We start from the raw sequence: 72,089 nt of genomic DNA on the forward strand, positions 1-72,089 counted from the left end.
ATATATATATATATATATATATATATATATATATATTTATATATATATATATATTTATTTATATACATATTTATATATGTGTATATATATACACACACGTGTATGTATATATAAACATGTGATTGGCCCTAAATTTATTCTGCAGCAGGACATTTACCCCAAACATACATCCAATTACACACACACACACACACACACACACACACACACACACACACACAGGTGCATTTCAATAAAATAGAATATCATTAAAAAGTTGATTTATTATCACACACAGACTTTTCATTTTGATGATTTTGGCTTACAGCTAATAAAAACCCAAAATTCAGTATCTCAGAAAATTAGAATATTGTAAAAAAGTTCAATATTGGACACTCTAATCAACTCAATACCTCAAAACACCTGCAAAGGTTTCCTGAGCCTTAAAATGGTGTCTCAGTCTGGTGCAGGCTACACAATAATGGGGAAGACTGCTGCCTTGACAGTTGTACAGAAGACAATCATTGACACCCTGCACATGGAGGGTAAGACACAAAAGGTCACCACTAAAGAAGCTGTTGTTCACAGAGTGCTGTATCCAAGCACATTAATGGAAAGTTGAATGTAAGGAAATAATGTGGTAAAAAAAAAGGATAAACGAAGCCCATTCAATAATTTGGTGGAGATTCACAAAGCCGACTGCAGCTGGAGTCAGTGCTTCAAGAGCCTCCACACACAGACGTATCCATGGGCTACAACTGACACATTCCTTGTGTCAAGCCATTCCTGAACCAGAGACAATGTAAGAGGCCAAATTTTGCATTTCATTTAGAAATCAAGGTCCCAGAGTCTGGAGGAAGAGAGGCAGAGAATCCAAGTTGCTTGAGGTCCAGTGTAAAGTTTGCAAAGTCAGTGGTGGTTTGGGAGTCATGACTCATGTCATCTGGTGGTGTTGGTCGACTGTGTTTTATCAGGTCCAAGGTCAGCACAGCTGTCTACCAGGACGTTTTAGAGCACTTCATGCTTCCCTCTGCTGACCAGCTTTATGGAGATGCAGATTTTAATTTCGAACAGGACTTGGCACCTGCCCACACTGACAAAAGTACTAATATTTGTGGTTAGCTCTTCTTAGATTTTGGAACAATCTACATGCTGAGTTCCTTCACAAATTACCGCTGTCTTTGCAAATGTTCAAATATTAATTTGATTTGGATTTCAAATCCTAAACTTACACATAACACACATCGCATATCATAACCTTGTGCTCCATTACATCTGATCAAATGCACATTATCAATTTGTGCTTGTTACTATTATGAACAACAGCTACGCTAATTCCTCTCCACTGCTTCTCTTTCTCTACCCATCCCGAGGCATCCTGAGGTTGCTCCAGCCCCAGTCACGTCCCACCTCATGAAAATTGTGGACCTTTTAAAAAGTAAAACCCTAACCCTAACCCTAACCCAAACATCCCGAACCATCTAGAGACATACCAGTGCCAACTGGATCCCACTACATGTGGAGTTTGGACACTGGACCTCCTTGAGTGTTTAAAGACTCTGGCATGGAGAAGCTGTTGTTGGATCTGTGATGATCGCAAATGTTGAGCTATTTTATGAGTTGCTCAGTAGCTCCTAGTTTTATAACCACAAATGACTGTAAAAGACTGTAGAAAGAACATTACTCATAATCTTACATTTCAGGGCTCATGTTAGTTCTCACTCTCCAGTGTTCTGTATTGTTTAAAGACTATAATCACACTCTTTATGTCACCCAAATGAGGATGGGTTCCCTTTTTAAATCTGGTTCCTCTCAAGGTTTCTTGCCAGAGTTTTTTCTTGCCACAATCACCCTGGCCGCTTATCAGAGATAAATACACACCGTTCACCTTAACTGTTAAATTCTGTTAAGCTGCTTCGAGACAATGTCTGTTGTGAAAAGCGCTATTGAAATAAACTTGACTTGACTTAAACTTGACTTGGACTTCTCTTCTGTTCATTCTCGTGATTAATCGCAACTAATACTCTAATTAACATTAAGATGAACAAATATAAATGCTTATGCAAATGTATGTTTATTATTAGTAAAAACCAAACTCAAAATAGAGCATGAACACAAAATATTCTTGTAAATGTTTCAAAGTAATTACGGTGTTTTAATGACACATCATCAGGACACCAAACAGAACTTTTGCTATGTTTCCATACAGACACTTTTAACTGCCGGATTAGTGATTAAAAATTATTCTTTTGATGGAGTTTTTTTTTTGTTATATCTGACTAAAGAAAGGAAGTCGTAATTAAATGTATGAATAAACCTTTATATTTATTGATTTATATTTGTAATAAAAATGGTCAAACAGAAATGTGCGCGCTGCATTAATTGCGCATTAATAAAATTAGTGCTGTTCAAATGAATTTGCATTGATGAGCTATTAACTGGTTATTATAATAATAGTAGTAATAATAATAATAATAATAATAATAATAATAATAATAATCATAGCTTATAAGGAACAGCCTCATCAAATTGGCCTGAAGGTGCTTTAGAAGTTTCTACATAAGGCCTCAGTTTAAGTTGTTTCATAAGTCAGGCTCCACTACTCTTGTATTGATTGGCATGTGGAGGCCATGATGTTTGCAACATGTTTTGATCCCTCTTGAATACTATGACCAATATTGGAATACCAAAGCCACAAAATCCCAGGTATATTTAGTATCTTATGCAAATATTTGGAAATTTGAGTCGGTGTGGTTTAATGGTCCATAAGGCAGTTTACAGAGGTGGGAAGTACCGGAGTACAAATACTTTGTTACTGTACTTAAGTAGATTTTTTTGGTATCAGTACTTTACTTCACTATTTATTTTTCAGACAAATTGTAACTTTTACTCATTACATTTTTACACAAATATCTGTACTTTCAACCTCTTACCCATTCAAAACAGGTTCGTTACATTAGTTTTTATCTATTTCTTTTTTTTATCTATTAATTTTAATCTGTTTATTAATTATTCAAACTGTTTCTTGGCATTGTGTAGCTTTTTCAATCCACTGGTGTATCATTTTCACACACCACAGACGTAAACTAGATTACTAAGATACAATGAGCAGTCAGAAGGCAACAAGAAGTCTGGGGTCAATGTGATTGAGACAGAGGGAGTCGGCAACGTAAACATGACTAAGAACAGAGACATTCCTGATCACTTGATCATCATCATCTTTTCTCTGATTGTGTATACATGCATTCTGGATACATTCATTAGGTAAAGTTTTGTATTAATATTTTAATTAGGGCTGTCAAAATTTAAATGCAAATTCATTTTAATGTCGCGAAATTTTATTAACGCGCTATCAATGCAGCATGCAGTTTTGTTTGACCATTTTTATAAAAAATATAAATACATAAATAAATTACTAAATATACATAAAGAGGCGAAATTAAAACCTTCAGCGCAACATACATTTATTCATTTAGTCCTTTTTTTACTCGGATATAAAATAAATAAATAGACTCCAACGAAAAATATTTGTAATCAGTAAACATTTGTTTTACTGATGCGGCGAATCTCAAATCAGCACTAAAATCCGCCATGGGTTACGCGTGAGGGCATTTCGTGTTTTTGACCCTCATAACGCCGTAACTTAATGTCATAACTTACTGTCTTTTTTGATCGTACAGATAAGAGTAACACATCATTCGAATATGTAAAGGGTCTACTTTTATTTGTGCACACATAATAACAACAAAACGTTGTGCTTTTGTAAAATAAAAAAAAAACAGACAGGGGGCGCTCTCTGCCGTCTCTGTCTCCTCTCTTCACAGGCACATACATAAAACAACCTAATCTCAGTAAATACTTGCCTCACAAACATAATAAATATATGTATAGAAAGCTCGAAAATTTATTTTACATAAACCAGTTCATATGAAAACGAACATTCTCTGATTATGTAATTGGTATGAAAGTTACAAGCGGTACAGTTTCTCCGGTATCACCTCATTAACTGTCCGTGTGGAAACAATTAGTTTAAAACATTTACAAGAATTTTTTGTCTTCATGCTCTATGTTCAGTTTGGTTTCACTAATAGTAAACATATATTTGCTTGAAGCATCCATATTACTCCATGCCCATATTGTTTAGATAGTATATGGTACATTTAGAACAGATGAAATGATTAAGTTTATTTTAATCGATTGACAACCCTAATATTAATATGATGTGAGGTCCAGTTATCAGCGTGACACTACAACAGGTAGTAGTAAATACATACTTAAATACATGTTAGAGCCCAAACTTCGTAACTTTAACTTGAGTAAAAAATTATAGTCAGGACTTAGGAGTATTTTAAAACATGAATATCTGTACTTCTATTTAAGTAAAGGATGTGTACTTTTGCCACCTCTCAATGTTTACGAGAAAAATACATTTCAAAACAATCAATTTGATAGTTCTGTATGGAGAAACCATGAACAGTGCCCCCCAGTGGTTAATCTAAATTAGTTGCATTATTTGTTAAAAGCTGATTGGCTGAAATTGCTTATCTTTGAAATTAACTATGTTGAATAAAAATATGCTTTGAAAAAGTAATCCAATAAGTTATTTTATGCTTGAAACTGTCAAAATTATATTTAAACCATAACTGTTTCAGAATCTACAGTGCTCAGATTCAAAATAGCTTTCACAATGGAGATAAAACTTTTATTAAAGGTCTCCAGTGTACAGTAAAAATACACAGAAAGCCTGTATATATCAAATATACATTACAGGCACTGAAATTCTATTCCTTACATATTACTGTTCGTCAGAGCACAGGGTAATACAGACCTGTACTTACGTGATACAGAAGAAAAGGTCAAGAGCTTTGCTCAGCTTCAGTAATGCTAGATCCTGAACCCCTGCTCAACAACCCCAAACCTTAATCATTAAAATACTAAGTGCAAATTAGACCATTTTCTGTAGTGACTGTTTTGTTAGTGACAATTTTAGCTACTTGAGTATACCCCCCAAAAAAATAGCCAGTACATTGCAACCAAACAGCACTGTACATACATAAAAAAAGAGTTTGTTTATTTGCAGATATTATGTAAATGATAGTTAAACACTGATGTCTAACAAGTCACCATATGACACGAAACAATGGTGCAGTCTTATTTCCTTGTAAGACAATGGAAAATTGTTTGTGTTTTAGTATTATTTGATATCGTTACATAATTTTATTAAATGCCAAAAGTTAAAATTTTTAATTTACATTTTTGTGACTACAGCTTTAACTAATTCTCACATACACAATCTTTCCCCATTCTTTATGTAGTCCCCCTTTGCTGTTATAACCTTCTTTACTGTCATAAGCATAAGCATACCATGTATATACACTTTTTTTCTCATATACATTTTTATATATATTTTATATAGTTTATACTTTATTTATCTGCCTTCTTTTTCTTGGTTTATTTTTCTCCCCATCCATGTCGTACCCTGTATGTATGTGTATGTGACAAATAAAATTTGATTTAATTTAATTTTGATTTCTTCCCTTTTAAGATGTTCCACTAGATTCTTGACTGTGGACATTTATTCAGCCTCAAGTGTATTAATTAAGTCTGGGACTGATGGAGGGTGAAAAGGAATCATGTGCGGTCAGAGTTCAGGTCAGAGCTCCAAGCAGAAAACCTTGACCCATGTGAACCATATATTCACTTGCTTTGTGCACAGAAGCATGGTCATGCTAGAACAGGTTTGAGTCTACAAGTTCAAATGAAGGGAAAATGTAATTCTTTCATATCCAGAGACATCCTATACAATTGTGTGCCTCCAACATTGTTTAACAGTTTTTAGGAAGAACCAAATATAGCTGGCAAGGTTAGGTGTCCATACAGTAATTCCCCGTATTTAATAAAAAGGAAAATGTATTAACAAGGCCAACTCACCTACATTTGCAATCATTTTCTGAACTCAGGGTCATTTAAGTCTTGAGTTCACTATTATGAATAAATTGAAGACATTTTTTTAAGCCCAAAAGTGATCTCAAAGTTAAGGTTGATTTAAAATCTGAGCAATACTTAATGTTTCCATTAAAATTAATAAATTAAATTAATAAAAATGTTACTATTGCTGTATTGTGTCTGGTAGCCTTTAGTAGCATTTTACTACTCCCTTTAAAGAGCAGCTCATCTATACAGTAATATTGTTTTCCCTCAAAAGCAACCAAGAGGCCAACGCTCTACATCACACTACCACCATCACATTTCACTGTGGGTGATGTTATATTTCCACAAAAATGTTTTGTGCCAAAGGTTGAGATTTTACACATTGGTCCACTTTGTGGTGTGCCAGCTCCTTTCAAAACACACTCCTGTGCTAAGAGGTGCTTCTGTGACTCGTGCTGTACAGACCTGCTCAATAAGTTTAGGTGGATATCCTTAGACATAACCCAAAATAATAATTCCATTTTTAAGTAAGTGATATAATGGCAGAACTCAAAAACATACTATGTATACGCCCTTTGAAGAACAAACATGGCAGGTGAACATCAGACTTTTGAAATATATTTTTTATTTTAATTAAATGTTCTAGCAAATATCTTAACCTTCTGCTATCATTCTTTTCGGTTGTAAAGGAAAACATTATATGCATTAGAAGGTACACACCTTTACATATAGAACACCGTAAGATTAACACTATCATACCATAATTATCATTATTATTATAATCATGTTGTTCCAGTCCTAATTTACACGTCAACAATAACTGCATGAACTACACAGACCACTTATTGCTCCTACCTATAACTTCATAGCAATCCATTAAGATCACACACAAAAACAAATCGACACCAAACTGAAAAAAGAGAGTTTCTCCTTTTTTTATTTAATTTTTCTTGCTGCTATTTCGCAGGTAAGGTACATAGCCTTATTGATGTTTTTTTCATCTATTTTCCCCACTTATTTAAAGAATGAAACTGGATTCCTAAAACACACAAAGACTGAATTTTCTTCATTTCTTCAAAGGTAAGAAGGAGAGAAGGATAGGTGGGAAAGGTACAGCAGTATTCACAAACAGACAGACAGACGGAGGGAGGGAGAGAGGGACGTTAGGCCAGAGCAGGACAGGAGGGTTAGTTGTTTGAATGGTCTGGAGAGGATGGCAGTGGCAGTATAAGAGTAATAAAACAACAACACAGTGGCAGAAAGAAAAGCCACAGAGAGAGAGAGAGAGATAAAGAGAGAGAGAGAGAAATAGAAAGAACAGATTGGAGGAGACGTATGGGGTATAAGAGAAGAGAAATGGCCCAGAGACAAAGCTGCTGAGGAAGGACAAACGAGATCTGAGAAGAAAAATAAATGGCAGTGTGTGTGCACAGGACATTTGTGTCCTAAATTGGTCACGACTTAACTTACAACAGGAATCATCAGTGTCACTAGTATTCAGTACAACATTGATAGTGTGGAAAGATATCAATCGACAATGTGGAGAAGAGATCTGGTCACAGTATTAAACAAAAAAGTGAATGGAGAGAAAGAAGAACAACCTCATTCTCTCTATCACTGTTGGTTCTCACATCTTATTGGAATGTGTCATTTCTTTTTTATTTCTTTAAAGATAAAAGGACAGGATGTATTATGGTCTGTTTTTGCTCATTCTCTTTTAGTTGGTATGTAGAGAGAGAAAGAAAGAGAGTGACAGCGAGAGACAGAGGGAGGGTAGCTGTGCAGGCAAACAGGGACAGAATGAAAAGTACATGGAAAAAAAAGTGATAATTTAATAGTAGGTCTCCCTTTCAATCCAGCCTGCAAAACACAGACATAGAGGAAATTAAATGTTTACTATATTTATTATATCAGTGCACATCAATGTGTGTATGTGTGTGTGTGTGTGTGTGAGTGTGTCTGTATGTATGAGAATGTGTGTTTGTGTATAGGTGCTTATGTTTTATACCTCCTGGGTTTCTGCGCAAGATGAGTTTTCGAATCTCATCATAAACAAAGATGAGGAAGCTGTAAGGAAATGCACAGAACCACCAACTTGGCCTGAGAAACACAGAAAAATAGAGGTAAAGAAAAAAGACAGAGAGTAAGATAATACAAGAGTAAGATCATACATTTGCAGGATAATTCGTTGCATATACATCTTCAGGTCGACTTTATTTCACAATACCAGTACTAACAGTAATTCACAATCTCAGTGTAATGTTGGTTTGATTTATCTTGGTGAGTCGAATCTTTTTATTTTCTTCAGCAAAAAATTATTTTTTTAATTCGTCCACTGAGTCGTTCATTGACTCTTTCCAAAGGCAATTACACAATTATACCAGTAGGTGGCGCCAGAATGCAATTCCAAATTCTTTTTCATAACAACCCAACGATGACTTCATAGATATTATGACACATTCAAGAGCTGTCGCGAATGAGGATACATAGCTACAAAAAAAACCTTCAGTCATTTTTACACGTATGTAGTAGATTTTGCTAAGAACAACACATAAGATAAGGCTTATGTTTGTGCTACTCTCTTATAGAAAGAACACAGTTCCTTGTTCCTTGTTGAAGGGTTGGATAACTGAAAGAAACAGTATGAATATATATGCAAAGCTGACATGAGTGAATCAGCAGATCTTTGTTCGCACACCCAGTTTCTTCAGTTCATACAGAATTAGTCCAGCCCTCTGTCAGAGAGAGGTGTGCTCTTTTAATGGCTTCAAGCAGTCACATGCTTTTTACAGTTGGTAGCGCAGTCGTGTCATGTTGCAGAAAGAAACAAACAAAAAAAAACATTAAGGAACATTTAGTGAACAAAGCTATGCCATCAGATGAGGTTTTGTTCATAAACGTTTTATAAAAGAAAATTAAAATACGATTAATGTGTGTGTGCGTGTGTGTGTGTGCCACTAACTTTAGTGGGTACATTCTCAGGGCCACATCCATTCCTGGGCAATAGGAAAGTAATGCAGCTAAAGCTGTCTCCTCAAAAAGGCCAAATATTAGAATCTTATTCCTGTAGAACAAGAATGGAAAATAACATTAAATATAAATTGTAAAATATGCTGAAAAATAAAATTACCGTGCTTGTTACATACAAAGTACATGAGCAAAAACAGCATTAAGAAGAAGAGAAGAGAAGAATGGGGAGTGGCAGACATTAGACTTTAGATGTTTATAGAATTACACATTAGATGCTGATAATTTATTTTTTGGACAGACTGGAGAAAAGATAACGACAGTAATAGGGAGGGAAGAAGAAGATGAAGCACTGACCTCATGCCTTGCTGGAACACAGAGTTGCGACGTGTCTTGCAGATTATGACATCAGCCCACTGCACCACCACAATGCTCACAAAGAAAGCTGTATGACAGGTGAACTCCACGATCTTCCTCTGCTCATAGGTCTGAGACAAAGTGAAAGAGAGAGACCGGGGAAGAAAATAAACAAGTAGGCAAACTCTAAATGCTTAAATGCTACCATCAACTGACTAACTAGCTGAAGAAAAAAAATCTGATTCTTATCATTTAAATCATTGAAATTTATTAGTTATTAACCACTAAACCCAATAAATAAACTACCAAAGAGCGATGTTAATCTATGAGCTTGACTTCTTTAAGGAAAGCATTAGAGTCGTTTCCTACTTTTACAAATATGAGCTAATGGCTTCTTTTTCTCTATCGGGTAATAAGATATAAAAAAATACAGGAAATATCCTGTTCAGTACAGGGCAGGGCTGTATTATAAAGAACAGGTGATAACAATAAGCACAGCCATTCTGTATAGAAAGTAGTCTACAGCCATGCAATTCATTGTTGTTGCCAGCTAGTTACATTGTTTTCACTATGAAAAAGGACTTTAATAAAAAAAGTTATTTGACTTTTTATCTTTCCTATGTTACAGCAAACCTTTATCATCGAAACACTGATAAGCACTAATATTAAAAACCATCCGGCAAATTTTTTATAAATCCCTATTGTACTGCCACAACAGCTCTAAGCCATTGAGGCATGGATGGACTCCACAAGACCTCTGAAGGCATGCTGTGGTATGCAGTGAAACCTCAATCGGTAGGTTTTGTTTGTCCAGCAAAACCCACTGATGCTTGATCAGATTGAGTTCTGGTGGCAAGTGCAGAGAAGGGACATGGGTTATATCGGTAGGAGAAGGGTGAAAATGGAGCCGCCAGGAAGGAGGAAAAGAGAAAGACCAAAGAGGAGGTTTATGGATGTGGTGTGGGAAGACATGCAGGTAGCTAGTTTGAAAGAGGCAGATGTAGAGGACAGGGGGGGTATGGAGACGGATGATCTGCTGTGGCGACCCCTAATGGGAGCAGCCGAAACAAGAAGAAGAAGATATTCTATTTTTTATTTCATGTTTAAATGTTGGACAGTCGTATAATGCATTTCCCTGCATGTTGTACTCTGTACGTATGTGTACAAATAAAACTTGAATTTGATATATGGCCCATAGCTAAAGAGGGTTTCCAAAAAGTGACAACATTTAAATACTTTCTTAATCCATGGTATGCTATTGTTGACAAAAATGTTACTGCATAAAACAAAATTCCATAACTAATCAATTAAAAAAGATTTTCAGACCTCATAATGCAATTTTTGTCCTGTGAATAAATGACTGAATTAAAAGACTAGACTACTCGTCTCAAATAGTCAACCTCATTAACTTTTTACACGAGTTTAGTGTCTTCAGTGTTATATTGATTACAAACCCATTGTTGACCGTAGCTGTCCTCCAGGTCATTGTTGGACCGATCATCCCAGTTGAGCCGAATTCCCACCAGCACGGATGGCAAGAACCCATTCTCAGCCATGATCACGAAGTATGCAAAGAATCCTCCAAGAGCTTGAATCATCCCTATACAGTGCAAGTGAGAGAGATTATTGAATTAGTATGAAGTTTCAATATTTTAGAATGGACATCTAAAGCTACATCAATCCTGAAATGGATACATTTGCTAATATGTTTTGTTTTCCTGTCGCACAGAGATAGCATTCTTGTGCAGTAAAAACTGAGCTTTTCTAAAAAGCTCTTAGTGATCATCCTGAACATCATTTTCTGAACATTGCTGCATGGAATGGCTGAATGAAATAGTATGTACGCACAGTATAAGGAAGTGAGCTTTTCAAGCGTTACTTTTTGTAAAATGTTTAAAATATTCAATGTAGATGGAGAGGTGTGTAAAAGAAAAACTCAATTTTCAGATCGATCTGGATTAATGTGGGCATAGCCTTAGATATTTATTTATATAAAAGCAGAAAAACACCTCTTTTATGTTTTGCATTATTATTTTTAGCAGCTTGATATTTTTAAAAGCAATTGCCATTTCAGTGGCAGAACCAGGATTACAGCAAGAGTTGATTTAATTATAGGCTGTAATATTGGCTTAGTGAGTGTAATGTAGTGTACTGCAGTATAGCCTAGTCGTGTGTGGGGGAGTGTAGTGTGATTTAGTGTAGGTAACTATAGTGAAGCTGTGTGTGATGTAGTTGTGTGTGGTGTAGTGTAGTGTGGTGTGGCTGTGTGCTAACCGATCTGTCCATAGGCAATGCTGATGAGACGCTCATTAACCAGCTTGTCTCTCAGAGGGTTACGGGGCTGGCGCTTCATGATGTCGCTCTCTGCTGCTTCATAAGCCAGGGAGATGGCAGGAACCTGTAAAAGAGCACACAGACTGTGATGGTGTGTTGTGTGCAAAGTAAACAAAACTGAACTGGGACTAGGGTGTGCCTGGTGTATTTATTACTATGTGTGTGTGTTTGTGTGTGCACAATAGCATGTGTGTGTAATCACTGTGGATGTATGTGTGTTTCTTACCATGTCAGTACCGAGGTCAATGCAAAGAATGGTGATGGTCCCAAGAGGAAGAGGAATGTTAACCAAAATGAAGAACAGAAAAGGAGTGATTTCCGGAATGTTGCTTGTTAAGGTGTAAGCAATTGATTTCTTTAGGTTGTCAAAGATCAGACGCCCTGCACACATGAAAAACAAATAAAAACACAAACACTTTAATTAATCATATTTTTTAGACTTTCAGGATCACAGTAAATTTGTATTAAAATTGTAATATCCCCTCTCTCTCTCCCTTCTTTTTCTTACCCTCTTCCACACCAGTGACTATAGAGGCAAAGTTGTCATCTAGCAAGATCATGTCAGCTGCCTGTTTGGAAACATCTGAGCCTGAGATCCCCATGGCCACGCCAATGTCTGCCTTCTTCAGAGCAGGAGAGTCATTTACACCATCACCAGTCACAGCCACAATTGCACCCTGAGATATACAGAAATGTGTTGATACACACAGGGAAATCAATGGGCCAGGAAAAATGGAATGCATTTTTACTGACACTAAAGTGGACTGAAAGTATTAGTTTATTTTATATTAAATTAAGCTTCTTGTTCATATTTATAACTAAAAGCACGTATGAGAATTGTAAAGAATCATGTAAAAACAGATGAATATGTAGACTATAATTGAAAATGAGCCTATACTGGAACGTTATAGGTAGTTCTCTTAATTGACCTGTCTCTGGCAGCCCTCCACAATAATAAGCTTCTGTTGTGGTGAAGTCCTGGCAAACACAATCTCTGTGTGGTTCTTCAGAATATCATCCATCTGCTCTTGGCTCAGATCTTTCAGATCGGTGCCATGGATCACACATGCTTTTGCATCCCTGATAAATAGCAAGGCACAAATCAGAGTCAGTGTATTAGATTGTTGTTTCATGTTTTTTTTTATCCAACCTACAAGATTACATAACTTTGCTATCCTCCTAAGTCTACTTGCTTATTGACATTGTGAGGAGGATTCTGTTCTATTTGTAGAGACAATGTAAACACATTGGTGTAAGTATATAATGACCTGGGTGTGTTTCAATCAGCTCCATAGTTCAGAAATCATTCAGTAGATTTAAATCGGAAAAAACATTTACTTCTTACTGAAAATAATAGGATTTCTGGAGAGTATACACATCCTAAAGTCTTAAAAGTACTGTTTTTGCTGATCTCAAGTTATCCTGCAATGACTGCAAGTTTAATATTTAAGGGTCTATACACAAATTATGAATTTTATTTCTTTAACTGCTGTTTTTATTTTTCATGGATTTGTTCCTGCACATATGCCTAAGATCTTGTATAAAATATTTTTCTGGATCATCCTAGCTAGAACTAAATGCTATGAGTAGCTGTTTAGAAACAGACTGATTCCTCATATGTGTAAAAACACAGAAAACATCTACAGCTATAATGTGAGGCTCTATGTCTCATTTCTTAGTAAATTTGGTGTACTTTTGTGCATATGCTATACAAACTATGTGAAGTGTACATTACCTGGGGTTAACCTGGCTAACGGGAATATTAAGACGAGCAGCGATATCCTCCACTGTCTCGGTGCCTTCAGAGATGATACCTACTCCCTTGGCAATGGCCTTGGCTGTGATTGGGTGGTCTCCTGTCACCATGATGACCTTGATGCCAGCTGATCTGCATTTGCCCACAGCATCAGGCACTGCAGCACGTGGAGGGTCGATCATAGACATTAGACCCACAAAGCAAAGATTATCTGTCTTGAAGTTCACATCATCTGTGTCAAAAGCGAACCCTTTAGGGTACTCATCCTCAGGCAAAAACAAATGGCAGAAACCTGTACAGAAAACAACAAAAATAAAGACAGAATCTTTTCAGTACAAGGCTCTCCCAATGAATCTCCTTTCAGGCATGCACTGTTCTAAAGGAACTCAACTGGCGTTAATAAATATGTTGAAACCATGGAATGATTTACACAACAATCAATCAAGACATCATCTAGTACATTTTCAGAGCCCGAATACTTTCAATGTTTAAAATACAATGCTGTATTAGAAAAGGGGATAATATCCATGTGGTGGCAGAGGGTGAGCATCAGAGAGAAGATTAAACCAGCAGGCACCAAGTGATTGCTTACATCTGTGTGTTATTACCTGCAACCTATTTACTGTATAGAATTGCTTTTCCTTGTAGTAACAAAACTAAGCTAACACAACACACACACACACACACACACACACACACACATTGCTCTGCCTTTTGGTTTTGTCTATTTTTGTTTATGAGGTCTTTCAATAGATACAAGAAACCGGAATTAAAGTAAGAGTCTCATTTACACACGCACACACACACACACACACACACACACACACACACACACACACACACACAATAAATACAACAAAATAAAATGATATGACTAGCATGAAAACTGGTCTTTTCTAAATATAATAATAAACGTTAATCCACTGTGTTGGTTTTTGTTCATTTTGCTCGCTTGGGGGTTTTAATTTAGGGATAATTTATTATGTGTTACTGGTCGGAGCAGCCCCTTTAAGAAAGGTAGTGGATGTAGGTAAGACATGTGACCGAGGCAAGCAACTGAACATGAATCAAGAGATGTGGCGGAGAGAATCTGGTAATTTTCCAAAATAAAACATAGTTCAGAATCAGATTATAAATAAAAAATAAATAATGTAAGTTATGTATTCTTTCTGTGTGGCCTGGTACTAATTGACCCACGGTCCACCACCTGGGGGTTGGGGACCACTGATTTAGATGCCCCTCAATGTTTCTGTCAGTAAAACTAAAACGAGAATTAGGGATCTCACCATTGTGCCGTTATTTTTGTGGATGTCTGTTTTATATCACTGAGGTGTAAAACTTTCTCAATTCTCTTTGATTTAGACAAATCATATCATTCTGAATTGTGGGCTTTGGTATTACTATGTAAGTGTTCCTTATACGAATTTTCTTGATGTTCTAATAATCTCTTACTTACCCAGGACTCTCTCTCCTAATCCTCCCAACTCCAAATAGGCATTTTGGAACGACTCCTTCATCTCCTCATCCATAGGCTGCTCTTTACCCTGTACCATGATGGTGGAACAACGTTCCAGAATACGCTCTGGTGCTCCCTTCATCACCAACAGGTAGGGTTTATCATCTGAGTCTTCTGTCTCATGCACTGAAAGCTGGAAAAGGAATAAACATGCATCATAGATTTGATTCCCATATATATTGACACCCTCCACACAATTCTCCATATGTTTCTGCGTTTATGGGGTAAAAATATGACAATAGTGGGATTGTCTATCTTTCAGCATAATATATAACGTAAACTTGTGACTGTCCCCTTGGGGACAAAATCTATGATAGACTAGACATGAACTGGAGAATCCAAATAAAGTAAAATTTGAAAAAGCTGATTTTGTAGCATGTGAAAATACATTAAAAATAAAATAAAATAAAAAATAATAATAATAATAAAAAAAACATTTTCTAAATTTCCCATTTTGTCCCTTATATGTGACAAATAAAGAGTTATTTTAAACTTTAATAGTTTAGCATTGGCATTGCTTCTGCCACCTTCTTGCTCATAACCAGTATGACATTAATGCTTTTAATCTGTCATTAAGATAAAACTAGTGAATAGGGAAAAAATGTCAAAATCATACATGTACCACAGTTACTGTAAATTATTCAAAAATGTTAAATTGCTCTATCATCTAATATTTTATATATAGTGTGATGTGATTTAAATGGAGGGTTTTATACTATTCAACAAAATGAAATTTATTCTTACAAAGCTATTCATTTAAAGAAATGAGAAGGACAATATACACACAAATATACATTTACGTTCACTGCCTTCAATTAGTAAACATTTTTGGGGATTTCAGTTTATTGAATAGCCTCAATTCCCCAAAAATTGGTATGACAGTAAACTTGCATCAAAATGTATTTCACCCTACTTACCTGGTACTTGTTGGTCGAGTTAAAAGGAATCTCAGCCACCTTCTTGTTCTTGTCCCTCATGGCTTTGACTGAGCCGCAGGAAAGCTCGATACACTTTAACAGAGCCGATTCAGAGGCATCACCGGCGACATCCCGCTTAAGAATAGGTAGAGATTCCTGACCTGCCTTAAACACTGCCCTGTTACAGAGCACTGCCACCCGAGCCAGTGACACCCACGTCACAGAGGTCTTATCAAAGGATGTTCCTAAAAAATAATGGTATTCAGATATAAGCCGATATATTAAACTTAATGTGTTGATGTAAAAAGCAATTCTGTTCTCCAATGTAATCTCTTTTGTATCATGATTACAGTCCTCTGAACAACCTCAGATGAACAACACATAACATATTACATTGTGTCATTACTTGTTTTTACAAAGATCAAACTCAAATGGACAAACAATTAATGATTTAATAGCTTTTAGAACCATTTTTATAAGCTATAACTTTAAGTAATCAATGTGTGCATGACATTATCTGTCTTTTACACAATTGAGAAGGAATTTTAGCTGACTCTACATACAATGTAGACATCTTTACAATGTTGCTTCAGTTCATTGAGGTTTGTGGGCATTTGTTTATGCACAGCGCCCATCACAGCAATTCAAATGGGTAGGACTTTGACTGGGAAATCACAACACCTTGATTCTTTTCTTTTTCAGCTATTCTGTTGTAGATTTGCTGGTGTGCTTGGGATAATTGTCGTGCTTCATGAACACATTTTGGCCAACCTTTAGCTGATGTATTTTCTCCCTGGAGTTGTGTTAACATAGCTTAATGCTCCAAAAAAGCAAACTGCTAAAGTTTGGGCTTTTAAAGAGGTAATCACACTTGCTGATAATAAATTAATCAAATGCATTTCATTAGTAGCACCATAATATGTCATGTGCTGTTGTTCTTCTGAGGGAGTTATTTACTTGTAAGGATGGTCAGATCACTTTATTATCCCAGACCCTGAGAACTGCCATGCAACAAAACAATACAATTTCTAATCTGAGGAGAGGATCTCTTTAATCTCAGGAGAGAAAGCCATCTGTTCAGCTGGCCGCTCACCCATCCTTGAGCCTCCTCTTCCTCTCCTGGGGAGATGGCTGGGTCATGGAAAGGTGACTTAGAAGTTCCCGGAATTTAAGCTACTGTAATAATTACATTTTAGGAATGTATGCATTTTACCTACACATGTTTGGTATTATTTATAGGTCTAAGTAAGATTGGAAATATGATCTCAGTCCCATATCAGTAGAACAGACCTCAGGTTTGGAAAATTCTGTCCTACTGACATAAGAATTGCCCCAAAGAAGATCCTTAACAGGTGTTGGTTTTACACTAGGTGACATTTGTTTTTTAGGTCACCTCCTGTTCCAAAAAAGGGTATGCAAAGCATTCCCACACAGGCTCGGTGTGTCTCTAATGCCAGGTACAGTGACTCTACAGTAACAATTCTTGCGTAAACTGCAAATCATTTATATCTAGTTGATTATGCAGTCTGGTGTTACCGCAAACCTATGACCAGGATAGTATATACTAAAAACTCATGAACGGATTGAGCATAGAGCACAATGTCTGGGACCTTCTGATTTCTGACTATCACTGACATAGCAAGTTATAACTAAGTGGCTAAATACATTATTCTTTATGCATGAGCAAGCATTAAGCGGCCTACTTAAAGAATATTAGTTTACCGTTATATATCCTCTGACTAAGTTAATGTGCCTCCGTGAGCAGGTATTGTTAGCACAAGACTCTAAGTGACTCCTATCTATTAAAATTAAGGAGAAAATACAACCAATAAGGTGATCATCTTGAATGAAATATATTCAAATTAAATCTTTATTATATTTGGAGTCAGATTAGAGGTTAAGAATTGGATTGATGCAACAAATTGATATCCATTTTAGTAATCTTTTACAGCAGCGCAAGAAAGACTAACACGCAGCATACCTTCACCCACACCAGTGGATTCCGTCGTTGAGCCATTGGTGGGGGCACCCTACATAATTAATTGTAAGACCTGCTCAAGATGAGGTAATCTTTAACAATATAAACTATAACAATAGAATCGAAAGTACAAACACACACACACGTGCACGCGCACACACACACACACACACACACACACACACACACACACGCACACACACACACACACACACACACACACACACACACACACATATATATATATATTAGGGGCTGTCAAAATTAACGTGTCAATAACACGTTGTCAGGGATTCCCCTGCCACGCCCCCCTCGGCCGCTGTCAGAGATGCACCCTGCCACGCCTTCCTCGGCCGCTGTCAGAGATGCACCCTGCCACGCCCCCTCAGTAGCTCTCACGGTGCCTCATTATCCCGTGCCTGCCCGATCACCGACAGCTGTGACTCGTTAGGATTCAGACTATATAGACTCATGTTCTCGAGTCACAGGCTGTCGGTTCTTGTATTGTCATGCTGGTGATACCGTGGCTGCTCGACCGCCAGCATTCCCCGCTGGTTCCGTTTTCCCATGGATTACTCTTAGCCGCTGCCGTTTACTTTCGTTTCGGACTCCAGGTTTTGGTTTGGATTGCTCGTCTCGGCGGACATTCTTTGTTTGTTTTCTCGCCTCGGCAGCAGTGAGTGTTTTGCTTGTTGAACTGTTTTGTTTGAAATAAATCGACTATGATTGACTTGCTTCCGCTTCGCGTCCTGTTCGTCAGCCTGACAGAAGAACCGACCAAAACCGGCGGAATCGCCCTCCGCGATTTCGCCGCGATGGAGCGGCAGCGAACCCCGCCTCGGATTTTCGCGGGAATTCAAGCTGCTTCTCGGCTCAAAGCCACAGAAGCCGGAGCATGAAAGCGCAGCCGCCACGCCTCGCGAGCGCGAGGAGTTCGGCTCGCTTCTCCGGGAAAGGAGAAGAATTGGGCGGGTTTCTGAGGAACATCGGCGAGTATGTGGAGGAAAATTCTTCCCAGTTTTCCTCCGAAAGAGCCAAGATCGCCTTCTGCGTCTCTCTCCTGTCTGGTGATGCTCTCTAAAACCAGCAGGATATGGAGCGCCAATGGGGGCAATTTCGGCTCACTCGCCGAATTTTGCGAGCTTCTTCTTGGGATGTGTGGGATGGAGGTGGCGGATCTCCACGACAGTCCCTTTGAGGAGGAAGGAGCTTCGTTCCGTGGTTCTTCAGAGCGCGCGGCTCCGTACCAGGACTCTCCAAGGTGCTCGGCTTCATTTCGTGGTTCTTCAGAGCGGGGCCCGCTCCAGGATTCTCCGAGGTGCTCGGCTCGCTCCACGGTGCTTCAGAGCGCGCAGTCTGCTCCAGGATTCTCACTGGTGCTCGGTTCCATCCCTGGGCATCCAAGAACGCGAGGCTCAGTTCCTGGGTTTCCACGGACACATGGCCCTGCCCTGGTCAGTACAAGCGCTGCTGTGTTCCGGGGTTCTCGTGGACGCTCTGCACCATCTCCGAGCGTCTGCGAGCGCGCCCTGGCATCCCAGCATTCCCATGAGCTGTCCGTGCCGCCACAGAACATCTACAAGCGTGCTGCCCTGTTTCGAGGTTCCCGTGGGCGTGCCTCTCCGCCACAGTGTCTCCAGGAGCGCGCCTCTACGTCACAGACCCGTCACGAGAGCGCCGAGCTGCCACAGACCCGTCACGAGCGCGCCTCTACGCCACAGTGTCTCCACGAGCGCGCCTCTACGCCACAGTGTCTCCACGAGCGCGCCTCTACGCCACAGTGTTTCCACGAGAGCCGAGGCGCCACAGACCCGTCCACGAGAGCCGAGGCGCCACAGACCCGTCACGAGAGCCGAGGCGCCACAAACCCGTCACGAGAGAGCCGGGCCGCCACAGACTCGTCACGAGAGAGCCGGGCCGCCACAGACCCGTCACGAGAGAGCCGAGGCGCCACAGACCCGTCACGAGAGAGCCGGGCCGCCACAGACCCGTCACGAGAGAGCCGAGGCGCCACAGAGTCGTCACGAGAGCGCCGGGCCGCCACAGAGTCGCCACGAGAGCGCCGGGCCGCCACAGAGTCGCCACGAGGCGCCGGGCCGCCACAGAGTCGCCACGAGAGCGCCGGGCCGCCACAGACCCGCCACGAGCGCCGGGCCGCCACAGACTCGTCACGAGAGAGCCGGGCCGCCACAGAGTCGCCACGAGCGCCGGGCCGCCACAGACCCGCCACGAGAGAGCCGGGCCGCCACAGAGTCGTCACGAGCGCCGGGCCGCCTCAGAGTCGCCACGAGAGGGGTCGCCGTACCGCCGCCTGGCCGCGAAAGGGACGTCTTACAGCCGATTGGCCGCAAAGAAGACGACGGCTCGCCTCGGCTCCACAGAAGGCGAAGGCTCGCCCCCAAGTTCTCCTCAGGGCGAAGGCTCGCCCCCAAGTTCTCCTCAGGGCGAAGGCTCGCCCCCAAGTTCTCCTCAGGGCGAAGGCTCGCCCCCAAGTCTCCCTCAGGGCGAAGGCTCGCCCCCAAGTCTCCCTCAGGGCGACGGCTCGCCTCCAGGTTCCCCGCAGGGCGACGGCTCGCCTCCAGGTTCCCCGCAGGGCGACGTCGGGCCTCCAGGTTCCCCGCAGGGCGACGGATCGCCTCCAGGTCCTCTTCAGGTCGACGTCGGGCCTCCAGGTTCCCCGCAGGGCGACGTCGGGCCTCCAGGGTCCCCGCAGAGCAACGTGGGACCTCCAGGTCCCCCTAACGCCGGCAGAGCTCTCCAGAGGCCCTCCAAAGGTTTCGTTCCGGTTCAAAGTCCGAGCTCTCCAGAGGCCCTCCGAGGGGGTCCTTCCGGGTCAACGCCAGAGCGCTCCAGCGGCCCTCCGAGGGTGTCGTTCCGGATCAACGTCAAGGCTCTCCAGACGTTGCGGTTCAACGTCCTGCCGAGGGTGCCTCTGTGTTCCTGGTCTCCGTGGAGGACGTCTCTCCGCTCCAGGTCTCCAGGGAGGTTGTCTCTCCGCCTCCTGTCTCCGCCGAGGCGTCGCTCGGCCTCCTGTCTCCGCCGAGGGCGCCGCCGGCCTCCTGTCTCCGCCGAGGCGCCGCCGCCTCCTGTCTCCGCCGAGGCGCCGCCGCCTCCTGTCTCCGCCGAGGGCGCCGCCGCCCCTGGTCTCCGCCGTGGACGCCGCCGCCCCTGGTCTCCGCCGTGGACGCCGCCGCCCCTGGTCTCCGCCAAGGGCTTGGCTCAGCTTCCGGTCTTTTCAAGGGTCGCTGGCCCGTTCCTGATCCCGGCCAAGAAGGCTGCTGTGCCCTGGGCCCCTTCCGATCCTCCCCTGCTCTGCTGCGATGCTCACAGGGCCTCCTTTGTCCCGGGTCGGTTGGGAGGCCTTCCTCAGAGTGCCCGCCCGCCTGGCGTTGGTGGGTTTTGGGGCGTCGGGTGCCGCCCCTGGAGGGGGGGGTACTGTCAGGGATTCCCCTGCCACGCCCCCCTCGGCCGCTGTCAGAGATGCACCCTGCCACGCCTTCCTCGGCCACTGTCAGAGATGCACCCTGCCACGCCTCAGTAGCTCTCACGGTGCCTCATTATCCCGTGCCTGCCCGATCACCGACAGCTGTGACTCGTTAGGATTCAGACTATATAGACTCATGTTCTCGAGTCACAGGCTGTCGGTTCTTGTATTGTCATGCTGGTGATACCCGTGGCTGCTCGACCGCCAGCATTCCCCGCTGGTTCCGTTTTCCCCATGGATTACTCTTAGCCGCTGCCGTTTACTTTCGTTTCGGACTCCAGGTTTTGGTTTGGATTGCTCGTCTCGAGCGGACATTCTTTGTTTGTTTTCTCGCCTCGGCAGCAGTGAGTGTTTTGTTTTTTGAACTGTTTTGTTTGAAATAAATCGACTATGATTGACTTGCTTCCGCTTCCGCGTCCTGTTCGTCAGCCTGACACACGTTAACACAAATTCATTTTAACGGCACTGATTTTATTAACGCACTAATGAAATTAAAACCTGCAATGCAACACACATTTATTCACAAGGTAATTTCCTTACTCAGATATATAAAAAAATCAACTCCACTGAAAAATAATTTAGAAACATTTGTTTACCTAATGCACAAAGTCTCAAATCAAGCACAAAATTGCACCATTAAGCACACATATGGTAATTAAAACTGCTGGTAAATTTTATTTTGCTCGACCTCAGTACAGCTTTTGACATCATTGATCATACTTTCCTGCTTGCTAGACTAGGTAACGTTGTTGGAATAAAGGGAACAGCTCTCACCTGTCTTAGGTCTTATTTGACTGATCGCTATCAGTTTGTTGATTTAAATGGTGAGTTCTCCACATTCTCTGAGGTAAAATTTAGTGTTCCGCAAACATCTGTGTTAGGCCCACTGCTTTTCTTTTTATATATGCTGCCTCTGGGTAAAATTATAGATAAACATGGTATTCGCTTCCATTGCTTTGCTAATGATACAAATTTTACGATTATGTAGCATCTCTGGATGGTGTTTCTGTCTCAGTGTTTATAGCAGTCAAAGACCTTGGTGTGATTATTGACCCTAGTCTTTCCTTTGAGTCCATGTGGATACTATTATCAGGATCGCCTTCTTTCACCTTAGAAATATGGCAAAAATTACGTCATTACAGTACGCAGAAAAACTAGTTCATGCTTTTGTTATATCTAGACTACTGTAATGCCTTACTGTCTGGGTGTTCAAGTGAGTGCATAAATAAGCTTCAGTTAGTTCAGCATGCAACAGCAAGAGTCTTTACCAGATCTAGAAAATACGACCACAGGAGTGATGTATAAAGCACTTAAGGGTCTCGTGGCACAGTATCTGAGTGAGCTTCTGTAACAATATGATCCTCCATGCCTACTTAGATCAAAAGGTGCAGGCTATTTGTTAGTACCTTAAATAATTAAGACTACAGCAGGGGACAGATCTTTCTCTTATAAAGCCACACAGTTATGGAACAGCCTTCCAATCAGTGTTCGAGACTCAGACACTCTTTCACTGTTCAAGTCGAGGCCGAAAACATATTTATTTATTCAAGTCTTTTATCAGTAGATTTTTCTTAGGTAAAAGAGCAGATCTGGAGGGATCATGGATATGAAGTGTTCGGTGAACTGGTTAATTTGTATGCTGTCGTCCCCTCACTCACACACGTTCACTCAGGGTTGTTGACAGTGGTGTGGTCTGTGTTACCTTCTGGCTCTACATTTTAGTTATGCTGCCATAGCGAGTCTAGGGTTAGGGTTAGGGTTAGTCCAAGAATGGGTACATACTCATTATAGTGGACTACACTGAGATAGCCCACAACGGGGAACATCGCTAAGGAACTAATGCTTCTCTTTAGCCGAGTGGGAATCCTGAAAGACCTGCTTACTGACCAATGTACAACCTTTGTATCAAAGTTAATGGCTTATCTCTGATTGTTGCAGGTAAAACATGTTAGGACGTCGGTATACCACCCGCAGACAGACGGACTTGTGGAGCGGTTCAACCAGACACTGAAGCAAATGCTCTGACGGGTGATTGACAAGGAGGGGAGAAACTGGGACCGCCTACTCATGTTTGTATTATTTGCTGTAAGGGAGACTCCACAGGTATCGACAGGATTCACACCCTTTGAGCTCCTGTTTGGTAGGAGGCCTTAGGGACTGTTGGACGTGGCCAAAAAACCGTGGAAGGAACAGCCTTCACCAAACCGATCACTGATCGAGTACGTCTAAGAGATGCAGGGTCACATTAGAAGGTAGCACCGATTGTAAAGGAACATATGAAAGAGGTGCAGGCCGAGCAACGAAGAACATATAACCCGCAAGCTCAACCAAAGGAGATCGAGTCCTGCTGCTGGTCCCAAGCACGACCTGTCAGTTCCTAGCCCGCTGGCCGGGCCCGTTCACAGTCCTCGAGAAAGTCGGCCCAGTGAACTACCGCCTGCAACAGCCGGGTAAGAGAAAAAACACACAAGTGTACCACATTAACCTCTTGAAAAAGTGGATCGAGACAAACCCAGCAGTGTCAGCTCTCTGCATCCCCCACAAATTCACTAGGGTGTGCCTTGGTCAAAAAGTGGGAGGAGTAAACATCTACACAGCGACCTGACTGAGTTGGTGGACCAGTTTGCGGACATTTTCTCTGCAACACCAGGTATGACCCACCTGGTACAGCACGAGATAAGGATGCCGCCAGGGGTGGTAGTCCGTCAGCGTCCCTAGAGGGTCCTGGATCGCCAGCCACCTTCCAGTGGCTCATGGACATAGTCCTGCACTCACATCAGCACTTTGCGGCTGCCTACATTGACGACGTGGTCATCCACTCCAGAACATGGACAGACCACCTACACCATCTGGGTGAGGTGCTGGGAGAGCTCAGGAATGCCGGTTTGACGGCGAACCCACGGAAGTGCCACCTGGGGCTGACCGAAGCACAGTACCTGGGGTACTGTATTGGGAGAGGCTTGTTGAAACTGCAGGAAAAGAAAATAGAGGCGGTAAAGGAATACACCCGCCCCATGTCCAAAAGACAGGTATGTGCTTTCTTAGGCTTGGCAAGTTTCTCTCTATTTTTCCTTATAGGAAGCAGCGATGGCAGCTGCAGCGGAGAGTGGTACAGCAGCGGCCACAAGCTCCTTATTTGTTGAGGTTCCCGAGCACCCGCCTGTACAGACAGGACTGGGTCTCAGCCTTCCTCGGCCCGGTCGTGGCACCGATCAACTTGGACCAGGAGTGGTGCTACCCTAACGAGCCTCCAAGCTCCAGCAGACTAAAAAGAATTATCTTGAACGGCTTCACTTCTCCCTTTCCTCAATCACTCCTGTACACTATGAATAAATACCATGTAAACTATTTTAATCCGCTCTCCTGGTGCATGTGTTTAACCCGTCGCGCGAGCAAGTCACTACAAATTTTTTTTTAAATAATATATATACGTACGTGTACGTGTGTGTGTGTGTGTGTGTGTGTGTGTATAATATATATATATATATATATATATATATATATATATATATATATATATATATATATATATATATATATACATTATACATATATATATATATATATATCGAAAAATTTAAATAATAAAAGAAATATCACATGCACTTTATTTAGACCCTTTGCAAAAAAACTTGAAAATTTGCTCCGGTGCCTTCAAAGTATTATGATAGATTGTTGCAAGGCACAAATCTGGGAAAGGGTACAGAAAAATTCAGCTGCATCGAAGATTTCTAAGCGCACAGTGGCTTGAATAATTTTGAAATGGAACAAGTGAGGCACAACCAGGACTCCTTCAAGAGCTGTTCGCCCGGCCATACTAAGCAACAAGGGAAGAACTGCCTTAGTAAGAGAAGTCACCAGGAACCTGATGTTCATTCTGACTGAGCTCTGTAAATCCTGTGTGAAAATAGGACTAATTTCCAGCAAGACAACCTGATGAATCCAACACTTAAATTTTAGGCCTCTAAAGGTAATGTCTGGAAGAAACCAGGCACTTATTACCTACCCATCCCATAAGTGAAGACTTAATCCTGCGGGAGTGTTTTTCCTGCAGCAGGCACTTGGCAACTCTTCTTCTTTCGGCTGCTCCCATTAGGGGTCGCTACAGCAGATCATCCATCTCCATACCCCCCTGCCCTCTACACAATGGCGGGCCAAGCATTTGGTACCTGGGCCTTTAGTAAAGACTTACCCTACTTAATTCATCTCTTGATACCACCACTATCACACTGCAATTATAGAAACCATCACTACTATACACAAATGCAATATAACAACGTGTAGCATTAAAGAGAGAGAGAGGCATTTCACATGTGGAGGGTGAATACCATTTTACTAAAGCAAGAAACCCAGTTAAGACAACTCCAAACCTCTACACTACAACCACAACTGTGCTACCTACAACATTTGGAGCAGTTCAGAATAAATTTTTTTTAATAACATGACAAAAACATAAAAATGTTAATAAAATACAACCTACTCACCAGAGGTGCAGACTCATAATTTGCACCGCTCCCCAGCCAGTGGTACCGCTCATATTCACTGGTCTGGAAGTGGTGAACAAACCCTTTTCCGGGCTGAGACACGCTAGCTAGCTTCGGGGTTAGCCAAACTCTCCTCACGATGTCTAGCTTTCTTGAAAATGTATTTTTAAGATTGTCCGAGACCAAATCAATTTCTCTTCCTTCGTAGGCATAAAAAAGTCGAACTCAGACGTATTAATGTGTGCAGCGCTTTACAGACGTGTTTTGCCAGCCGAACTTGGCTGTAACAGTTTCCCTCTGACCAATCAATCAGAGGACGGAAAAATGCTGCCGAATTTTTAATCGGATTGGTTAAAGTAACAGACCCATTGATAATATTCTCTATGGTAAAAAAACCAGCAGTACTGACTTTGAAGGCCCTGGGCAGATTAGTTCAACATGGCAGCACATAGAGGCTGAAATCTGATTGGACATACACGTACTGGAAGAAGTGCAACCAAGAGAAACGCTATGAAATGAAGAGAATAAACTGTTGGGAATAAATTAATAAAATTTTTTGGAACAAATATTAGAATTTAGGTTGTAAATGTAGGTCAGTGCTTCTGATAGTGTTTAGGCCAGCAGAGAAGGCTTTGCTGGCCCTGACATCTGCCTCTTTCAAACCAACTACCTGCATGTCTTTCCTTTACCACATTCATAACGCTCCTGCTTGGCCCCTACTGAAATATTACTGTGTCCTTCAGTTATTTTATAGATCAAAATGAAATTGCTGATCCAAACACCCAAATATTTATAAATGAATATCATGGACGTTGTCAGGGGTTCCTAAGCTTTTGCATACAACTGTATATATATATTATAGGGCTGTCAGTTGGTTGAAATGAAATGTCATGATTGTCAACTTTTGAATAATCGCAACTTTATCGCACATTTTTATTTGTTTTAAATCAACATGGTCATGGACAAATATGGATGCTTTATGCAAATGTGTGTTTATTATTAGTGAAACCATACTCAACATAGAGCATGAACACGAAATACTCTTGTAAATGTTTTAAAGTAATTATGGTGTTAAAATTGTGTAAATCATCAGAAAACCAAATGGAACTGCTTGAACACGTACCAATGTAATGATATGTGCATCATGCCGGATTTTGGTGCTTGATTTGAGACTTGGCACATCAGTAAAACAAATGTTCAGTGATTAAAAAAAACATTTTCGCTGAAGTTTATTATTATTTTTATCTTTTATTTCACCTCTTATTTATTTATTATTTATATTTTAAATCAAAATTGTCGAACAGAAATGTGCACTGCATTAACCGCGTTAATAAAATCAGTGGCGTTAAAAAGTATAGCTTTCGAAAATAGAAAGTATTTCACCAGACTGGTCCTCAGTAGTGTCGGCCTCATGGATCTGATTATCAAACCACATATGAGCAACAGTCATGCGGTTCTGTGTTAGGGTTCCAGTCTTATCTGAGCAGATGGTGGAAGTGGAACCCAAAGTCTCAACAGCTTCGAGGTTCTTTACCAGGCAGTTCTTACGGGCCATGCGTTTAGCTGTGAGGGTCAGACATACCTACACATTGAGAAAGAGAGTGGTACAGGTACAGGATGAAAGGGCAGAGAGTGGTAAAGACAGAAAGTAAAGATTAAAGTAGTTGGAGAGACAGTAAAAGGTTTATGGGGTTAAAGAGAACGTAGAAAATGAGAGGAAAATGGAGAAAAACACAGAGAATAATGGTTAGTAAAATTCTGTCAGATATTTTGCTGATACAGTGCATTCCAGTTCGCTTGCAGATCATTCAAGATTGAAGCCCCTGAGAAGCAGAGCACTGGTGCAGCACACGTGCAGCTCAAGCACCATGTATATCTGTAGCACAGTCAGCAAGCACAGGCAAATCCGGCACAGCCACGCCATGCAACAACTCGAGCACGCATCTGCAAAAGTATCAACTCTCTCATAAATCATTGCCATCAGCCTGTTCAAGCAAACTACATTTCCCAAAGTGGAATACTTTTTCAGCTTTTCACACTGGCTGAGGCCTTCAACAGTGAGAGTCTGAAAGATGAGGACAAGAGAAAAAGAGAAAACACAAAAAGACAGCGAGAAAGTCACAGTCATCAAAAGTTATAGAAAGAGAGTGATGAAAAGACTGTAAAAAGCCACAAGAGACAACAAAGAGTTACAGAGCTGTCACAGACACACACTATCACAGACACACTCTGACACAGACACATGCAGGCATAGAAACACACTGTCACAGGATGAAAGACAACTAAAACAGAAACAGAGCATTCACCAACAACAAAAAAATAAAAAAGCACCCACTGTATGAAAACAGGTTAAAAAAAGTTGTTAGACACAATTAAAAAGGACCAAAGACGTTAAAAACTCATTAATTAAAATAGAGAATAGAAAACATGCTTGATACGCGCGCACACACACAATTACGTAAAGTAAGTAAGAATGTTTTCAAAAACGTTGTTAATAGTTAATTTTTTATCAATAAACAAAATGAAAAGAGAAATCCAGATCAAATTGCAAATTAGCATGAATTCTTCTATGTGCATATGCACACAATTTGTGAAGGAACGTAGCAGGTAGGATGCTGCAAACATCTTGGAAAACTAACCACAGTTCTTTTAAGGATGTTGGCTGCCTCAAACCCTTCTATCCCTTCATGTAATCCCTTTCACGTAATTCACGTAAAACTCCTTGTTCATCTCTAACATTTTAGGTCTTACTGATACTGGCTGTATGTTTAGGGTTGTTATCCTGCTGCAAAATAAATTTGGGGTCAATGAGACACCGCCCAGCTGGTACTGATAGATAAGTAGTTGCCTGAATTTCTCAGCATTGAGGACATGATTAATCCTGACCAAATATCCAACTCCATTTGCAGAATTGTAGTCCCAAACTGGCAAGGAACTGCCACCATGTTTCACTGTTGCCTGCAGACATGTATTATTGCACTGCTCTAAAGCCCTTCAGTGAACAAACTGCCTCATGCTACAGCCAAATACTGTATTTAAAATTTTGACTCATCAGTTCAGAGCACCTGCTGTGATTTTTCTGCACCCCAGATTCGCATAGGATTGTTTCCATGTCGGAGGTATAGCTTCTGGGCTGCATTTTTCCATGACAGTAGATGGGTGTGTCTGGGTCCCATTGAACTGCCAGTTCACAAATTTGTCTAAATAAAAGATTTTGCTCTGAAAAGGTAGGAAAGCTTAATTTAGGTATAAAAAGTGTACAAATTCTATGATAAACTGTAAATGTTAAAACCACTGGCCAAAGACCTAAAGACACATACAGACACAGACATACACACTCGCACTCACATGAACACAAAATTGTATGGACATAGAGATGTCTGAGGAATCCTAATAAATCAAAAACATTAAGAAACTCTTACAGTGACAGTGGCAAGGAGCCCTTCAGGCACATTTGCCACAATGATGCCAATGAGAAAGATGACGGCCTCCAGCCAAGAGTAGCCCAAGATGATGGACAGAATGAAGAAGGTGACTCCCAGGAAAACAGCCACGCCTGTGATGATTTGGATAAAGTGCTCAATCTCTTTGGCGATGGGAGTTTTGCCTGTCTCCAGGCCAGAGGTCAGTGTAGCAATGCGACCCATCACAGTTCGATCACCAGTGCACACCACAATGCCACGTGCCGTACCTGTATAACAGACAGAAACATATAATTCGCCAACTTGTTTCAAGTGTTTTAATGTAACCAATATTTACAATAGTCAATAACCAGAAATCAGCACACAACAATCAATAATCTAAATAATTAATAATGGTAAAGGAAACAATTGAAGCATCAAACTCTTTGAAGATATTTAGACATTTACCCATTTTGGTTCAATTCCAAAATCTAATCAGTTCATCTGCTAGTTAAGGCTATCATTTAATTTAAATAACGAATACGCTGAATCTTAATGAAAATATGCCACAATATATAAAAACATAAGATGTTTTTTTAAATAAATGCAAATAAACAAATCACAAGATAAATCACTTTGTCAGTGAAAAAAATACATTATTTTGATCAGTCCATAGAAACTATATTGTTCCCTTTAAGCCATTTTTGCTGGTATACGCATGTTTTTTTAATGCTTTAATTTGTAGCAATTTGGTTTGATTTAGACAAAGACCCAAAACAACACTGTGTCAGCAGCTGTGACACGACTACATGAAGAGGAAATGAGAGAGCTTGTTGCCATGACAATATTTTTCTCATCATCCATTTCACAGCAGAATGAAAACAAAACCACAGCATGACGCAGAGTTGCAGAAAAGATTAAAGAAAAACATCCAGATGATGGAAGAACACGGCAGATGCTAGGAGAACGCTACCTTCCACACAGTTGGTTGAGAAGAAGGCAATGTTGCGGGTCTCCAGGGGGTTGTCATGGGTGCAGTCAGGCGACCTGGTTTGAGGCTCTGATTCTCCTGTCAGTGAGGAGTTGTCAACCTAAAATAATATAATATAGAAAATATTAAATACCATGGAACTAACAAAGAACAGCACATGAACAAATGGAAGACAAGATAATAAAAATGTATCATCAAAATGACATTATAATGAAAAGAAAAGTATAGTCTAAGTAATAAAATATTATATTTATAGGCCATAACTCTATATAGACCATTTTAAATGAATCAACCTGTGTGTATGTGTATGTACCTTGCAGCCATGAGCAGAAATTATTCTTAGGTCAGCAGGGATCCTGTCTCCTCCTTTCACCTCCACCAAATCTCCACCTACCACCTCCTCAGCATTAATCTGCAGCTTCTCACCCTCACGAATCACCAACGCTTGCTAAAGAAATTTACGATAGAACATTTTGACTGCAAAAAATTTTATTGAAAAAACAAAATATGATTAATTTAATATGATCATTTATCAATGATCAGTACCTGGGGGACCATGTTCTTGAAGGACTCCATAATCTTTGAGCTCTTAGCCTCCTGGAAGTAGGAGAAGCAGCCGGTAATGATAACCACAGCGGATAGGACGATCCCCAGGTACAACTATTAGAGAGATAAGCAAATATAAATCATTTTTTTATAAATTATTAAATGCATAAGACCATAAATTGAATATTTTGAGGGATTTCTTGTTTTTCTATACATCTTTGCATCAATCTGAGCATGCAGTGGAAACAAGAGAAAGTGGATCCCTAACGCTAACATATTATTCTTGCCCTCATCTATAAATTCACTTAATCTAGTCTAAACTATAGCCTTCCTTAAATTCATCCATGCTTTCTCATGCCACTAATCTGGGTGTATCCTCACATTGTCTCCAGCTGGTTCGTCTTCTGTGGCCGCCTGAATGGCATAGGCCAGGAAGCAGAGGATAGCTCCAATCCAAAGCAGGATAGAGAAGCCCCCAAAGAGCTGGCGAAAAAATTTAACCCACTCTGGGGTAGTAGGTGGAGGAGTGAGAGCGTTTGGTCCATCCCGAGCCAGATACTCAGCTGCTTTAGCATTGGTTAGACCCTGATAGAAAAAAAAAGAGTGTAAGATGATCATCACTGTGTATCATTCACTAAACTGAAAACAATAAATATCATTCTTTCTCTATAGTTATATTTAATTCATATTTGACATCTTTCATAACATACTCTTGAAGATAGCAATTTTTTTTACGTTCAAAAGACAAATGGACTCAAATACAAAGTTTTATTGATTCCAATAGACAGAACCTATTAGATAAAATGTTGTAATTTATGGTTTCTAATTTACATCCTGTCCCCTACAACATTCCTATTTCCCATTCACACCAAGCGCACAGCAAGCATAACAATTTTTTTATTTTTTCATTCTTGTCATGCCTCCAGGCATTTGTCTTGTCATTAGTTTTCTTCCTTGTATTTCCTGATCACACACACAAGCATTCAGTTTGTCCCTTGAATAGTTTGTATAATTAAACTCCTTGTGTTTTTGTGTTTTGCCTGTAGTGTTTAGTATTTACTAATCTGACATTATTAAGCCTATTGATCCATGTTTAGATTCCATGACTCACCATCTTTTATCCTCTTTAGTGTTCTTAGATCACAACATTTTTTGCGCCACAGACCGGTTTAATGTCAGGAAATAAATAAAACAAAATAAAATGATACGACCGCCATAAACTGGTATTTTCTACATAGAATAATAAAGGTGAATCCACTGTGTTGGTTTTTGTTCATTTTGCTAGCTTGGGGGTTTTCATTTAGCGGTAATGTATTATGTGTTAGCGGCTGGAGCAGCCCCTTTAAGAAGGTAGCGGGTGTAGGTAAGACATGTGACCATGGTGAGCATCTTAACATGCATCGGGAGTGAGTCATAGACAGATGTGGCGGAGAGAATCCAGTAATTTTCCAAAATAAAACATCATTCAGAATCAGATAAATTAAACGGAAATAATGTAAGTTATGTATTCTTTCTGTGCGGCCCGGTACCAACTGACCCAAAGACCGGTGCCGGTCTGCGGCGGGGGTTGGGGATCACTGTCTTAGATCACCTAATTATTGTTGTTTGTATATTGCTCTGAAGGGAGATGGCCTTCAAAATCCTGCTGCTTCCTGAGACCAAGGAGGCCATTCTCTTGCTTTAGACAGATGTCACGACCTCTCATGTCCTGTTCCTTCTTCAGGTTGACGGCTTTAGTGTTCTTAGATTCCATAACTATTATTGCTTTCATATAACCTGCCCTTCACATGTTTCCTGTTTTTCAATTTGTCTGTATATTCCTCTATTAAACAGTAAAATATATATGCATCAGTTACAGGCTCTCAAACATGACTAAGTCACAATGACATGTTTTCAGAGCATGCTACCATATAAGTGGTAATGCTATGACATATAATCTGTGTGTATCTGTGTATTATTGGAAGATAAAAAGACAAAAGAGCATTATTTAAATTTAATTATATTACTGTTTAAACAAAATAGGAAATTAGGTTAGACCATGTTTTGTTATTTTTACCAATTTCCTCCTATGTTACACAGACTGATTTGATTATGAAATACTACTGTTTCGCTTAAGGGATGTGTGCCATCACACTGAACATGAATTGTGTAACTGCACATGGCGTTTTTGCTGCTGAATAAAATGTTTGGTTTTGCTCCCATATATTACCTGCACAATGTCAGTGTTGTATTTCCGGCAAACTTCCTCAATTGACATCTTATGCTCTGTCTAAAATATAGATAGAGAAAGAAATAATTATTACAGACACAGGTGAGAATAAGAAAGAGAAAAGGGATGTTTAGGAAGGTACTAATTACACCGAGGAACAAACACTATATATCAAAAAGTCTGCACAGCAGACCATCACATCTCAATCCAGATTCATTCAACCTGTCTTGATATAATAGGTTCCAATCTTTTCTGCTAAGGTTTGAAGGCTTGGCTATGGGGATAAGTGTTCATTCAGCTACAAGAAAATTAGTGAGATTAAGCACTGATGTTGGATGTTGAAAAGTCTCAAGTTCCAGTTGATCCCAATGGTGTGCAGTGGGGTTGATTTTAGGGCTTATCTCAGTGGTGTTCTGTGGGTTGTAGGTGTTAGCCAAATAACCATATCTTTAATAAGACATACCATGCACTTGTGCACTTCAAACTTTAGGGAAGAAAAACATATGGTGTGATGGTTAGAGGTGCACACACCTTTGAACATATAGCTACTTATGCTTAAGGTTTAGTACATGAAATAGAATATGTAACTAGCCACATTCACTATTATCACTTAAATGCATATGTAAGCAGAGAAATTCAATTTGAGTGGTTTTTTTTTTTGACTCTGTTATTAAACTTGGCATGCTAATTTAATTCACAGTATGATGCTTTCCATATAATTATACCTGAAAACAGGTGAAAACATCTTTGTATAAACTGTATCTGCCCCTGTGTTGTTACACCATGAGTGTCCCCCTGTGATCTTGGTAATGAATTAATGTATACAGCAATTCTTCTCCGTGGTTATCTGAACCCCAATGTCTACCTGCACCCAATCACTTGTGCATTTTCTACTGTTGCTTATTGCTTTGACCTTTGATTGCCTACAGGAATTTATAACTGTGTCTGTTTTTTAGCAATTGTACTGTGAGCATGATTCTCAGTTTGATATCAATACGTTCTATTTCAGTTCTACACATAAATATCCTGCCATGTACTAATAAATCTTTGTTACATTAAATAATGATTACTAGTACTAAATTTGAGTTGCCACCAACAGTTTGACAGCAGCCATTGTATAGAAATATTCTGTGAAGTGCCACTGAGCACCAAGTTTGACCTCAGGAATAACTAATATGTAATTATGTGGAAATGTGTGTGCATGCGTGTGGGTGTCATTTTTAAACAACAAAAATCATGTTCTTATTCACATGCAATTCAACACAGATTACACAATGTACCTGAGACCACATGTAATTCTGTTGGTTAATGAAGCTAAGGTAAGAGGTTGATTGTGAATAATTCATCGTGTATGTTTTGGTCTTACCAGTGGCACCTCCTTCTTCAGGTCATCAAGATCTTTCGCTCCCTTCTTTTTGGGAGACTGCTTCTCATCATTATCCTGTGTGGTTGCCACACGGTAGCTGTCTGACCGTCCATACTGAGGGACAAATTAAGAAAAAGTACAGTAAGTCCAGTTCATTCAGCAAAATATTATCCAGGACTACCGACTCAAGATAGTATAAATTAGAAAAGCCTTTATTTGTCACATACACATTACAGCACAGTGAAATCTGCTCTTTACATATCGGGGTCAGAGCTCAGCCATAATACAGCCCCCCTGGAGAATGGAGGGTTAAGGGTCTTGCTCAAGGGCCTAAGAATGGCAGCTTGGCAATACCGGGGCTTGAACCCCCAACCGTCCGATTGGTATCCCAGCACCTTAACCACTGAGCTACCAGTCCCTACTCATGCTAAACACCATTCTCAATATGTTTCTGAAAATTAACAGCATATATAAAATATAATAATGATAATAATAAGCTAGTCCTACATCCTGCTATACACACTAACACAAACCTAAGAAAGAAGTGCAATTGTTTTGTGTATGTCTGCGAGCTGCGTAATTACATCAATCAGGAATTTTTTATTTTATTTTATTTATTGAGACACAGTAACCCAACCTCTTTCCTTGAACCCTGTATACATTTCATTTCCTTTTACACACACACACACAAATGGTCGATGAGCTCATCTATGGTAATGAATAGAGTAGGCAGGCTTCTGATATATGGGCCCAGCTTTACCATGTGCTGATGATTCATTCTTCCTCACCATAGGAGTTTTTTTTATTAAAAGTGAGTGGTGTGCTAATTTAAAGCAAGATCTGTGCTGTCTAAAACTAATTTAATGCAAGAGCTGTGCTAAAATCTGTGAAATGCTTTGGAAACATGTAAAGACAATGTCATGGTGTTAAAGTAAAGAAGAAAATTTGCACTCAATCTGCACATTCCTAATGTGTATAGTCTGTTGAAAGCTGTAAAAGTGGGAGGATCTTTGTTTCTTATGTAAGTTTGCCAAGCAGGTTCTACCTGAACATATCTGTTCTGTCACATGTGCTGGGAAGTTTAATCCTGTGTCATTTAATGTCTTAATATCAGTCTGAATAAACCTGTTTATTTTTATAGCCTTAATACAAATTAATAAAATTGTATGAAATACTTTTCATGTATTGCTTCAGACAATCTATTCTTGATGTAATATATAATATATCTATACTGTTTCTTAGTTGTTGCTGTTTTATACTAAAGAAACGTCTTTAAACACAGGCATAAAACTTGATCTATTAAGCCATGTTTATTGTGTGTGTGTGTGTGTGTGTGTGTGTGTGTGTGCGTGTGTGTGTGTGTGTGTGTGTGTGTCCTAAACTGTGAAAGAATACAGTTAATCAAATATGCATATTCAATGTCTTTGTAGCTTCTATTAAAAATATATTTCTGATTTGTGCATACAGGAATGTACAATGTGGGGTATCTATGCATGAAATAATATAGTTTGTTGTGTGTGTGTGTGTGTGTGTGTGTGTGTGTGTTTGTGCACATAGACATTGGGGAGCCACCATTGTATGTATAAGAGGGGGGCCCAAATGAGCCACAAATGTTGGGTGAACAATGTATGGATGGAGACTTGGGATGTATAGATAGGATGCATTTGTGGTCCAGGTATAAATAAAGTTGGATTGTGTCTGGAGAGTCAGTCGCTCTGTAGACCAACTCCGGCTTTTGTTGACTGATAATAAAGGTCGATATCTTCTGGAAGCAAAAAAATCTGACCATCTGTCAAGACTTCCCTGGTATGATTCTAGCTGTAACAGTGGAGTGGCCCTCCAGGGTAAAACCTATTTCAACCCAAATTTTCTAATTATCCCATTTTTTTATATATTATTTAAATAGTGTATTTAAAAGCTAAGGCACCACATGCTTTTCCTTGTATGATAAAATTCCACAAAACTCAAAACGGAAAGGCAGGTCTGAATGACGTTGCTTTTTTGGTGAAATGAACACAATTAAACAAGCTACAGCATTTACATGACTGTGTGTGTTTGTGTTTGTGTGTGTGTGTGTCTGTGTGTGCCAACATTCCCAAGTAAAAATAAATCAGTATAAAATCTTACTCAATAATATGAACTACCATTAATCAATTTAATTTGCTGTCTGAAAACTATTGTTGCATTTACCATGAGCGTCAAATTTAGTGTTTAGAACACTGTATAAAAAAGATGTAAATATTTTGCATGTGTAACATTTTGTGACTTTAATACATAATATGCATTTATAATCTGACTAGTGAGAACCATTCAAGATCTCTAAAATTACATTCTGCTCTAAACATTATAAATATAATGTCCAAATAATATTTTATAATGCACTGTACTTGCCTTGAGAATTACATGTATTTGAAGGCACAGGCTATTAAATATGCATGCACATGCAGAAAACTCCATTAAAATGCTTGAGAATGATTAAGACCGCCCTGGCATTAACACTATAACTATACTGTAACATAGTTATTCATAGCTGGATAGATAGATAGATTGAAAGATTTTAAATTGATATTTAAAGAACATTAATCATAATTAGTGTGCAGATATTTTCAATTTAGATTCAAATAGTCAGTAATTAAAAGCAGAAATCTTGAAGTGGAGCATTTTACACGTTTCAACTTCAGTCATGACATCATTATTACTAGTCAAAATCTCTATTTGTATAGGACATGAGGTAAAGTCAATCTGGTCAAAGAACACAAACTGCTATAATTTATTACTATCATGACCACGAACGTGCGAATTTTCCCTGGAGCTGCGTGTCACTGTGCTTCTTAAATATCATCTGTGGCTACGCCCATTGTTTCTGGGAGCTTTCTGATTGGCTACGTCCCCTGCTGTGTCAGAGCCGGATTCTCCTTCCTCACGCTGTCCCTGCACGCTCTATCCTCTGATACCCACAGGGTGAACCTGCCTGAAGGTCACAGCATCTCCATCTTCCCCCCTCCCTTTGCCGCCTTCTTTCTCCTTCGCTTACATTCCCCAAAAAAAAGAAAAGAAGATGTGACGCATCTGCTACCCGACCTTCAGCAGTACCAGACACATGCTTCTGTCGGGGTTGAATTAATAAATGAACACCATTTTATGACATACACATACATTCGGACAGTTAGAAGTCTGGTCCACCCAGTCGATGGAAAAAATAATAAGGCATAAAAATTACTGAAGGCCTAAGCTGTGTAATAAACCTCCTGAATCATTGGTCCGGATAAATCTGCTGCAGCATCCATCTTGAAGCACCTCCTGCTCATTTATTGGTGCGTCGCAAAATCCAGTGCGCATCATCATGTATGAATTAGACATTCCTCAGAAGAAGGCGCTGTGCTGTGAAACCAAACCTCAGATGTTTCTCTGCAGTTTTTACTGCTCTGTATATCTCTCATAGTACTGCGCCATTTTCCAGAAGAGTCTAGAAGACATGTACTGTTTATCATCTTCATCATGCAAATACACCGTAAACATTCCTCTACACTTATTAAATTTCATGGACCACCCTGTGCCTTTTCTTCACACACACACACACACACACACCTAGTGAGAAATAAAAGCAAAAAAATAAAATAAAATAAAATAAAAAGATTAAATCATATTTTGTTTTGTGCCTAGATCTAAATAATGCTGGGCTGATATGCGGCTGGTGTTTTTGCTTGAGGAAAATGGATAAACTGAAGAAATTTAGGCAAACTGGTGGGCTTCTAGATTTTTTTCCCCCTCTTTAACCGCATCACCGCGACGCATCAGAGCAAAGCCGCACATTTGCACGCACAGGATTGACGCAATCAGGCGGAGACCCTCCAGAAATATCTCCATTCTTGCTTTTCTTTGTTCTTTGCATGTCACCACAATACAAAAGGGTTTAATTATATTAAATCTCGATGTGACCCCCCCAGTGCTGATGTTAAATTGTCTTTGAGATTTTCTGGAATTATTTAAAGAGGTTGCACTTTTCTTTTTTTTTTCCCCCCCGTGCGGTAAGAAAAGGGCGTGGAAGAGCCGACGCATCAGAATAGGATACAGAATAAGATACAGAATAACCTGTAATTCTTGAGAAATAAATACACAAACAAACAAATAATTACGTGCGCGTTTAAACAACGAAAATAGAAAAATAAGACAGAACTAAATCTTACCCCCATTTCAGGCGGTGATCAGGCGTGGGTTTCAGTTTAACAGAAATCAATTTGCTGAGAAAAGGATGTCGTGTCCTGAAGGAGGAGATAAAAAACCTTCAGAGAGAAGCAGATGTTGAAAAAAAAAATCTATCACTTAAATAAATAACCCATTCCTTATATCGAACAGATGAAGCTCATGGAGGGAATGGCGTTACACAAGAGCAGACCGGCTTGTTTGTGTTGTATTAGTGTAAGTGAGAAGAAGAGAAGGTGAAATAAAGAAAGGAAGGGAGAGAAGAGGAGAGAAGAGAAGAGAGCGCTCTGAAACAGGAGCGAGTCCTGCTGAAAATAAAGAGCTTGTGCCGTTTCTGGATCCCTCCGCCTCAGAGCGCCGCGTCACGGCCGCTCACTGCCGTTCCCTCCGCGTCCACAAAGCAGGTCCACCAAACAGCCAGCAACATCACGAACTTGATATACTCCATATTGCAAAAATTATTCGCTCGTCTGCCTTCCCATAAACTTGAGTAAAATCTGATTCTTAATACATAGGGTTTAATATGATTTTACAGTTATAACAGTTTCAACTCTTCTGTGAAGGCTTTCCACAAGGTTAAGGAGTGTGTTAATGGGAATTTTGGACAATTCTTCCAGAAGCGCATTTGTGAGTTTAGACACTGATGTTAGAGATGAAGTCCTGGATCACAGTTTCTGCTCTAATTCATCCCAAAGGTGTTATATCGTGTTGAGGTGCAGGCCAGTCAAGTTCTTTCACACCAAACTCACTCATCCATGTCTTTATGGACCTTGTTTGTGCACTGGTACACAATCATGTTGGAACAGGAACGGGCCATCCCCAAACTGTTCCCCCAAAGATGGAAGCATTAAATTATCCATAATGCCTTGATATGCGAAAGCATTAAAAGTTCCTTTTACTGGAACTAAGGGGCCGAGCCCAACTCCTGAAAAACAACCCCACCTCATAGTGCTTAATACCACTGCATCTGATGCTTTGCATTGCACTTGGTGATGTAAGGCTTGGGTGCAACTGCTCGACCATGAAAACCCATTCCATGCAGCCCTTTATGCACTGTTCTTGAGCTAATCTGAAGGCCACATGAAGTTCGGAAGTATGTAGCTATTGACTCTGCAGAAAGTTGGCAATCTCTGAGCACTATGCGTCTCAGCATCCACTGACCTGCTCTGTGATTTTGAGTTGCTGTCATTTCCAATCACTTCCACTTTGTTATAATACCACTAACAGTTGACTGTGGAATATTTAGTAGCGAGAAGATTTCACAACTGTACTTGCACAGGTGGCATCCTATCATGGTACCACGCTGGAATTCACTGAGCTCCTGAGAGCAACCCATTCTTCCACAAATTTTTGTAGAAGCAGTCTGCATGCCCAGGTGTTTAATTTAATACACCTGTAACAATGGAAGTGATTGGAACACCTGAATTAATGAATTGGATGGGTGAGTGAATTCTTTTTCCAGTATAGTGTATATATACTAGTGAGGAATCCTATTTAACAATGGTTGGCCATGCATTGCACATCTAGGCCTTCAGTGGTGTCCTACCTGTGTCAACCCACCTCTTAAAAATGTCATTATGACACCACGGCTAAAGAAACCATCAATACAGAAATGCGGTATAAGAGCACTGCATCAAAGACAGGTATGTCATGCACTGAGAATGAATGGCAGTAATAAAGCACAAAACACAATTCAACATGTCTCCTTTCACTGCAGCCACAGCCGTGCCACATACAAACATCATCTCAGCATCAATATCATAAGCATCAATATTAACCTTATAAATATGAACCTTATAACTTTCACAACTCTGACCCCAGATGCATGTGGAAAAGCATCCGGACCATCACAGACTACAAACCAGCATTAACAATCAGCAGTGCCTTCGTACCGAACAAACTCAATTACTTTTTGTTCGTTTCAATCAAGGCATCAGAATGCTGTTCATTGACTTTAGTTCTGTGTTCAATACAGTCCTCCCAACTGTACTGATCAAGCTTAGTGACCTGGGTATCTGTATCTCTACTTGCAAATAGATTCTGGACTTTCTCACTGAAAGACCTCAGTCTGTTAGGTTGGGCAAACATGTATCCTCAACCCTCCTTCTAAACACCGGCATCCCACAGGGCTGTGTTCTAAGCCCACAACTCTACTACCTGTTCACCCATTACTGTGCTCCTCTGCATAACTCCAAAATCTTCATCATGTATGCAGATGACACCATCATAGTCAGCCAGATCAGCAACGACAACGAATTGGGAAGAAACTTCTACAGTTAGAGATCCGAAGCCTTACAGTGTGGTGTGCCACCAACAACCTCAACGCCATGAAGACTAAAGAGCTCATTGTGGATTTTCAGAAATCTAAAAGCAGGAGACAATTCCCAATCTACATCAATGGAATTGAGGTAGAAAGTGTCCCCAGCTATAAGTTATTGGGAGTTGACATCTCTGTGGATCTGTCCTGGCACCAGAACACACAGCTCTGGTTAGGAAGGCACAACAACGCCTATACTTCTTGAGGAGTCTTAAGAAAGCTCATCTGTCCCCAGAGAAGGAATTTTTACCACTGCATCATTGGGAGCATCTTGACCAACTCCATCACTGTATGGTAAGGAGGCTCCACTGTGTGTGAACGCAAAGCCCTGCAAAGGGTGGCCAAAATCGCCCAACGCATCACTGGCACCCAAATACCTGCCACTGAGCACCTTCACCACAGCAGATGTCTGCGCAGAACTCACAACATCATCAAGGACTCTTCACATCCCAGTCACAAACTGTTTAACCTCCTGCCATCAAGAAGGAGATACAGGAACATATGCACCGGAACCAGGAGGTTTAGGGCCAGTTTTTTTCCATCCACCATCACACTACTGCATTCTACACTACAATACACTGCACTACACTACACTACACTACACTACACCATATTAACACTGTATAAACATTGTATATAACTTCTGTACAGTGGTACATACAATGTAGATATTGTATATTGTAATTTTTATACCCCTCATTTTCTACATAAATTTTGCCTTACAATCTGCACTACTATTTTATTCAGTCTATCTATATATACCTCACTGTACATCCTGCCTAATATTTCACATTTATGTATACATATCTTAGTTTATTTAGCTTTTGCACATTTTTTCTATGCCATAGCCTTATAGCCTTCTACTTGTTGTACCTTTACAACTGTGACTTCACACATTCTTAACACACTGTATTAAGAATTCTTAATTCTCTTCACTGCTATAGCCTTTATATTTATTTACTGTACATATCTTTACACACACACATGCTGTACATATATATATTTATCTGCACTTATCAATTTGCACAATTGGTACTATTTGCACTTCTGGTAGATCGATCGATCGATCGATCGATCGATCGATCGATCGATCGATCGATCGATCGATCTATCTATCTATCTATCTATCTATCTATCTATCTATCTATCTATCTATCTATCTATCTATCTATCTATCTATCTATCCAATGATTGATTGCAAGAGACCGGACAGGATTCACACTTTTACTGTACTGTAATAATGTCTTTTTTTTTAATGTTTTAGGGGTTAAAACTATTCAGTAATAATAATAATAATAATAATAATAACCTTTATTTTGTATAGCGCCTTTAAAAGGAGTTTCTCAAAGCGCTTGACATAACAGATAAAATTAAAAGATACACATAATAATACAAACACTAAAACTAACTATACAAAAAATAAAAACTCAATAAATAACAGACAAAGAAGTCACATAAAAGCTACCCTAAAAAAGTAAGTTTTAAGATGGGATTTAAAACACCCAGGATTCTGCATTCCTGATCTCTGAGGGCAGGGAATTCCACAGTTTAGGAGCCAAAGAAGAAAAAGCCCGATCACCCACAGTTTTTAGCCGTCTTTTTTGGGCAGTGAGAAGACCAGCTTCAGAGGACCGTAGAGCACGTGAAGGTGTGTAGGGGGTTAACAGCTCACATAAATATTGAGGGGCCAGATTATTCAAGGCCTTATAGGTGAGCATGAGAATTTTAAACTCAATACGAAAACTAACTGGAAGCCAGTGCAATTTTTCCAGGATAGGTGTGATGTGTTCCCTTGCACTGGTCCCAGTCAGAATTCTAGCAGCAGAATTTTGTACCAACTGTAATTTACTTAGGGTAGCTTTAGGAACTCCAGCCAGCAAAGCATTACAGTAGTCTAAACGTGAAAATACAAATGTGTTGATCAATTTTTCAGCAACAGAGAAAGTCAGCATGGGACGTAATTTGCCAATGTTTCTGAGATGAAAAAATGACGCTTTGACAGTGCTACGAACATGATGGTCAAATGTTAAATTGGTGTCAAATATCACCCCTAAATTTTTTAGTTTAGTTTGGAATTGTAAAGCAGAGCCATCCAAACTTAAAGTTACAGACTCTGCTTTACACAACTGATGAGGTGAACCAATAAGCCCACCAATAATTTAGGATCTTCATCATGTTCAAGTTTTTGCCTGCTTGACAGGACTATACAAATTTGTGGCTTTGCATGTTTACACATGGTTGTACAGCTTGTTACTATTTAGGGTGTACTTACTTTTGTTGCCAACTATTTTAACAAAAATGGCTGAATGTTGTCATGGGGTGCTATGTTGAACATCCAGTGGTCATTCAACATAGCACCCCATGGCAAAGACTTCTCTGGGGATTTAACAATGGTGCAAATCTGCACTGCTATACAAGCTTCACATCGACTACTCTAAAATATATCCATGTTTCATTATCTAGTATTGTCCCTTGAGAAGATTTACTCAAATTTTAGCTGAAATGTGAGGGGTGTACTCACTTTTGTGAGATACTGTATGTGTACCCCTGATCATCATACTCACATGCATGATGAAGATTTTATTCCAGATGTATTGCCCATTTGCTGTTAGAGGGACCAGGCACTAATTTTGAGTGAGTAAGGTAGTTCTAGTTCTAGTTTATCCCAAAGGTGTTCAGTGTGGTTGAGGTTAGGGCTCTTTGCAGGACACTCAAGGTCTACCACTTCACACAACAATAAATGTCTTCTTGGTACTCACTTTGTGTCCAGGCTTTTTCCTCCTAATTCTGGTGAATGGAAATTCTGAATACACATACATACTGTGTGTGTGCTTCAGACTTTGTGGTAACAGTTTGAGAAGTAACAAATATAAATGTGGTGGTCAGGTGGTGTGCATACTTTTGGTCATAAAGTGTAATAAAGGCCCTTGTTTTAAACTAACATTAACTAGACTACAGGTTCTTGTGTATTTAATGTAATACCTATTTTCCTTTTTGATACATAATATACAAAACAAAGTGCATACATCGAGGAGCAGGTGAATACCCATGTAAACTGTAAATGTAAGAAATGCTGCTTTAGCTTAAATGTAAAAATTGGAACACACAAACTAGTGCATAACCTACACAACTACAGCAATGACTATTCAGGCATAAAAAAAAAAAATCACAATAAACTGTGTAATATCATTTGAAATATTGGTTATTCAAAGTCAATATTTTATACATAATAAAATACACATTCAAATAACCCTTAAACCTAACCTACAGTAGCATAACATTGAATATAAGTTCTATCTACATAGGCTTGATAATATGTAAAAAAAAAAAATTGGTATACTAAGATACAAAGCAGTTAGCTTTGTTGCCAGGGTCCTAGGCTCAATCTACCAGAACTCTGACAAGAAAAAAACAGTAACTTAGTATGATTTAGTAAATGAGTGAATAAGTAAGTAAATAAATAAACATACTAAGTAAGCATTTTATCAATCAGAGATAAAAGTATTTGGGTCTGTGCTTTACAACATAGGTTACAGTATTGTAAAGGTCACAATTGTAAAGGTCACATTTACAAGGCCTTACCATTTATTTCAATAAAAACAATGCTCCAAGATCAGACCAGGCCAGGTTAATGTGAAATAACATGTCATCTAAATGAATATTTAAAGAAACAAATATTAACATATATTTGAATTAGCCAACAGCAAAGCTTTGGTCGTTCACATTGGTTTTGAACAAGATGAAGCAGAAACTAATTGCAATTGTCAGCCTGCAGTTCAAAGCCCTGTGCTCTAGTGCTGAAAATCTATAAGTGTAGCTGACAGCATGGATCTGTGCAGTGTGTGTAGAAATGCATATCCACCCAATCTTCTCCTCCTACAAACATGGCTACTATGTAGACTACCAACAATGAATGTTAAATTTTTCAAAATTGTTTGTGAACATAGTGTAATGCTGCACCAAACTAGCCAGTACCTTGTAGCCACAACATTGATTAACCTCAGGGATATTTCAGTGTGAGTTTAATGTAAAAACAACCACCATTGATAAACAGATATAAGGGAAGAGATATTACAATTCATCATAAAGACTCAAATATAATGTTCAAAAAGACTGTATAATTTAAAATTAGGACTCATTACTGGAGCCAGCCCTATACCTTTACTATACCTTATATACCCTGTATATGGTTTGGGTTCTGTGATTAGCATGCCTCTTCAAAGTTGCATAGAGGTTTGATGGTAATGCTTTTGGAGTGCAACACCAGGACAAGGGGCCTCTATTTGTTTTTTGAATGTGTTTAATTATTTATAAATTACACACCTTACCCCAAGAGAAAATGTGATGCCAAGGATTTGAAAAAGAGGCTGCATCTCATAGTTCAACCAGGATTTATGATGAGCAATGCACTTTTAGTCTACATGTATTTTGTGGATTTTATATTGTCTGCATGAGGTAATCTTCAAGATTCACTCTCTGCATAACCGATGAGTGCTGCCTCCACATTCTTGGCATTGACTCAAAACTTTTTAAGGTGTCATTAAGAGGTTATCAAGAAACAGACAATGATAGTCCAGTATGGGGATTAGAGGTAACATTTTTATTTATTTGCTTGTTTGTTTTTACATCTCATGCTATTACAAGGCTAAATATGTTTATCATAGATGAGTATCCATTTGTGGTCCCAACCCCCTGTCCATGAACAGTATTGAGTTTTACACAATTTGCATATCTCAGCTATGACACTTCATACAGGATCATATTTCCTAATATTCTATATAAGCAATTTATTGTTGTCTCTACTATTACAAGATTTTGCCTTGCTCTAAGTATATGTTATAATAAAGAGTGGAGAGTAGAGGTCATGCTTTTGAAAGATGTTTGAAAGGCCATAAATATAGAACACTAGGTACAGAAGATAATGTACAATGAGCAACACACAGAACACTGAATGTTTTCAGCATTAAATATTATTTAGGATGATGGAGCTCCAGTGATCACATGATCACTGAAACTAAACCTCGACATGAAACAACTGTTTTAAAGTATCTGTTTTAAAGCGTCATGACACAGAATGCAGATGGAAAGAATAGATATCCCTATGGAAAGCTAATATATGTCCATTTTATATATATATATATATATATATATATATATATATATATATATATATATATATATATATATATACACAAATTGTGTACATTTAGTGAAACATTTTTAATAACAAAAATATCTACCTATTACCTTTTTTACTACTTCTGAGATCTCATTGGTGTTACATTATTCCACATTTTTGCATTTTTTTGATTCCAGTTTGGGACAACTTTACTTGTGTAAATTTCTCTGTTAAATGGTTGATGTCTATTGTTTTCTCTCTCTTTTTTACTTTTAGATATGTGAATTTTGGAAGTGACTTTATCCAAATATTTTTGACTCCAGTTTGGGACAATCACTCAAATGCAGTGTTTCAAGTTCCAGGTAAGGAGATAATTAGGAGATGCAAATTGATTATTATACCATGCAATGATATAACAATTTAACTTTGAAAATGTAAAAAGTAATGTTTTCTTACATTAGGTTAATGTTAGATTTGGTTCTTTGTTGATCCCTGTTACTTGTTGGCAAACAGGTTTTTAACAATTGCAATTGTAAACCAACTGAAAATGAAACAGGTTTTTGACCATTCATTTAATAGAATTAAAGAAATGTAAGGTAGTTATATAAAGTAAGTAATAATAAATTTTGGAAAAGAGTTCGGTATATACAGTATATATATATATATATATATATATATATATATATATATATATATATATATATATATATATATATATATATATACTGTGTGTGTGTGTGTGTGTGTGTATGTATATACAAGGTACAAGTTTCTGACATATATTACTTTCATTATGAAATCCAAACATGATCTGTGTATGGGATTGACAAAGATGTCAATAATTTTTTTGAACCTATCACTTAATGACGTGTACATGTTTTGAATACTTATAGCTTATAGTAATGGGTATTTTATATATTTATGTTCACCAAGCCTATTCTATTCTCAGCCTATACTATAACTAATCAGTTAAGGGAACAAAATGGCTGACAACATCCAAGGTTCTGCCATTGTACCATTATTAACTCTCTCTGTTTCTCTCTCTTGCACATACACTCTCTCTCTCCCACTCTGTGTACCTTAGGTCACCATGGTAACAGGATCTAAGTAACCTTTCTCTGTAATCATGAAGCAGGCAGTAATATATTGAGAAACTGAGAGAGAGATTTATGAAGGACAAACCTTTGTAAAGTAGGGAGGTAAAGGGAAAGTAGGAAACTTTATATAACTAATGGAAATATCAGGCACTAATGTTTTTAATAGATTGTGATCATGACCTCACATGTGTAGTACACAAAGTCCCTCAGGCCACCTCAGGTCCTGACCAAAGTGACTATTTGCAAAGACAAACACAACATGAATTCCATTTGTATATGAAATTAAAAAGCCAACAACTTGGAGGAGATATTGCATTTACAACCACTATCAATAAAACCCCACTCAAACTAACAAACTGCATCCAAAGTCTTCACTGCAACTAACTATACAAAGAATTTCTGCTAGGTACCTATATATTACCATGAGAGTATCAAATGGCTCTCATTAAATCACATTATGAGTTTAGAGATAAAAAAAATTGTACAAAAGCATTCAGTTAAATAGTATAAGTATTAGGAACTGCCAGTAAATGTTTCCTATGCTTGGCTGATATAAGTGAAACCCAGTCCTTGCTAAACAGTTAATTCTTTATTAATTACATAAAGTAATAATTAGCATCTTCTGAAAACTTTATTGCATGTATTTGCATCAGCAATTAATTTAATAGATTGTTAAAAAAAAAAAAAGGCAAACATTTTAAATATACAAACTAAACAAACAATTTACAAAAAAAAAATACTGTTTATTTAAAATGTTTTCATCAAAATTGACGCATTAAACTTATATTTAATTTCTTATGGTCTCTCTGTTTGTGCACTTTACATTCCTGACTTTGGAAGACAAGATGTCATGAACTTCATTTGCAAGAAAACCGTTTTAATAAACACCCTTGAGCTAAGGTGTAGTGCAAAACAGGTAAGCACAGTATCTCATGGAGTCTTGTGTAAACATGCCGTCAAATACAGCAGATAAAGGTTTGTTATTGTTCAGGTGAGTGAAAGCCGTGTATTGTCATCACTAGACTGAAAGTTAGTGTGGATCAGTGTTGGAGCATACATTTGCAATAGGCATTTATTTATGAGTTTGATTCCTGGAGAAATAAATGTAATCAATCTGTGAGGCACCGATAGTTATAATTCTGTCCTACTCAGTCCTGAGTGTTAGACAAGTGTTTGATTTTAATAAGAGGAAGGTGTTTGGGGTGCCAGGTGATTTAACAATTGACCTTCAAAGCAACACATACATTGTATTGTACATCAACATACATTTTTAGTTTGAGGCAAACAGAAGTGCACATTTGGTGAAAGTAGGGTTTTTGTATGCAGTTACTATTGGTCCCATTCTGAATAATCTCCAGGGTTAAACACAGAGTTGAGATAGTGGCTATATCCTTTCTCTGTTGATCACTTACCTATTTAGCAGGAGTTTTGAAAAATGTTGGAAAATATGATTGTGGGTATGTTCTGCAGATATGTAATTCAGGTAGGATGTGTGCATCACAGCTGTGGAGGCAGTGGCATAAATGTCATTGAGGGGATTTCCCCTTGGAACAGATTTTAAGTCTTATTTTCACAACTTTTAGTAAGTCTACAAAGAGATTGGGCTTGGGATGTCTTAATATGTTGTTCTATGATTTTTTTTATGAATGGTAGAGCTAAAAGCACCCCATTGAAGCATGGCAACCTGGACTCTGTGAAACAGAGACAGATGGTCTCCACAAAGCACAGGGTAGATTGAGGAAATGTGTTTTTAAGTGCACCTCATGTCTCTGCATCTCTCACTCTTTTTGGAACCATTGTTGCCAGTGAAAATAAACGCTAGCCCAAAGCTCTTTTGAAATACACCCTGATGGCACCTAACTGCACAGTTCTACTGTATTTATAATAATATACTTTGTGTTCTTGCTAAAACTGGTATTTTACTATTTTAGGCTATTATTACCACCTATTTAGCAAATAGAGAGAGAAAAAAACTCATTCTAGCAAAGCTCATGTGGAGCAATAAGTTGTTGAATAGCAACTAGTTATTGTTCTCACATAGTGTCTAGTTATTTATGTTAAAATGTTGAGCAATTTTAAGGTGTTAGGTATTTTCAGTGGAACTAATAAGAAATGAATGCAGGGAGGAGGGTTTCAGGGATTAAGTTAGATCAAATGAATGAAGAGTTTTGTATTTGTTTATCTGTCTATGTCACAAAGATGAATTTTCTGCTCTCTTCTTCAATACTGCCCCCTGTAGCCATTTACTGAATCTGAGGCTACACCATTAGGATCCAATAACACAAGCATGCATTTATCTGCCAGAGTCATTGATCTCGTGTGACCACAGTGCTATCCACTATCAGATCTCTGACCTAAACTCCAATCTATTTATTCTTTCCTGAGGCCTTTTTTTGTTGTTTATTTATTTCCTTCTTGGCAGAGGGGTTATAGATAGATTTCCTTTTCTATTCTATTCTGTTTTTACATCTGTCTTTCTGCTCTTTTTTCTTTTTCTCCATTTTCTCCCTCCCACACTGTTGTATGTGTAGTCCTTTGTTGCTGGATGATCATGTCAAATATTTGTAGCTTCCATTTTGAATAAATATACCAGTCCCATTATTTATCCCAAATAATCACGCCCTGTTACTTGTTAAAAGGTCAAGAGAAGCCAAGAGAAGCAAAGATGGCAGAAAGCTTACTGTCTCTTTAAGACTCAGCTGATTGTGGCAGCCAATCAGCAAAAAGATGGTGTGCTATGATGACATTGGTAATGACCTTGTTAGAGTGGAAAATGAGAGGATGCAAAGAAGAAGGTAGGATGCAAAGCAGATAAATTAAAAGGCATAATAAAGGTTTTACATTAAGATGTGTAGGTCTAAAATTCTGTTGCTATATGCAGAACTGAATGATAGGAGGAAAAGAAGAGATGAACTGAATGATGTGTATGAGGGTATCCACATCCTTCATCCTTCTCTTCATCTCTTTTCTCCTCATTCTATTATTCACACTAATATTACCAAACAAGCAACCACCCACCCACACACACACACACACACACACACACACACACACACACTTGCTAACATAGATAACCTTTAGAAGAGAGAGAGAGAGAGAGAGAGAGAGAGAAAGAGAGAGAGAGAGAATATATATATTCCTATCTCAATTCTTTTTCTTAATTGAATTTTTCTTATTTTTTTTCAATATGTCAGAAGGAATAAGGTTTCTATGATCAGTTTTTAGCCATTTACTATATACCAAATGGATTAATTCAGTCAAAGATGAAGAGAGTGGTTTAATTTTGTCATTTAAAAGGGTTAACTCATATCCACCAACAGGTTTGGTGTAACTTCAGCTCCAACGTATGAGTATGAGACTCAAAAATGTCACACTAAATGAGAATTTGAGGAGATTCCATTACTAACTGATGTTTTATACTTAAAATAATATCCTATATTTAGTGCTTTATTAAATAATATTAACCAGAGCTACATTCTAACATTTGCATTACAATGCATTGTAACTTTTATGTCTAGAAGTTCTTTCATCACTGCTTGCTCATCAGTTTTACCATAAATGAACCTCACAATAGCAGAGCGTAAGTTTGTGGTAGACATTTACACAGAAAGAGAGGCAATGGTTTAATTTTAGAAAGCATACTATCCAATCAGATGCCCATCAGATCTAAAAATAACTTCATTACACCGGATCACTCTGTCACACCTACATACACCCGGTGATGGAAAGAACCAGCTGTAGAAAGGATGGAGGGGGAATTAAAGTGAATTTCACATGGAGGGGGCGGTTGCTAGGATACTACAGCCTGTGAAGCTAATCATGTGACTGCAGATAACTGCCAAAGAATGCAGCAGCACTCTTAATAAAAAAAGGTTGTAAAAAATTACAAAAGAAGGTTTACATGTACTAAACACTAATCATCACTTATCAATAATAAGATTTACTCCACTCAGGATAAAGTGTTACAGGTAGACATACTTACAGCCAGATTTGCTCTGATATTACAGTTTGGCACAGTGTCATTAATAAAGCATGCACAGTTACACAACATCTGCAACAATTAAGCTGAACAAACATAACCCAATGGAATCATTTACACAACATAATGTTCTTTTATTTAAAAGTCATGTTTAACAGTGATTTATTAATAATGAAACTTAAAAAAAAAAATCTAAACTCCAAGTTAGATCAGTTAGATTCTTATTACTAATAAAGATTTTGAGGTGAAACTGGTAATGACTTGATGGAATAATGGTATATTCCTTGTGGCATGAACTGAGTGCTTCTGAGTTAAAAGCTTTTGCTGATGTAACAGCAGCTGTGAGCAGTTCTACTGGGAATAGTGTATTGTTTCCTAGATGCCAGTTAGAGTGTTAGCTTGACATTTTCCAGTCTCTCTCAGGGATGAAGCACACAGTGACACAGTGACACATGTTCAACTTTAGAGCATTACAGCTAGATCTTTATTTAATCAGAAAAACACTGGTGGCAATTTTTATCTAGTAATTGTTGTGCAGAATCTTTTTATAAAAATGCTGACATTTTCTTACATGGCTTCTCTTCTATAATGGCTGGATTTGTGAAGAACTGTTCACTGAATGTTGTTGAGAGTTCCCCTATTTCAACCAAGCCTAGAGCTTCAGAGTTGTAGCTGGCCTCTCAGACACGTTTCTCAGGCCCAATCTTAGTAGTGCTTTGGTTTTCCAATTTCTTTTTTCTTTTTATAAATGTGGACTGCTTCTAAGAAGGTTAAGACCTTTGCTCTATGTAAAAACATTTTTTCATCTAACAATCATATCATAGCTTCACAGACAGTTCCATGGACTTATTTACAGCAGGACTGATAAGAATTATTTGATGATCTTATTAAATACTTAATTAGATTCATAAAATACTTAATATACTTAAAAGTATCTAGACAACTGAGATCTATGAGGGTGAATCGATCAGGAGTGTAGACATTTTAGTTGATTAAATCTTAACAACATCTAAACATACAGTGTATTGAAAAGTCCTCACACCTTAATGAAATTGAAAAATAGATGTTTGAAATATAGAACTAACAACAACACAGTTTCTTTGTTAACTCTTTGTGTGATCTTTATCTGGTTTTAATCAGAATCACTTTAATTGATGGCAGGTTTATTTCATTTACATACAGGCTTTCTTTTGAATGTGACTCTGAGGACAGTTAGGGCCCCCAAATATGAAATGGTGTGCAGACTTATGCAATCAGGATGTTGTAGGATTTTAACTGAATTTTGTTTGTTATAAAAAATATATAAATAAGTTATAAATCTACCAAAGAAACTAAAGGACAGTAAGAAGTACTGAAACACCCTTATTGGCTGCAAACTGTTGTTATGCTGTTTTCTGGAAATTGCTTTTTGATGATGAAGACGATGTTGATGATGTCCATGTATGCATGTGATTTTCACACACAATATTCTCTAGAGTTTACTCTAGTGAATGGTAAGTACACAAATGTAATTTTCTTGTTGGTTCTGTATGAATGATCCTTTTTGGTTCCCAAATTCCTTATATATGCATTTTATATATACATATATTAAACTTTTTCTATTTATACACCGACCAGGCATAACTTTATGACCACCTGCCTAATATTGTGTCGGCCGTGGGTGTCACTCGGCCTCTGGACACTGCCGGGGACGTTTTTCTGCTCCCGGTCTCCACCGAGTGCATCACTCGTACTCCGATCTCTGCTACGGACGTAGCTCTGATCCAGACCTACCCAGTGGGCGTCAATCAGGCCCTGATCGCTGCCGAGGGCATCACTCGGTCTCAGGTCTCTGCCGTGGAGGTCGCTCAGCCTTGGGACTCCGCTGCAGGCGTCTCCGCTGAAGATGTCCCTCCGTCCCCGGTCGCTGCTGGAACCGTTTCTCCGTCTCCGGCCTTCGTCCTGGCTCCAATCTTCGTCGGTGGTTTCGCTCCATTTCTGGCCTCCGCGATGAGCTACGCGCCGTTTCGGACCTCCGCTGGAAGAGTGGTTCCGTCCTGTGTCTTCGGGATGGGCATCGTCCGGTTCCTGCGCTCCGCCTGGGCTGTCGCCCCGCCTCAGGTCCTTCCCGGCCTTCTCCGGTTCCGCAACGGTTCTGACCAAGTCCCTTTCGACCCTGGACAGACCCGCCTCAACCCGCCTCAACTCTTTCAACCTAAGGACTGCCGTGTGTGTGCACGTGAGTCCGTGTGCGCGTGTGAGCGTGTGTGCGTGCGTGTGTGAGTGTGCTCGTGTGTATCTCTCTCCCTCATCTTATCATTAAACCTGAGCGAGCTGTATTCCGCCGTCCGCCTCCTGTTTCACTCGCACCCTGACACTCGCTCATATCCTTACGCTTGCCTATTTCTCCTGCTTTTAACACATTATCTTTGAGGACAAAATGTTCGCTTGCTGACTAATAAATCCCACCCACTAATCACTCACTGGACATAATGTTACAAGGTCATAATGTTATGCCTGGTCGGTGTATTTAAATACACACATTGGAAAGTATGAATATTAAGCTTTTCAGTAGTCTGAACAACACATCGTCAATCAGAAAAATAGCAAGAATTAAACAAATCTGTCGATCATGATAAATCTCTGACACCAATTAGTTTATGCTCTTGAGTTGCATCAAAAGATATTTTGGGGAAATGTTGTACACTTAGACATTTGAATTTTACATCAATATCATTACCTTTGTAAACAAAAATCCAACTAAAGTCGGTTTCATTGTTTGTAGCTTTTCCTAAGTTGGCTTACTGCAGAATAGGTGAAAGTAAATGTAGGGAAACAAGGGTTAATTTGTTTAACCAGAAAAATGATTTATGGTTAAAACAATTACAAGCTAAATATTGTAGCATTTTGATCTTTGCCTATCTTTGCAGCTAAACTGTTAAACTAAAAGGAGATGAGGAAAAATGATGCATATGAAAAAAGACAAAAGTTATTGCAGAGATCACAAACACAATTGGTATCTGACCAGATCCTAAATAATATCCAAACAGTCACAAGATGCAAATTAACAAATTAAATTGTTCAGGACTAGGGGTGAAGAAAGTATTGATACACAGGAGTTTTGATTCTCAAAAATGCAATATCAATACATTAAATAAAAATAGTACAAGATTCATTGCAGTTGTTTCTTTTTGAGTTTATATCATGATTGCTAGATAGATAGAAATCTTCTAATCTCTGAACTTGAGCAGTGACCGGAAGTACTAGCATAAGCATCTCCACAAAAAAAAAAAAAAAAATTCTAAATAATTACCATGTTTGTTGCACTGATACTTATTGTGTTTATGGATTGCAAACCATTTTATGCCACAGAGGTGTGAAACAGGTAAGGCTGGCACAGGTTTCATGGTATGGGTAGGTTTAAGGGGTTATGGTTAATGTAATGAGTGTAAATGTAGATACCACGGAGTTCTGCTTAAATATATATATTTTTTCTGCATATGGTGCTGTGTTCCTAATGGCAGCTTTCCTAAAATTATATACTATTCCTAAAAAAAAAAGAAATATCCCAATATATAAACTTGCTTACAGTATCGCAATGTATCGCAACATATCCTATCATAACCTCTGACAGCCCTATTCAGAACTCACATTCTGCAGGCAACACTAAAGCTTCATACCAGTGTTCACATTAGTATATGGGAATGAAAACCATGCAGTAAATGAAAAAGAGGATTCCCTCTGGTGGTCTGGAAAGGAAATGTCCAGGCTATAGGGTGAAGATAATACATATCATATTAATAAATATATGGTTCATTATATTGTATAAATGTGGTTAATCTTTATAAACATATGGATTAAGAAACTTAAATTTGAGGAATTTAAAAAGCACTTTAAATGAGCAAGGTTTGTAATGCCAGGAAACAATGCTGCACTCAGCAATACTTGTCACTGATTTGAATGTGCTATTTATAGTGGGTACTTAATCAGGTGTAGAAGGCATGTGCATGTGTGTAGAGTCTTAATATTATGCATTGACAATAGTTTCTTTGAACTGGTGGTTACAATAAACATATTTTTCCTTTTTCTTTGTATGTTCTCTTAAAACAATACACTTATGGACAGTAGATTCAACACCAATTGGTTGGGTAAAATGTGTTACCAGTGTTTCTTCATTTGAATATTTTCTTTATTTTGCTATTATCAATGTGGTCCTCCAAAGGCAATGAAGAAAGCTATGTATTTCTTTACAGGTACTTAAAAGTAGGCAGCAAAGACCAGTACTGCCTCTTGCTTCAGCAAGGCTACTCGTGATCCAGTTCCAATTTTCAATGAATGCATTTTCTCAACTTGAGATGGCTTCTGGTTTTGTAAATGCAGTCTGAAACTGTAGTGCATAGTCTAAATAAAATCGAAAAAATACTCAAAAGAAGACTTTTCTTTTCTTAGTTCTGGTTATTTTTCTAATTCCAACTTTAGGCTAATATCAAACAGCAGGTATGCTTATATCTACAAAGGAATAAAATGAAATATGAAATATATAAGTCATGGCACCATCATAGCAATATACAGTACATAACATGCTGGTTAAAGTAGTAAATGGTCTACTACTAACTTGATCAGGGTTATGTCTCTTTGCTGGTGTTGCTTGAACTACATATTTTGTCACCACTAATTATACCATTGTCATTGATTGACTAGAAAATCTTGTTGTAATTAAAAAAATTGCCCTCTTTTGGCTCAGTTCTTATTTGACAGATCATTATCAGTGAGTAGATGTGAACTATGACAGAAAGAAAGAAAGAAAGAAAGAAAGAAAGAAAGAAAGAAAGAAAGAAAGAAAGAAAGAAAGAAAGAAAGAAAGAAAGAAAGATGCTTTATACTTGTCACATGTACTTTTTTGTACAGTAAAATTCTTTCTTCGTTTATATACCTGTGATGCTAGGAGCTGGGGTCGGAGCTGGGGTCTTCTTCCTTGAGAAGACTTACTAAACTGGTTGCTGAAATGTGAGGGGTGTACTCACTTTAGTAAGATACTGTACAAATACATGTTATATTTTTATCAAATCTATTAACAGAGTTTGAGGACATGAGGCTTGGAGTCCCTATTTTGGTAAATTTTTCTTGCCAAAACCTTGTCTGCCATTCTTCTCAGAAAATTATTTTAAATACAATAAACGTTAAAATTACGTCCAATACGTTCTACTAACCATGTTTTTGTTGTTGTGGTTTTAATTATTATTTTTTGCAACGTTTTGGAAAATTTTTATAGGCCGTTTCCTGACATCAGCCTGGACCTTAATATCAATAGCGTCAAAATAATCCTTTTTACAAAGACTTCAAGAAAGCATGGACAGTCAGAGCAAAATAGAATTTATTGCAGTTACGCGAGTAAACCAGGAAGCTACAAAATGGGTGAGCAATGGTAGCGACATTAGCTTCTTTCTGTTCAGGTGAGTGCTTTGTGTGTGAATCTGTGCAACCATGAGCTTTAAATGCAAGCAGAATTCCGACTGCGTGTTTCTTTTGCCCGTTTCATTCAGGGGGGGAATACATGCAAGCAATGTGTTGTTTGCCTAGATTAGGAGCATGCTTAGTCGACTCTCGAGGAGTAAACTGTGCCTATGCGCTCATAGGAGAGCGCTCTTCCTCGTGGCTCAGGTCCCGCTCTCGCTGAGACGGAGATGGAGATGGATGAGTCCTCTTCAGCCTCTCCTGCTGGGCCGAGCTCCCATTTCCCAGGGAAAGCACTCGCTTTGGCGGTTCCATCTTCTGGCACGTGTAACGTAGAGCACCGTATTTCTTCCTCTGAGGAGGGAGAATTTTCAGATGCTAGTGAGCCCATGGACTCCTCACAGCCTGTGCTAGGTAGTGAAGCAGGCCGCTGCTAAGCTAGAGATAGCTCGGCCCAATGAGAAGCGGAAGCAATGCTTTTTCAGCAAGCTGGATGAGCGTTTCCTGTGTCCCGCGGCACAGCCTCGGCCCGCATCGCTGAACGCTCCGGGATTGAATACAAAAGCCACTTTGGCTCTATTAGGTAGGGCTTACATGGCGGCTGGTCAGGCCGGGGGTTGCCTCCACACGATAAGTGTGTTGCACGCATACCAGGCTGACCTGCTGTGAGAGATGCATGAGGGATTTAGCGCTGGGGCTGACAATTTCAAATCAAATCAAATATTATTTGTCACATACACATACACACAGAGTACGACATGCAGTGAAATGCTTTTTACAATGGTCCGGCATGAGGAAATAGAATTAAGAGAAAAATAAACAGGAAAAAAAAGGAAGGTAGATAAATAAAAAGTGTAAAATATATTAAGATATAAGTGAAAAAATGCGTATGACAGTAAACAGTAAAATCTAAGGTGACTGACGTGATTGTCCTTAAAGTGACCATGTGTGGTATGGTGAGGTATAAAGTGCACCGTGCTGTGCAAGTCCAGAGTTAAAGTGACAGTCCAGAGATTCAAGTGATTAAAGTGTCATAGTGCAAAAAATACAAAAATACAAAACAAACAAAAAAATTGTGCAGACAAATTGTGAAGTTTGAGAGAGTGGACCAGTTTTAGATCCTGAGTGTTTCCTGGTTTAAACTCTGAATGGCCTTTGGGAAGAAGCTCCTCCTTATACTCTCTGTGTTTGCTTTCAAGAAACGGAAGCGGTTTCCTGAACGCAACAAAGAAAAAAATCTTGGGAAGGCCTGCCAGACATATCTCGGTGGGTTCTGCACACAGTTGAGAGGGGCTACTCGATTCAGTTCGGGTCCTCTCCTTCCTGGTTCAACGGGTTGTCCCACCATTGTCACGATAGATCTAAGGGATGCCTATTTCCACATAGCCATCCTTCCTACTCACAGGAGGCTTCTGAGGTTTGCTTTTGGGGGCAAAACTTACCAATATCGGGTCCTCCAGTTCGGCCTAGCAATCTTCACCAAGTGCATGAATGCGGCTCTAGCTTCACTACGGCTTCAGGGCATCAGCATTTTACGACAATACTATAGTCAATCAACGATTGGTTGGTATTAGCTCGATCAATGATTCTGTCGATCCGGCATCGAGATGTCGTTCTCGCCCACATGAAGGAATTGGAGTTAGGACTAACTGCAGAGAAGAGTGTGCTTTCTCCAGTACAGAGAACCACCTTCTTTGGCATAGTGTGGGACTCGACTGTGTTGCAGGCACAATTGTCTCACTGCAGTCAAGAGAGTAAAACAGGCCAGTCCCTTACTGTGAAGCAGTTCCAGAGGCTGCTCGGTCTCATGGCAGCAGTGTCCAGTGTGATCCCACTTGGTCCTCTCCATTTGAGACCCCTCCAGTGGTGGCTCAGAGACAGAGGGTTCTCCCGAAAGGGCAATCCGTTCCATACCATCAAGGTCTCGCGGCAAGCCCTTTGAGCCTTAGAAGTTTGGAAAGAAGGACAGATGCATGGGAGCTGACATCATGGGACAAGTCACATCTTTCATGGCACATAAACTGCCTGGAGATGATGGCCGTGTTCTTGGCACTGGAACAGTTCCTAAGAGGTTGCCACGTGTTGGTCCGTATGGACAACATGTCGGTGGTCTCGTACATCAACCACCAGGGAGGTCTCCGGTCTCGCCCCCTGTACATGCTGGTGCAGCAGATCCTCCTATGGTCCAGGGAGCGTGTCTCCTCCTTGTGGCACCTTGTTGGCCAGGCAGACCGTGGGTTACAGACCTGCTGTCCCTCCTCGAGGGACCTCCTTGGGAATTCCTCCCAGGAGGGATCTTCTCTTACAAGCAGGGGAACCCTGGTTCACCCTCAGCCAGAGTTATGGAAGCTGTGGCTGTGGCACCTGAGGGGGTGCAGTTCCTAGCAGCTGGTCTCTCTACTAAGGTAGTAGAAACCATCCTCCATTCCAGAGCTTCCTTTACAAGGAGGTTGTATGTCGCTAAATGGCATCTGTTCACCACGTAGTGTGAGCACCACCAGTTGGACCCAGTCAACTGCACGTTTGGTTTAGTTCTGGAGTTCCTGCAGGAACAGTTTGCCACAATATTGACTCCATCAACCCTGAAGGTTTACGTGTCCGCTATCGCGGCTTACTGTACCGGGGCAGTTGCTGGGGAAACACCCCTTCGGGACACGTTTCATGTGATGTTATGTGTAGCTATACGGCATCGGATGGTGGTCTGTAGGATGGCTTTGGAGGTAAAAAAGAAGAGGAGGAGAGTGAGGACTGAAAGAAGAATAGAATGGTGGAAATTAAAGGCAGAAGACTGTAGTGTAAGTTAAGGGAAGAGGTCAGACAGGGGCTCAATGGTGGTAAAGAAGTGCTGGATGATTGGGCAACTACTGCAGAAATATTAAGGGAGATAGCTAGAAAGGTACTTGGTGTGACACCTGGAAATAGAAAAGAAGACAAAGAGACGTGGTGGAATGAGGAATTACAGGAAAGCATGAGAAAAAAAAAGTTGGTGAAACAGGATTGGGATTGGCAGAGAGATGAGAAAAGCAGGCAGGAGTACAAGAAAATGCGGCAGCAGGTGAAGAGGGATGTAGCAAAAGCCAAGGAAAAGGCATATGAGGAGCTGTATGAGAAGATGTTAAGGAAGGAGAAAATTATTTGTACCAATTGGATGGCAGAGGAACAGAGCTGGGAAGGATGTGCAATAAAGAGCAATAAAGGATGCTGATGGAAATGTGCTGACTAGCGAGGAGAGTGTGTTAAGAAGGTGGAGGGAAAACTTTGAGCAGCAGGTGAATGAGCAAAATGAGAGAGAAGATTGGATGTTGTGGAGATGGTGAAGCAGGACATGGATAGGATTAGTTAAAGATAAAGTTGCAAGAAGTACATGTAGTTGTATTGCATAAGAAGTAAAATGCTAAGTGGAGCTAAGGATAAGGATAGCTATGCATGTATGCAGGGCATTGTTACCAGAGGACATTTGATGTTACTTGCGGCAGTTTCATTTTTGGTGTATTTAAAATAATTTTCTAAGTAGAACGGCAGTCAATGATGCAAAATTTAGCAAAAGAAATTATTCAGAAAAGGGACTACAAAAGTCATGGCCTTGAACACTGTTAATGGACTTACTGCTTTGACAGAAAAGTTTTATGTTCAATGTATATATCTATATCTATTTGTTCACTATTGAGATGGGTTGGTTTTAAACACTTGGTGCTAATGGTTGCAAAAGCCTAATTGAAATAAACGCTTGTCAACAGTCCTAGTTGCTAGCTCATCGACACAAACCAGCATGCATTTCACCTTCGATAGCTCAGTTGGTAGAGCGGAGGACTGTAGAGGTTTGCTAGTAGCCATCCTTAGGTCGCTGGTTCGAATCTGGCTTGAAGGAGATATTTTAACGTTAGATTATTGCATCTATCCAAAAGGTGTGTCAGGGAACCACCTTTGGTGGCTCTCTATGCCTTCACTCTCCATAGAGCTCCAGGTTTAACCACGCACACCTGGAGCTCATCATCACTCATGCCTCCACTCTCTCTGAAGCTCCAGGTTTAACGAGGCACACCTGAAGCTCATCATCACTCCACCCCGTTCCTACATAAACCCCTCACTCACATTCACTCCCTGTTTGTTATTGTTTATGTTGGACTTCCCGTACGGCATGTTTTGGCGTTCTGGTTTTCATACGGGACTTCTTTCATCCGTTTCATCCGGACTCCAGAATCCTGCATCGCTGCGCTTCCTCCCTGTGCATCTCGGGTCAGCTACGCTCCTCCCAATGCGCTACTCGGACTATCTCTCTCAACCTAAGGACTGCCGTGTGTGTGTGTGCGTGTGTGTATCTCTCTCTCTCACGCATGCCATTAAAACCCGAGCGAGCTGTACTCCGGCTTCTGCCTTTTGTTTCGCCACACCGTGACAAGGTGAGCCAGATTCTAACAGGGATAAAAGGATTTACCTTCCCGGGCCGCAGCAGTGAGAGCTCCAAATCCTAGCCACTAGACCACTAGGATTTGAGTTCTCCAGTGAATAATTTTACAGAGCCAAAATGCTGCAAAGAAAGAAGTAAAAAAAACAACAAACACAACAAAACTTGGTTAATAGATCTGTATTGGAAATTAAATATTTATGATGTGACTTGTGGCAGTTTCATTTTTGATGTATTGTAATTTTCTAAGTAGAACAGCAGTTAATGATGCAAAATTTAGCAAGAGAAATTATTCAGAAAAGGGACTACAAGTGTCATGGCCTTGAACACTGTTAATGGACTTACTGCTTTGACAAAAGTTTTATGTTCAATGTGTGTATATATATATATATATATATATATATATTTGTTCACTATTGAGATGGGTTGGTTTTAATAAAAGTCTGGGGGCCATACATCTTTGGCGACGTGATTCTAGGGGGGCAATAGCTTTTGGTTCTGTAGACATTGCATTTATGGCTTGCAGGCACTCTTGGGCTGTGGTACTGTTGTTGTCTCTACAGGGACGACCAGTAAAACAGTGATATAAACCATATCCATTTACTATCAGGAGCATACAGAGTACAATCCGCCATCCTAGGCTTAACACCTTCTCATCACGATGTCCTATTATGGGTCAAAAGGGAAATCTACAGAATCTACAGGCCATTAAGAATACATGTCAGGGAAAAACGGATCCTATGACTTGCTGCGGCAAAACACGGCATGTAGTGAAGTTCTCTGGCACACGAAGTACATTACCAGTAGAGGTCAGTCGTATTTCACTTTTACTTATAATGTTTACTAAAGCCAATAATATACAGGTGCATATTGATAGCAAGCAATAGAGCTCATAAACGTGTGAGGACAACAGTTTTAAGTATATTGTGTATGTACAGCACAAATAGAGATAAATTATGAATGATTTAGTTATTGATGGTTTTTACATGCTTGCCATCGGTGTATTACTGTATAATCGGTGTATAAATATTACTGTAAATGTAATATAACTGTATATTACTAGTGAATATTACTGTAAATTTTACTTCTCCTCACACAACAACTTCTACCCGTCAGCTTCACCTCCCCCTCCACAGCAGGGACTGAGGCGTCTACACAGCCGAACAACTTAACACCCCACTTGCTCTCCCCATCCAACACAACAATGACTCTTTCTATCTACAGAGAGTACTGTGCTGATCAGCTTTCTCCAGTGTATACACATATCTTCAACACTTCACTGGAGTTATGCCACGTGCGAGCCTGCTTCAAAACCTTCACAATCTATGGAAGCGCATTGCATTCACGAAGAAAAAAAAATTCACAGCTAGGATCTCATAATTATGACTTAGTATCTCATAATTATGGGATCCTTATCTCATAATTATGACTTAGTATCTCATAATTATGAGATAAGTTGGGGCAGTCTGTGGCATTAAATTAAAGAAAAACATATGTGCCATTCTGGGTGCTGTGTGATTCTTCCCTGATCAGAAAAGACACCACAAGCATCGCAGATCGCATGAAAAAACTCTCCAAGAATTAAGTTTTGTTTGGTCATAATAAAAATCTTAACATTATATTAGTTTAATTAGCTACTGGACATTTCCTCACTGACCTGCCCCTCCTGATAATGAATTTAGCTACGGTAAGTCTTGCTTCAGTTAACAGATACGGGGCAATAACTATTATTATTATTATTATTATTATTATTATTGTATTTTAACATTGACTACTAATATATGTTACACGTTCTGACTGTCCACTTGATAAAAGTTTGTTTGTTTGTTTGTTTGTTTGTCATGGTGCCTTTTCTGATCACAGAAGAATCACACAGCACACAGAATGGCACATATGTTTTTCTTTAATTTAATGCAGATAACAAACAAGTATATATACACACACTGGGAAAAATACCTGAGCTAAAACTGTTCCTGATTGGGTAAGAAGACAATAACCGGAGATGTGTGAGCCCAGATAAAGACTTCCTGTATACCTTACATACTCACATCGTAAAGACCCTATAGACACTAAACAGATAACAGGACTGTGAACAATCTTAACACTAACATATACAGTCATCAAGCTAAACCATATGATAGCTTCTACATCTCCATTGTTGCGCAATGCGGCGCTTCTGAGCAAAAAATGCAGTAACGTCAGATCCGGTGTTATCCAACTTATCTCATAATTATGAGATACTAAGTGATAATTATGAGATAAGGATCTTATAATTATGAGATAATAAGTCATAATTATGAGTTAGTAAGTCATAATTATGAGATAAGGATGTCATAATTATGAGATACTAAGTCATAATTATGAGATCCTGGCTGAATTTATTTTTCTTTGTGAATACAATGCGCTTCCGTAACTATCATCCCTTTTCCCAAAAAAACAAGAGTTAGAGAAACAAGAATGGCTTCAGACACATTCCTGACCTGTAATAATTAAGTTTTTAACACCTTGTGAAACTGTAAAGTTAATGTCTTCATCTTCATTTATAATATCTTTTTTATTATTATTTTTTTTTATAGCTTTCATATTTTTAAAGCACCAGCACACCATGACAAATTTCTTGACCCATGATACTTGACAATAAAGATGATTCTAATTCTAATTTATTTTATATATAACTAATGTTAGAGAAGAAATACAAAGGAAAAGCCTTGTTCGTTTGCCATTTAAATGTACAATCGGTTCATTCCAAACAGAATTATTATTTTAACATTTCTGTTCCTTCTGCATTATGAACATTCTGAAAACGGTTTAATTTTGTTTCCGTTTTTTTTTTTTGTGTTTCTGATTTTCATTCTTTGAACTGGTTCAGAGACCTGATTTTTACACACTATGCTGAAATATAGGCTACAGTATGTTTGTATACTGGACTAAAAGGGACAGTTTACAGTGTGTTTGAGTTGATCTCTTTTCAGAACTAGGTGTGAAGTGTAATTTAACAAACTGTTTTTGCTGGTGGTGAATTAATATAATAAACACAAAAATATCACAAAATGTTAATGCTTTTATTTTTTAAATGACATGTCATACATGTACTGTGACTACAGTTTTTCTTCTTTCTGTCGCATTACACTTCTGTTTTTAGCTATTACATTCCAGTGTGTCCACCCTGATTCTTTACCACAACTGAAAGAACTTTAAACAGCATATTTATGTATTTGTTGCATGTCACTTCTGTAAGTTCCTCAAACCAGAATGTATTATTAGCAGCAATTAAATCAGAGTTTGTAGCTGGTTTTGCTACTTTTGGAATGTAGTATTTTGGAGCATGCCACACCATCTCAATAGGATTCATGTCAGGGGATTCGGCTGGAGTCTTCAACCAGTTAATACCCTCTGAAGCAATACATTTTCTTGCAGCTGTGTTTTGGATCATTGTCCTGGAAAAAAACGGTAATGAACTCCAAAGTTTTCCCTAATGTAGGGAGCAGCAGTTTCTCTTATAATAGTGACTTTGAAGAAAGACCTGTCAATTATACCTTCAAAGATGGCGGTCAGACCTAGTCCGAGTCCGGAAATAGCTCCCCAAACATGAACTTTCACTTGACTTGGGTTTGAACACTTGTCTTCCTGTTTTATAAAATAGCATTGTGGCAAAAAAATAATCTTCTTTTCATTGATCCATTTTTGAGCTTGTTGGAGTTGGAGAATTATTTATTTATTGATTTATTTATGTCTTGGATCATGGGACAATGATGAGTTTTCCTATACCTCCAACCAAGTTTTTGCCTGATCCTCCGAATTTATCTTTCACTGATGCCTACTACTTTGTCACACAAAAACAGAGTTTGCAGCCATTTCATCATTCTGGGTAGTGATGTCTTCTATGGCTGCAGCAACATCCCTTTAAAAACAAGTGCAAAACATAAACTAAACATTTGACATTTAAAGCATACCAAACACATGATGTACAATTTGTGATCAGTGTAATAACCTAATGAGCAATTTTGCAAGGATTGCGTTTGTGTGATAAGTTCTTTGTAATGTCTTCTGATGATGCTCAAGGTTGCATTTACACCAATACATTTTAGATGGGGGTGTATTTCTCGAGTGGAACTTCCAGCAGACCTCATCATTCTGATGTCTTGGGAATGAAGCTTATTGATCATCATTTTGAAATGCCTTTACTGTACATGTGGACAGACTGTATTTATCTATACAGATGTCATGGTGTCATTGGGGGTTAAAAAAATAAGTGAGAATAGATTGTGGATAATCTAGATTAATGCAATGGCCTATTAACAAGTCATCAAATAAATAAAAAAGTCAGCAATAGGGTATAAAATAAGGTAAATCATTATCATTCATCATTATAATTACAAACCCAATTCCAAAAAAGTTGGGACACTGTACAAATTGTGAATAAAAACATAATGCAATGATGTGGAAGTTTCAAATTTCAATATTTTATTCAGAATACAACATCGATGACATATCAAATGTTTAAACAGAGAAAATTTATAATTTTAAGGGAAAATGTATTTGTAATGTCATGGCATCAACACACATTAACACCCGTTGAGACAAGGCCATGTTTACCACTGTGTGGCATCCCCTCTTCTTTTTATCTGCAAACATCTGGGGACTGAGGAGTCAAGTTGTTTAAGTTTAGGAATAGGAATGATGTCCAATTCTTGTCTAATACAGGCTTCTAGTTGCTCAACTGTCTTAGGTCTTCTTTGTTGCATCTTCTCTTTATGATGCGCCAAATGTTTTCTATGAGTGAAAGATTTGGACTGCAGACTGGCCATTTCAGTACCCGGATCCTTCTTCTATGCAGCCCCAACACTAGATAGCTACGCCTTATTGAAGAAATGGCAGTCATGTTTGTGGACATACTGCCCATTTGGTCTTAACAAAAGGTAACTTAAGGTTTAGTTTATTGATTTGCATGCTGTTTGATATAATTAAACCATGCATTTTCATGTTCTCTGTCTACGTTTCCCAAATCAATCAGATAATAAGCAGATGCATGAGGTAGTGAACTGCGCAATGTACAGGCTCCAGAATGCAACCAAACATATGCAATTTTCTGATTGGCTGGAATACCTACTAACACTATCTAGGGCGGGGCTTCTGATCTCTGTTCAGCAGAAGCCCGACGGAGAAAGAGCTTAGACACATTTCGTGCCCAAATCTTGTTTCAGGCAGATCTGAATTTAAATCTGTGTGTATATTCGGTGTCAGACCAAGACTATATTCAGTGTCAGATGATGAGAAACAGGTTGAGAAAGTGAGTAGTTTCTGCCTAAGTTAACTAGTAACTTTGTGAGTAGGTGAGTTTTCTAAAATCTATAAGCATTGTATTTTTTTTTGGCTAGGTTAGCTTGTTTCTGTTAGCTAACATTGATTATTCAAACACAAACGGAGACTAAGGGGACATAAGCAACCTGTTAGCAACATTAGCAACAGCTTTTAATTTTCAAAAGTCACATTTATTTTAATTAATGCCAGATGTAATATAGCATTTCAAGGCTAAAAAAAAATGAATAAACCGAGCCTATGTTGATTCGGTCATTTTCAATTCTGTGAAGTGATACACAAAAGTCAAAACGTCTTAATACCAAGTTTTTCCACATATGTTCTAGTGATTGCCACATAATGTGGAAATGTAAATTGTGTGAATATGCTAGTGCCTTAAAAACACAGCTGTTGAGACAATACAGGCTCAATCATGGACAGAATTCCACAATCTCACCTTTACCTTTACTGTATAATAATTGCATGTGCACATTTAGTACTTATAATTAATTTATGATACATTTGTCTAGAATACATTCAGAGAAAAATGTGGTACTTGAAGACCGTCAGAATATGGCAGTTAATTACGCATTTCATTGCCCCATGTGTGATTTTAAGCAGCCATTTGTGGAGAGGGACATGTTTATTCATTTAAGGGGGCATTTAAGAAGGAAATAAACAGTGCCATGTCCATTAATCCGTTGTGGTGCAGAATGTTTTGAATACATTCCAGTATAGTGACATTGAACATCATGCAATGCAACATTCAGGTGAAAATGAAAGTGCCCCAGTAGCAGATAGTAGCAGTGAGGGATTAGAAAAGCAGTTACAGTACAATTCGGCTGCATTCATCTTGAAAATCCAAACTATTCTCCATGTGTCACAGAGGGCAACAGAGTAAATCATTGAGCATATTGACTAGTTGTTTTTACTGTCAGAACATCTTGTAAGCCAATCTGTAATCAATACACTGAAAAACATAAATCTCCACATACTGAACAACTTATAAGTGAAATTGTACAGGCAGTGTCAGATACTAATATTTTGCATACGTCTGTGACATCTGAGGGGCCACTGTCAACAGCTAAAAGGAGAAAATCCTTTTATGAGGAAATGTTTCAATTTGTTAAACCTATAGAGTACATTAATGAGTCATCACAGTCTAACTTTATGTATGTGTCAATTCTTTCATCTTTGCAGTTATTGCTTAAAAAACAAGATGTATGTGAGAAAATTCAAGCAACCACTTCACAGTCACCTGGACAGTATTTATCATACAGTGATGGCTCATACTACCAGGAAAATTTGCTGTTATCAGTTGAGGATCATAAATTAGCAATAATTCTTAATGTTGATGACTTTGAAATTACAAATCCCCTGGGGACATCCAAAAGAATACACAAAGTCTGTGCGGTTTATTGGATATTGGCTAACCTAAGAGTTTAAAATCTAATTATTTCTCTCTTGCCACCCAAACAGAAATGCAAAAGTCAGATGCAATTGCTGCAAAGTTTTGAAATATGAACAAAAGATGAGAATGATCAACTTTTGATTAACAAAACAATGACAGTGATTGTAATTATGGTGTAAAACACAGTTGTGTTCTGTCTGACCATCTATCAAATTTTCACCCTGTCACAGGATTTCCACCTGATATCTTACATGACCTGCTTGAAGGCGTTGTTCCTGTGGAGTTGGCACATTGTTTAAAAGGTTTAATTAAAAAAAATATATTTCACTTGAGAAGAGCTCAATATGGCAATACTGTCTTTTGCCTTCCAACATTCAGATAAGTTTGACCATCCTCACCCAAGTCCACAAAGTTTTGTCCTTCGTAGAACAATTGGAGGGAATGGGCATAAGAACCACACTCTTCTTAGACTGCTGCCTGTTCTTATTGGGTCCAAAGTCCCAGAAGGTGAAAAATTTTGGGAAGTACTAATGGTTTTGGAAGATATAGTAGAACTTGCTGCCTCTCATACTTTCACAGATGAAACTATTTAGTACATTGCTTATAAGATTTCAGATCATACGCAGCTACTTCAAGAAGTCTTGCCCAGCTTATGATTACGGCCAAAGCATCATTATATTGAGCATTATCCCCATCTCATAAAGTGCTTTGGTCCTTTGGTGCATCTCTGTACAATGCGATTTAAGGGGAAACAAAGTCTTCAAGAAAATTGTTTATGATACTCATAACTACAAAAATGTGTTGAAAACTTTGGCAGAGAGAGACATAAAAACATTTTTTTCGCAGGCAACTGATCTGAGCATCTTTTTGGACCATTTGGTGAAATCTAGTAATCACCCTACTGGACACAAGGGACAACATGGTAGGTAATGTGTATTTCACACTGATTTATACACATTGATGGTATGTTTTGTGAAGGTTTTTTGTTTCTGTATATTATTTCAATGTAAGAGTACATTCTTACATATATGCAAAGTGTTTAAAAAATTTAAGTTTCATTAAGGTTAAGGAATATTGTGATATGTTCAAGTTAACTTTTTCCCTCATCGGAGCTGACCGATTGCTGCTGTATATATTTACTGTAAAGCCATGAAAATGCAGTTAAATTCCCCAGAATGGCAAACATTTTCCTAAATGCTGTGGCTTACAGTGCCCTCCACAATTATTGGCACACCTGTTTAAGATGTGGTCGTGGACTTCAAAAAATTCTCCTTTTTTTTAAAACAACATAGAACCCAAATGCAAAAAAAGAGAAAAATCCAACCTTTTATTTAAGTACATTACTTTGGTGGTAAAAAAATTACACATTTAGGAAAAAAAAAAAAAAAAAAACTTGAAATCATGTGTGCCACAATTATTGGCACCCCTGATGTTAATACTTTGTACAACCTCCTTTTGCCAACAAGACAGCACTTAATCTCCTCCAATAACATTTCACAAGATTGGAGAACACAGAGAGGGATTTTGACCATTCTTCTTTGCACAATCTTTCTAGATCATCCAGTGTCCTGGGTCCTCTCTTATGCACTCTTCTCTTTAGCTCGCACCACAGGTTTTCGATTGGGTTGAGGTCTGGGGACTGAGATGGCCATGGGAGGACCTTGAGTTTGTGACTGCTGAACCACTTTTGTGTAGATTTTGCCACATGTTTTGGATCATTATCCTGCTGAAAGACCCAATGACGACCCATCTTCAGCTTTCTGGCAGAGGCCATCAGGTTTTTATTTAAAATATCCTGGTACTTCAAAGCATTCCATGCCATGCCATGCACCCTAACAAGGCCATGCACCCTAATGCCATGCACCCTAACAAGGTTCCCAGGGCCTTTGGAAGAGAAACAGGCCCACAGCATCACAGATCCTCCACCATACTTCACGGTGGGCATGAGGTGCTTTTCGGCATACTCATCTTTTGTTTTACGCCAGACCCACTTAGAGTGTTTGTTGCCAAAAAGCTCAATCTTAGTCTCATCTGACCAAAGCACACGATCCCAGTTGAAGTCCCAGTACCGCTTAGCAAACTCCAGACGTTTACGTTTGTGAGTGTTAGTGAGAAAAGGCTTTTTCCTTGCATGCCTCCCAGACAGCTTGTTGGCATGTAGAGAGCGTCTGATGGTTGTTTTGGAGACTCTGTGACCCCAAGATGCCACTCTTTGATGCAATTCTGTGACGGTGAGCTTGGGAAATTTTTTTACTTCTCTTACCATCCTCCTCACTGTGCGTTGTGGCAAGATAAACTTGGGACCTCTTCCAGCCTTGTTTGTCACTGTTCCAGTTGTTTTAAACTTCTTAATGATTCCTCTGACTGTAGATACCGGCAAGTTAAGGCGAGTGGCTATTTTCTTGTAGCCATTGCCTGACTTATGAAGGTCGACACACATCTGCCTTACTTGAATGGTGTGTTCTCTTGTCTTTGCCATGTTGACAAATGGGTAAGAGAATTAGGCCTCTGTGTCACGTCATATTTATACCCCAGGGAAACAGGAAATCATGAATTACTAATTAAAAGTCTCTAGATACCCTGACCAACCTTAGCAACTACAGAAAAATATATTAAAAAAAAAAAAAATTAAATTTTTCAGAGGAATTGTTAGGGGTGCCAATAATTGTGGGACACATGATTTCAAGTTTTGTTATGTACTTAAATGAAAGGTTGGATTTTTCTCTTTTTTTGCATTTGGGTTCTATGTTGTTTTAAAAAAAAGAGAATTTTTAGAAGTCTACGACCACATCTTAAACAGGGGTGCCAATAATTGTGAAGGGCACTGTATATGTCAGCTTTGTGCAATATTTTAACATGAGAACTGGGTATGCATTAATGAAAATTATGAGTAATTGATAACCTGTATTGCATGTGTTCTAACTATAAGGGCAACATATATATATATATATATATATATATATATATATATATATATATATATATATATATATATATATATATATAAATTTGACAGTGTTGGGCAGTAACTAATACTGTAACACGTTACTTTTAAAAATAAAGTAACTTCGTTACCGTTACCGTATTTACTTTTTTAAATAAATGAATTTCAGGTGAAGTGTAGCCTACAGTCTAAACAGTTTACAGCAGGACGCATTGTAGGATTGGTGGATTACCTTCTGTATACACGAAGAAGACGCACTGTGGGCGTGTCTCCGTTTATTCAGGTCTGTGCGGCAGTAATGGCGAGTCGAGGCGAGAGCAAGACGAGTTTCTCAAAGTGGAAAAATGCTCATTACTTCACTTTAGTTGAGTATAAAGACAAAACTTTTAAGTCAAATGTAAGCTGTGTCTTTCTGGTTCGAAGGTCGTATCTACTGCGATAAACAGCAACTCCAATCTATTAAAGCTCCTCCAGGAACTAAAGCTAGAAGCTAACCCGGTGTTCTGTTTTACATTAGTTTTCATACTTCAGATGTGAAAGGAACATTTTTAAGGGTTAAACACAACAGCAGAAGCCACTTTAGTTTTTGATTCTGAATATATTATTCAGCTTGTTTTGTTTTTTATTTCAGAAATCCTTGTGATATATTCAGTTTGTGCTGCTCTGACTTTAATAAAATAGTGTTTAAAAATTACTTGTGTTTAAGTCAGTTTTGTGTTTGTATAGACCATAACGCATAAAAGGGCGTTCATGGGAACATTAAAGAACGTTCTTTAAAAAAGTAACTAAAAAGTTACTTTAAACAGTAACACATTACTTTTTTGTGTAAGTAATCAACAAAGTAACAAAGTTACTTTTTGAATGAAGTAACGAGTAACTGTAACTAGTTACTATTTTTATCCATCCATCAGCATATGCAACACACCTTTGCTCTCAGGCATGAAGAAATTGTGAATTCAGCTCCTTCAATTTCTGAACTAAAAGATAGATGGCCTGCACTGTTTTGTGAAGCTCAAGTAAGTGAAAAAAAAGCTTTTACTAGGACCACATAGTGTCACTCATCTTTGCAGCACTGCTTGATCTGGATAAAGTCTTAGTTTTATATGGATTGTCTATTTGTCTGTCCTTTTGTTTCTAATGCAGCCTTATAGCGAATTTCACAGGATAACAAATCAAAATCTGCCATTTTCGTTCTATGCTGCTCTTGACAAAATACACCTGATTTGCTGAAACTGTGCAAAAAGAAGAAAATAGGATATTTTGGTGAGAAGATGGAAGAGGTTTTGATGGCACATGAAGAACAAGTAAATATATTTTAGTGCATTGCATTACATAACAGTAAATGTGAACACTGGACCCGGAGATCTTTATGCAATGTATTTGTTTCTGCAAAAGGACAAGAATGACATCACTGTATTCAGAACAGCAGCCCTGGCAGGCCTTTCACTTTACCTAAAGGAGGACTCCTCACAGATCTTCAAACTTTGCAAGGTATTGTTTTGTCTTTTTACATATCTGCAAGTACAATGACCTTATGACATATTCTGAGGTAAGCATTGTTATAAACAGTGGTAAAAACAGTCAGACTACAGTTGCACCCCATTATACAGAAAAACAAACAATAATACATAATACAATACAATAATAAAGAGCAATAATACATCCCA

The 72,089-nt window shown here is 38.9% G+C and overlaps 1 protein-coding gene, 1 non-coding gene and 1 pseudogene across 2 annotated transcripts; 1 reads left to right on the plus strand and 2 right to left on the minus strand.

The window, feature by feature from the left end:
• Positions 1-6,829: 6,829 nt before the first annotated feature.
• On the minus strand, positions 6,830-38,749 carry atp1a3a (ATPase Na+/K+ transporting subunit alpha 3a). Its single transcript, XM_046843688.1, has 21 exons — positions 38,404-38,749; positions 34,217-34,330; positions 32,851-32,910; positions 31,023-31,226; positions 30,642-30,755; positions 30,409-30,543; positions 30,078-30,195; positions 29,126-29,394; positions 27,087-27,285; positions 15,758-16,002; positions 14,781-14,973; positions 13,304-13,616; positions 12,498-12,648; positions 12,077-12,245; positions 11,795-11,949; positions 11,509-11,632; positions 10,689-10,834; positions 9,235-9,365; positions 8,873-8,974; positions 7,919-8,010; positions 6,830-7,770 (listed from the first exon to the last, which is right to left on the minus strand). Exons 1-21 carry the CDS (start codon positions 38,407-38,409, stop codon positions 7,742-7,744), a joined length of 3,069 nt encoding a protein of 1,022 aa, XP_046699644.1. The 5' UTR covers positions 38,410-38,749; the 3' UTR covers positions 6,830-7,741.
• Positions 38,750-60,143: 21,394 nt separating this feature from the next.
• trnay-gua lies at positions 60,144-60,232 on the plus strand. The gene is given in 2 exon segments: positions 60,144-60,180; positions 60,197-60,232. It is a non-coding gene; the product is annotated as a tRNA-Tyr (tRNA).
• A 3,682-nt stretch (positions 60,233-63,914) lies between these two features.
• On the minus strand, positions 63,915-64,938 carry LOC124381829 (annotated as a pseudogene).
• Between the last annotated feature and the right edge of the window lie 7,151 nt (positions 64,939-72,089).

Source organism: Silurus meridionalis, chromosome 29, assembly GCF_014805685.1.
Source record: "Silurus meridionalis isolate SWU-2019-XX chromosome 29, ASM1480568v1, whole genome shotgun sequence".
NCBI lineage: Eukaryota > Metazoa > Chordata > Actinopteri > Siluriformes > Siluridae > Silurus > Silurus meridionalis.

What these genes read in the sequence shown, in the direction of transcription:
- atp1a3a (XM_046843688.1), bottom strand. An exon ending in TGAAGAAGGAGGTGCCACTG is followed by an intron (nt 32,911 to 34,216) that starts GTAAGACCAAAA and finishes TCTATATTTTAG; the next exon opens with ACAGAGCATAAGATGTCAAT. An exon ending in GTGTTCCAGCAAGGCATGAG is followed by an intron (nt 8,975 to 9,234) that starts GTCAGTGCTTCA and finishes CTTGTTCTACAG; the next exon opens with GAATAAGATTCTAATATTTG.